General features: G+C 38.3%; 1 protein-coding gene and 1 long non-coding RNA gene across 3 annotated transcripts; one reads left to right on the forward strand and one right to left on the reverse strand.

Annotated features, from left to right (window-relative positions):
* Positions 1-2,132: 2,132 nt before the first annotated feature.
* On the reverse strand, positions 2,133-17,711 carry MBIP (MAP3K12 binding inhibitory protein 1). Of its 2 annotated transcripts, XM_068946473.1 has the most exons (10): positions 17,530-17,688; positions 14,917-15,203; positions 13,035-13,154; positions 11,111-11,332; positions 10,918-11,014; positions 9,353-9,418; positions 7,530-7,682; positions 5,636-5,733; positions 4,155-4,193; positions 2,133-2,668 (listed from the first exon to the last, which is right to left on the reverse strand). In XM_068946473.1, exons 2-10 carry the CDS (start codon positions 14,938-14,940, stop codon positions 2,558-2,560), a joined length of 930 nt encoding a protein of 309 aa, XP_068802574.1. In that variant the 5' UTR covers positions 14,941-15,203; positions 17,530-17,688; the 3' UTR covers positions 2,133-2,557. The 2 variants fall into 2 exon arrangements, with proteins under 2 accessions (XP_068802574.1, XP_068802573.1); XM_068946472.1 differs by lacking the exon at positions 14,917-15,203 and having other exon boundaries at positions 17,530-17,711.
* A 119-nt stretch (positions 17,712-17,830) lies between these two features.
* LOC138067503 (uncharacterized) lies at positions 17,831-39,057 on the forward strand. The gene is made up of 4 exons (XR_011141585.1): positions 17,831-18,432; positions 19,709-19,922; positions 26,550-26,602; positions 37,915-39,057. It is a non-coding gene; the product is annotated as an uncharacterized lncRNA (long non-coding RNA).
* Positions 39,058-72,089: the final 33,032 nt, after the last annotated feature.

Raw genomic sequence — 72,089 nt, forward strand, 5'->3', positions numbered from 1 at the left:
TACAGCTACTTGGAGACCATTCACCATCCTTTTCATCTTTTGAGGGCGCGCTGTCACGTTATGCTGGGTAAAGGTGAAGTGTTTAGCACAAAGCTGCCTCCTGCACAAGAACTTTGTGTTTTGGATAACAGTAGTGAGGAAAAAGTGAGATACAACAAAGAGCTGGGAAACAGAGGCAGCCTTTATGGATGCCAGAAGCAGCCCGAGAGGATAACATTGTACGAAGGACAGTACTCTCACTGTTGTATTGTACTGCTAGCTTTAGTTGGAAGCGGAGAAGGGAAAGAACATGTTTAATAAAGTTTCAGTCTGAAGAACACTTCAGTGTGTCTTTTTGGAGGACAGGGTGTGTAGAAGATCAGCCCAGTCTCAATAAAAAAGTCTCAGTTAAGGTCCTGAGACATGCTGACAAGGTGGAAAACACTTCCCCTGTTTTTGCTTCATTTGTGGTTTTTACTCAGACTTCCTCAGCTACCGTAGCCCCACCTATTAGGACCAAAGTGTTTCAGGTACAGAGAAAAACAGCATAAATGGCAGTTCTAAGAATGCTATAACCGTTCTGTTCTGACACTGTGCTGGTTTTAGCTGCTTTTTCTTAAGATGAAGTGAAAATAGATAGTGTAAGAGGTCTGTCCTGCATCCTCTCTATTATAGGGTGTGGTGAACTGGGTAACACATCTGTTCCTGAAGACACAATCCTTATACAGGAACTTAGCTGTCTACAGTAAAGCCCAAAGAAACAAAGGCAAGCAGGAACAAACTGAGAAGACCCACATTGTTGCATACTGGAACAGCATCGTGATCCCCCACTCCTCTACATAAAAATGATATAAGGGAGGAAGGGAAACTTCCAAAGGCTTAGAACCCCTCTGAAGTTTGCAACTACTTCCACTGTGCAACTTAAAGCCAAGAATATCCTTTCTACAAATTGTTATAGGATCTGCCCGTTTTTCTCCACCTTGTACTCTTTTCAGCTGCCTGCTCTTGAGAACAGTACAAAAACTCAGTAAAAGCTTATCTACTTAAGGAGTACAAGCTGCAGTTCACTATGCTTTTGCAGCAAAATACCCCACATAGTGTGAGCTATGCAAGAGTTTTATGATTTTGAATGCTGGCAGCACTTCACAAAAGAAAGGTGTCTCTATCATGCTGAACGGAGCTAAACCATACACTATGAGTTACAGTCCTATGCAGAGCAGGTCACAGTCTTCAAACACAAAAGCATCTCTTTGCACCTGATGTCACGTCTGAGGTGCTCATGACTGCTTGGGTTAATCTCTTCCTGCTTGGAAGCTGAGGATTTGAATAGTTAATTATCATGCAGTCTTCCTTCCTGGAGCTAGGATCAGCATTCAGGAGTCCTGTTTCTCAGCTCTTCTGGTTCAACTTTAGAGAAGCATTAGGTGCAGCTGCTACAACACATGTGACTCTAGGCAGGAACCCAGAACCATAAACAAAATGTCTACTCCTCTTTAAATGGCAAGACTGTGTCCAGTTAGTACTGTTCCGAACAGCTATCACAGGGACTGATACAGAGACACCAAATAGCATAACTGCTGTAGGGAGAGCAGTTACAGCAAGTTATCCTAAACTTCCTCTAGGAAAAGACTACCTCTATAATTATTCCACTTTAGAAGAAAAGTAATTAAGACAGAATAAGAGAGAAAATAAACCAAGAAAGAAATGGTATAAATGGTTAATGTTTTATAAAAAATAACCAACTAAACAAAAAACCCCACACACTTCAGTATGGGGCCAAAGGTCTGACGTCTGTCAACAACTGCTTTAAACTAAGCACCCAGCATCTATGCTTGGGCAATGATGTAAGCACGTGTACAGAAGGAAGGGCAGCTGGTGCCTACTGGCACATTCCACCATCACCTTACCCAGAATCATCTTTAGAACATATTAAAGTGTTAACAGGGGTATGAAGCTTGAATTCTTAAGGGGCACTGAGGAGGTAACAGGTGTCTCTATTTACACACGTAAGATATCTGTACCCTTCTTCTTGTTTGAAATGTGGCAGAAATGCCAAGTCCTGCATCTGTAAACTCTTGGGAAAAAAAAGTGAGAGACAAGAAACTGTTGGTAAGTATGTGCACTACAAGTTTTGTCATCATCCTATTTTTCTAATAAGACAGTTTACTCACCAGAAAGTATTTCATTTTATTTCATAAGTTTATGCAAACTATTTACATTAAAAGTATTCAAACAATAGCCCATCATCGAGAAGAATTACACACAAAATGTAGTTTTTTCATGCAGGTTAAAACTTTCCACATATGAGCAACGCTGCAATCCTCCTTTATAACAGAAGGGAACAGATCATTAGAATGCTATTCCTAAAACATTCCTTCATTTTAAAGTAACCATTTCATTAACCACACTGTTTTAAAATGAATATTCCTGAAAGCAAGTCATCAAAATCATCCATAATGAGCTTACATGCATGCCTTGTTTTCATGGCTAAAGCCATCTCCAATGAACATTACTCAGGTCTATATTTTAGGTATGTGTAAAGCATGATGAAGATTCTGAAAAGATTTTTTTTCTTCCATTATCGAAGAAGCCGCTCAGCCTCCTTGGACTTGCTTTCTTTCGTTTTCCTCAGTAATGCCTGTTTAATAGCACTGATCTTTTCATCAAGTTCAGCCAGTGAATAGTTTTGCTAAAAGAACAAAACAAAAACCACAGTCATTTACACCCTGTAAATGCTACAAAAGTGGTCTAGCAGTTGATACTTGAGGCATATTGCATTAAATGACAGAAATACTTTCACAGAACTGTCTGAATGTAGTTTATGGCTATTTAAACTTACAAGAAAAAGAATGCAAGCTTGGAAGAAACCAACAAATCAGTCCAAATCACGGATCAATATATCTGTGCTATTTCCATTAGAAGCTTGTTTAACCTGATCATTAAAAACAAAAAAATCTGACGGTAACATACTGGACCAGACTATCTAGATCTCATAGAATCTACCCTTAAAATTAGAGGGTTTTTTTTTCCTATTATCCAACATCAATCTCCTCTGTGCCCACTTAGCTGGTAATTTTTTTTGACCTCTTCTTACACAAGGAACAGGTCATCATACTTTTTATACAAATATTTTTACTATGGATTTTTTTTTCTGATCTAAAGAAATCTAGATCCTTATGCCTCATTTAGGCCACCTCTCTTTCTAAACGTTCTCCCCAGTTCACTGCTCCAAGTGTGCTGGCTACTAGTAGACAGTATGGTGACTGAGAAAAAACTTCTTCACTGTGAGGGTGACAGAGCATTGGAACAGGTTGCCCAGAGAGGTAGTGGAGTCTCCTTCCCTGGAGATATTCAAAACCCGTCTGGATGTGATCCTGGGCAATATGCTCTAGAGGTCCCTGCTTGAGCAGGGAGGTTGGACTAGATGATCTCCAGAGGTCCCTTCCAACCTAAACAATTCTGTGATTCTGTGACTACGGCCTCACTTGTACTGAGGAGACATTCTCTCTTCTGACCTAATGTACACCGTACACCTTAAGTAATGATGCTTTCAAAAAGGCAAGTCTCATTGACTTAGGTAAATATCTGTTGTAACTTCCAGTCTTTCTGCAGCGCTTTTGCCTAGCTAGACATTCCCATTTTTGTCACTCGTCACAAATTGGTAAAGCGATTTAAAAACAAAAAACAGAAAACCCCACCCCAAAAAAACACACAAAACCAAGACAGAAGATGTTATTAATAAAGTTGATCAGAATTCACAGTGTGCTTGTTAACCAAGCTAGGGGTATCATCCACAACTATTACAAGTTTATTCTATTCCATCATTCTTCTAATTAGCGAAAATATTAACTAGTGTTTTTGAATAGAAATTATATACTTGTAATTTAATTAATTCTAATATAATTCTGATTTTGTATTTCTAGTACTAATACACTGGTACTAACTACCACACTGGTACAGACTCTTAGATAACTCATTCATTAACTTTCTTTCTCCTTCCCTCCCTCACCCTGCCAGCAACCTATCCAAAACTCAACAGCTTTTCTGAGAAGTCAGATATTTATTTCGTAGCGTTTCTGATCACTTTTCCCTAAAACAAATCCTGAAATAAAGGTAACATAATACTAACATACTAACTAAATACTAACTAAACATAAAAACTTAATAGCACTTACATGGGGAGGTTGGACCTTTCTCCTCTTGCCAGAACAGCTCTAAAGAAAGAAGAGATAGTCAAAACAGACTTAACGTTGCATTTTAATTTTGAAATCGACAATGCCCTTTAAAAAACACTGACAAGATTCTTACGAGTTCAGAAAGAATACTGACTGTTATCCCATGGATAAAAATTTTTTCTTAACAATTAAGTTTACTTTGGATCATGAGAAATTATTTGTGGAGAGCAGTCAGAAGCTGTTCAAGCTTCTTGACACTCTGCAGCCAACATTAACTAACAACTTAACTGAAGCTTCCTTTAGACAAAACAAAGATCAATATCCAGGTTTGTCAATATTTTTCTCCCTAAGTTTTTCCTGTAATAATACCAACATTAATGCAAAATTTTGTTCAGACAAAAAAGATGCTAATTACTGTATAACACTACTATTGCTACCATCACAAATTTCCTCCAGATCACCATACCAGAGATTATCCCAAAGCACTTTCCAGGGAAATTTCAGCATATTAGGTGCATGTTTTTAAATTTAGTTTCCAACAACTTGAAAGAACCGTCTCACAAATCAAAAGACTTTAACAGTCTCAAACACAAACAAGAATGAAACAAAAATGAAATTATTTCTCTTATTTTTTAAGTGTTGACTCTTCTCCCTTGAGACCAGCAGAAGACTATACAAATTAAAATGAGATCAGGAGTAAAAGGGATATTCTGACTGATTATTAACTGGAGAAAGAAAAAGCACGATAACCGATCAGAAATTTCCAAAGTCAAGCAGAGCCCGACACAGTAACCACAAATGCTCCCTTTGCTTCAACCTCCTTCAGTGAATGAAGGATAAGGTTTGCTATTCAGAAGGAAGCACAGTACACAGCACTTTTATTATCATAAAACTGTGCAATGTGCTGTGCACATTACACAGCACTTAGAGAGATAGAACTCTGCCTGAAGACTAGCAACAAAAATTCAAAGTCATAGAAATTATGTCTCATGTAGTTCTAAAGGGTTTACTCACTCCTTATCCTCTTGGAACAGTCATTTCACATACCTAGTCATTAGGCTGATCTGCCATAATCTTAATGGGATCACGTACAGAAGCCCAAAGAATTCCAGCTGACTTTAAGCTATTAATCATTTGCATCAAGATCACAATTTTTGTCAATTTTTCTGTCATCAAAAATGTTCCAAATTTCATGGGGGTAGGAGGGAATTACATCCTCTATAATATGTTTCTTTCTTATAAATAATTAAGTGCCAGTGGGTACAATATTTTTCCTCCCAGCAAATGGTATTTCTTTCAGTTGAGAAAGTAGGTAGAAATATGAAGTCATTTAGATGGTCTATGTGAAACGTAACCATAAAAATCAAGCCAAACTTTTTACCAGTAGTATCGATCCTCTAATTCCTTAGGTTTTTGTCTGTACATCAAAGATCTAAGCAGAGAAGTACCAAATGCTAAATGAAGTTGACAAAATTTCTTACCACAGACTGAAAATATTCAGGGGACAGTCCTTCCAGCTCAAGGATTTTATCTTCAAGCTTCTTAATTCTCTGATAAATGTCTCTTGGTACAGGACCACCTAAGTATACCAGTACAAATACAAAGAAATCAGGAAAAGCACTTGAGGAACTTCATTAACAGAAGATTTGCAAGCTTTACAGGTGAATTGTTTGAGGCCAGCTATCAACCTGTAGCTGCAACAAAACAGGTGGCTGGGAAAATAAAAAGGAAGGATAATATGATGCAGGGTTCCTAGAACAACTAAAAATCACTCTCACAATACACTGGTCATACGCCAAATGCTACCACTTCGAAACCAGGTGCAGCATCAGGAGGGAGCAGAAGGGCCACACATGAATTCAGCACTGATATCTAAGATGCCCTGAAGGAAGCCTATCTCCATCAAGCATCAGCGGATAGATATACACTGCACTTGACTTACAAGAACAGCATTTACCCAACCATGGAAGGGAGAAGCCGGGTGGAGAATGTGTGTACAGAATGAAATAACAGAGTTTAAAACACAATAACAACAAAATACTTGGTGTTTGCACTTTTACTGTAACAGCTCAGGCTTGTTTTCCCAAGCACTGACAGAACTCATTCAAAAAAATAAAAAAAAAAACCCAACAACTGATTTATGCTACACGGCACTCTAAACTGAAATTACTGTTTAGCACAACTGAACTGCAGGCTATCCCAGCTAAAATGATAGCCTGGCTCTGACCAGTAGAAACAATCAAGGCCTTGGCAAATTTTACTTCTCTTGTCACCCCCTTCAATTTATTTCTAGGTTTGTTAGATAAACCAGTTCTATGGCACAGACTACTGAAATAAGTATTAATGTTTTGTTGTTTTTTTTACCATTCATGTCTTCTATTTCTTCACTTCAGAGAGACAATTTTATGGCTAAGTTCTCTCCTTCAGTTTTGCTCTCTATTCATCACTCAGCAGCTACTAATTAAATTGGCTAACTTCTCACTCTTAATACAGCTGTCTCTTAATGTAAAGGGAAAAGAGCAGTAGTAGCACTAGAAGAAGCTGTTCTGAACAACAGGTGGCGAGTTGAGAACTCTTAGTACTCAGAACCAAGAAGTGGAGAAGCAGGTGGCTGAGGCAGGTTACCTGTCCAAATGAATACTTATTGTGCAGCTGGTGGGAGAGAGAACAAATGATCTTGAGACCTTTCTGAAGAACACTGATTTGGATAGAAGTCAATTCCTTCACAAGTGTCCCACTGATTTGTTTTCTAGAAAACTGGGGCTGGCATGAGGAAAGCAACTGCTCAAAACAGTCAAGATGCTGGTGGCTATAGCATTTTAATGAAAGGTGTAGACTCAAGTCTGCATACGGAAAGGGAAGTAGTAATAATAGCTCCCCACCTGCTGGAAAACAGACCAGCGTTAAGTTTCTCACCTAACTATTTCAAGAATCATCTACCTTTAGGAAGAAGTTTCAGGTTGTTTTTTTGGTTCATCTATCTCCCAGCCAGCAACAAGATGTTCATGAAGCAGGACCAAGTCCTGACCACACCTCTTCCTGTTAAGTTAAGGCAGATGGACTCCACCGGCTATAGAGAACCCCACCTCCAAGTTCTAGATTGTTGTAAATCCCATTCTGACATGCTTCTCTCTCCATGGGCACCAGAAAGTATAGATTAACTCAGAATCCTAGTTGGGACATAAATCTGGATTCCATTTTGGACATAAGATGCTAAACATTAAATTGCAGCACTTATGGTGGCTAAGCCTTTTACTGAATCTAGCCCAGTGTTTCTATAATCACAGAACTTTTGGATTTCCCAGTCTTATTACAGTAGCTATACCTGTAGTACACACTGGTACACTAACGCTACAATTAAAAGATGAGACAAACCTGTTTGTAATCGCAGGTGTGCTTCAATGTTTTGTAATCTTTCCTCGATGGCTTGGTTTCCACAATCATGAATGGGTACGTTGGCTTTGTGATTGGATCCATGTGCTCCTTCAGATCTCGTCTGAGGCCCATATGTATTTACTACCCTAGAAACTAGGTAAAGAGAACACAAATTTATCATATTTGCACATGAAACATATCAAGGCATATCTAATTAAAATGATTTAAAAGTGTTATTAGATTATATAATTTAAAACTATGCTAATCACATCAATTTTACCACAGTATCATCCGAAAAGGGTCCCACAGACACTGAGATTAAAGGTTCAACAAAAGTATTTCCTTAAAGTAATTTTACCTATGAGTAAACCAAAACCCTATGGATTGATATCTGTATCAGAGGAAAAGTTATCCTCATACATACATGTAGGATGGAAGTCTCAAGAATTTGTTGCTAGTTGCAGATAAACAGTGAAAAAATAAGTATCCGTGTCAGCAGTTGCACGTGTAAACTGTTGTGTATACGAAGAAGAGGCCAGAAAAAAAAAAAATCTACCCTAACATTACAGAAAGCATCATAAATAAAGTCTGTTAAAACCAGATATGGGGAAAGCACTATGCATCTTAGCAAAGAAGTTCTCTCTAATTTTTATTACTCAGGTAACTGCTTTACTGAATCTTCTGTGTGCATGATTTTTCCCCACTGCTATCTATGTCCTGGTCAAAAGATTCTGGCCACTTCTCTTTAAATCAGGGTAATTTCTCAAGTCTTTTGTTATAGGACTCCTGAAAATTTAAAGTCTATGCTGGAAACGTCAAACACTGCAGCATATTGGCGTACATTCTTACTCCGAACTTCATGAAGGCGCACACTACATTCTTACTTCACAGTTTATGTTGGTTTCACTTCCAATTCCTTTCTAAGTGTCATTCAAGTGCCAGTTCTGAACTGTTTAGGTTTTGGTTACTTGAAGCACAACTTCTCTTTCCTGTAATGCTCTACCACCCAAGATAAAAACTAGCACTAAGTTTAAAAAAAAAAAAAAAACTAGTGAAAGGGTTTCTTAGTGAAAGGTGCTTAAACTCTCCCATCTCCCTCTTAGCTTACCAGACCCTTTAATGCTTATATCTAGCACCACGCTTCACAATATTACTCTGAGTTTTCCTGAAAGAAGAAATTCAAGTGGATAACTGAATATTACCGCTCTCAAAATGGAAGATGGAGTTACTTCTGTTTTGTTTTTCTCACAGTGTAACTTCTGTACACCTAGACAGCAGTAGACAGACAAGCAATCGTTCATACATAACTTTTGCTGGATAATCATTTCTGCACTATTTACTCCCTTCCTAAAGGCAGTGCAGTGGAAAACCTTGCCCAACTTATCATCTCCTATAAACCCCTGCCTCAGCTGCCACTGTATCCCTTCTAAATTATTTGTTAATTCAATATAATTATGCTTTACGCTAACAGAAAACAGAGGATAATTTTATTTCATCTCAATTCCTTAACTAGACTTCTAGCCTCATCTTAGACAAAAAGCTCAGAATTGTTCAGCTTCTCTGTTCTATCTGTTCTGCTTTAACTTTTCCATCTTTTATTTCAGACAATGGAAACAAGCAAGTTTGTTTTGGTGCTTAGTGCTTAAGCATCAGCCTAATGAAGCAGGAACAGGACTGAAAACCTTGGAGGAGTAAAGGAAGATTCAAAAAGTATTCATTAGAGTCAAAAATCTGCACATAAGTTTCCATTTCTTGAGCACCCAATAAGCCTAAAAATTATTAGTGCTGTTCCATCTGGACACTCTTAATAAAAAGTTGCTTACCCTTTATATGACTTTTAAATCCAGGATAAGGTGTGAAAATTGCATCTGTTCTGGCACAACTATTTTCTAAACAAATAATAACAAAAAAAGAGTGAGGCCTTACTTATATATTTAGTTTAAAACATTCTAACCATCATCAACTTCTAGGCTTTTAACAAATCTAATTTAAATTTTTAATTCAACAAAAAAATAAAAATAATTTATTCAGTTCCTATAAACACTTGCTCATAAATAATTGTACACACTGGCATGGACCTATTGGGCTTAACTGCATAAGTCACTTACATAAATGTATGCACATATGTATACACAGTTTATTGGATCAGGACCAAATGTCTTCCAATTTACACTTCATTTGGTTTTCACTTTTTGCTGTGTTTCTCTGTGACTTCTTTTTTTCTTCTTGTTCAAGATCATTTTCCCTGCTTACCACTGTTCTGTTTTTACTGTTTTTATATGTCCTTCCTTGAAACTAGGTTCTTCCCACTTTTAGACTGGTCTAGTTTACTCATCAGCATTCTTTTTTCACCTTCCTGCATTTATTCTGGTGCCTGTGGCTTCCTGAATTTGTTTAACTGTAAAATGCTGAAATACAATCCAACTTAGCTTATTCTAATGTTTACATTTTATTTCTGTTTGTACACACCTAAAGCTTTAGAAATATTTTGAGTGATCACACAAAGAAAAGTCTTATCATTGTTTCTTCTTTACTTAATTAATAGTTTTAGGAAGTAGTATTTTACTGTCTAGCATCTTCTGCTAGACTTTAGATGTGATTTTCATTCCAACTAATGTTCAGTTAAATTTTCCTCCTATAAAGCTTATGGAACAATAAGCTTTGATCTCTGAAAGTATAAATACATTACAGAGACAAGGCGCAAGCAGCCTCACAGAAACTATGAAAAAAATCTACATCTCCTTGCTACTTGTTTTTATATAAAAGTGTCTTCACTTTTAAGACACATTTAGTTATATAGCCACCGATCATGCTAAGGGGATCCAGCCTACTAGACAAATTTGAGATTGGTTCTAGATACAGTCAATAGTGCCAGTAGGATCCACTAAAAACACCAATAGCGTGAGTTATGTCAAGAGAAAACGGTGAGTTATTCTAAGTAGCTGGCAATTCAATTTGACTAAAAAAATACCTTTTTTGTACACGTGCTAATGTAACTAAATGTAACTAACATTAAAGTAAGTTCAACTTCCACTGCACAATTGACAAGACACTTCTGAACCGCAATTCTGTTGACTTTGAAAGCAACATACAGCTAAAACATCACAAACGATAGCTACAAAATCATCTGATTAAAGACTACAGTTCTTAAAATGAACACAGTAACGGCTATAATATTTCTGTATGTAATCTATTAAACGTTGTCACCCAGTGAATAATTTCTTTTTCTATCTGATAACATCTGCAGTGCACATATTTGTTCTTAACTTGAAAACAAAGTTACTGTAAGTGTTTTAAATATAGAATAGTTCCTCTGAAAAAATCAAAACAAACAAAAAGAAAACCCCCTTAAATTGCTATGAAGATTAAAGTCTGGCTAGCCAGTTACCTTGATTACAATCAATAACATTGCAAAATTCCCTGACATTATTTTCATTGATCTCAGCTTGTTTCCTCTCGATGAAGGCTGATATCCGCCTGTCAATCTGCAGGTAATAAACATGATGGCATATATCTATTTCATTCTTTAATTTAAAATCCAGAAAGTTTTTTTTTTTTTTTAATTTAGACAAATTACTTACTTCTGCTTTTCCAGCTTTTATTTGGACCACCTCTGGATCAAAATTAATATGAGTATCCTTCAGATCTCCCGAGTCATAACCTGCATACTTTTCTTCAGTCTGAGAGTTACCATCATAAACATCAAAACTTGTTTCACGAGTTTGGCCTTCTGTTTTACCTGCAGGTTCAACATGGTCTGTATTTTCCTCTTTAATCAATGACTGGAGTTTTTCTAAAAGAGGCTGAACACAAAGCAATTTGTTAGGGTTAAAAAACAAAAAAAAAAAAAAAGGCCAAGCACTATTACAATTTCTAAAGCAGAACAACTGAAATAATTTTACGAACTACAATGTCTGCTTCTGATACATAACAATAATAAAAATGCTTTAGTTCCAAATACTGTTGCAAACACCACGATTTTGGCTGTTTTGATCTGTGCTTTTTAGAGGTTTGTATAGGAAAACCCCCAAATTTCTGAGCAAATATGTCTGCTACTCGTCTGTTACAAGCTAAATCAAGGCTTCAGTCTTTGGCACCAGTGCCACTTAATTAACACGTCATTCAAATGCCTACTCAGAACAGTAAGGCTTAGTATTTTTCCTCCTTAACATGAAAGCCAATGCTTTCACACTGTAAAGCCTTTACTTTATCACTACAGCACTACATTCTCCACTTGAAACTGCAGTTGCCCAAGTGAATGAGAGAACACAGACATGAAATATATAGGTGTTATCCTGAACACATGCTTTTCTTGACACGGTTGATTATCTACTTAGGTCATGAAATTAAATGAGAGAATGCACTGACATTTGTAGCAGCAAAATAAATGCTTATTATTCTGCTGGAATAACTCTTACACAAGATGTAAAACAAAAATCTTGGTACATAGTCAAACCACCTGTTTTTTTTTTCTACCAGCTTTATCTAGCCTGAATTGTACAGCTTATTTTCCCTCTAGAAATCCAGATTTTTTTTTTTTTAAATAAGATTTCTATCAGTCAGGTTTCCTGAAAGGGATTTAAATTCCTACAGAAATTGAAATTCTGTAAGAGCACTGCAATTAACATTTACTTGTTTTCATCTTGTATATTTCCCCTTTTTGTTTATCACACCAAAGATTTGTGTGTCTGGAAAATATAAAAGGTCTTTCTTATACCTGCAGACAAGCAAACAGAGAAACTGCCTTCGTTTTCCACCCTCTCAGTACTACACACGTGAAATAGTTCATTGAATAGCTGAAGTAAAAAATGAGGCATATTCAAATCCTCACCTTCAACAGATGAACTATCGAGGTCAAAACACTGTTCAGTTACTAGCTGAAAAACAGCTCATCCTCTCCCTCCCCCAACTAAATTACAGTTACTTTTGGCAAGGTTAGAAAGTTTTAAATAGTTAAAAGAAATGACAGTAATGGTGACTGGCTACTTGGCAAGATGAGACATTAATGTCAAAGAAATTACTCTTTTGAAAAAAAAAATCTGTGCTGAAAATATATTTAATTGCAGTAAGACACTCCAGGATGTGTCACGCTGGGATAATGCCACTTCTTGAACCACTGAAAGCACTCCATGAGCCTCAAAACTCACCCAACGCATGGAATCATTATCATAGCATGACACACACCTGCCGCGTCTTATTGCTTAATTATAACCCACCATAGATGGAAATGTATCACATTTACAATGCAAGTCTAGAAATCAATGAGACTGCACTTATTCAGCCTGCTCATCTGCAGTGGCTATTCCCACCACTATTCTGAAAAATCCATAGGTTTGCGTACCTATGAAGTGTAGTGGACTCCCAAGCGTGCAACATATTTGCATTCTTTCCTGTTGGACACAAACATAAGATCATAACAACTGAAATTTTACACTTTAGATAACATAACTACATTCAGTTGTTGATCTCTTCAGTCAAGTTGAAAGTGCCCGATGACATATTTACCTGCAAACATAAAACATGCTGCTGAAGTGCACTAAAGAGCAATGCTGGCTGAAGTGCCGATGTACTTTGAAGCTTGCTCCAATCGATTACAACTTTCACGATATCGTCTCCAAGGTTAAGCTTCAAAAGGGCAAAACAAACATCACAAAAGTTATGCTGTTATATACTTTTGTGTCCGTATTAAATACAATATAAGACTTCTACAGGACAACAAATATTCTCAATCTCATACAAACTGCATTTTTATCCAAGGCCACAGGAGAGGCTTTATGTTAATTATAATTCAAGCAGCTGCATTTTCAAACTGTCAGTATTTGTAGAGTATGTTCAGAAAGGAAAAAACGTTAACTACCTAAACACACTTATTCTATTAATTTAACCTTTAACTTTGGTCAATTCTCAATTCAATTAGCTATTACACTAAAACATACTGTTCACGTTCATTAGTCAAATCTTTTAACGATGATAAATATGCACCCAGTACAATGGTTTCCTGTAAATATGTGTATTTCATTCTGACACCTGAAAGGCTGTATGAACCTGTATGACCAAGGGCTTTCCCACATTCATGCAATGTCTACTTGTTGCTGATCCAAAGCAGGCTTTCTAGTCAAAATAATAAATCAGTATCAAAAAGTTCTAATGCAGGGAGGAAAGAAAAACATAAATCTTTACAAAATCTCCAGGTTAAGCAAACTCTAGACCACGCAGCACCTTATTTTCCACTGTAAAACCTGTTTTCAGATCAAACATTTCCCTCTATATATGTTCAGAACAAAATAACAATTTCCATATTATGTTCTCTTTGCTGAAGTCTGGCAGTATTTAACTCCGATACCAATACAGACAGACACAGAGAATCTGAAGTTGTCTTTAAAGGAACTACACATCCTCTATAAGGCAAAAATAAACTTTCACTTCTTAATACTAAACTGATTGTTATTAATCACTAATGGATTATATGTACTTTCACATCTGCTTTTGCTCTTTTTGTTCTCTTCTCACAAGACCATGAAGTGATGAGCATTTTCATTTCTCAAAGCCAAGTAGGTTGCTTTCCAACCCATAATCATCCCTCAAACTATAAATGCAGGTTCAGTTGATTTAAACAAGAATTTTATCTGCAGGTATTCAGTTTCAGATACAGAATTCCCAAATCAAGTGCACATCTGTACTTCGAATATCGAATTCTTCCAGCTAAAAATAAATAAATAAATAAATAAATAAATAAAATCCCGCCTCAGACACATGAACAAAAGCATCCATGTCAACTCCACAATGCACTTTCAGCATATGATCTAAAGATAGCCAACATCTAATGGCATCATGTATTATAGACAAGACCAAAGAATACACATGCACTTGGTTTCTGAATCCACAGCACAGTGTATGAAGAAACCATGAGAAGTAAATGCAAGAATGCTTTCATGACACTGAAGGCAAACCAGTGAAACACCAAGTTGCTCTACATCAGCTTTAAAGATCTAGCTTTATCGTAACAGTTTTGTGAACTATAAGCCCGAGTCTTTATTGCTTACTCAAAGAACAGCCTTGTTAACTCCAGTATAAGATCCCAAAACAACTGCATAGCAAAGGAGCTGGGAGATCTACTGATTTTTACAGACAGAAAAACTAGTGGAATAGTAAAAAAGCTTGCAGTTTTTTGTGTGTGTATCAAAACATTAGAAACACACTATAAAACAACAACTGATTGAATCAATCTCTTTGTCTGGCTAGACATATATTTTAGACCATTTTCACACAAGCTATTTTCCTGTTCAGTACTTAATCTACACAGGATGTAGAAAAAGCAATGTTTTGAACACCTTACTAATTCAAGAGCGTATTAAGAATTTAGTAAGAACTAAGAATTAAACTTTACCTTAAGAATTAAATAACTGTGCATATGTGATCATCTGAAGGGCATTATCTGAAGCAAGTATTTCTTCCCAAAGTTTCTAGAGTAACATGTGCTGTATACTAAATTATAGTCCACAGAGATGGTAAAAAAGGTGTAGATGTAAGTCATCTTTAACGGAACAAAACAGGAGGTCTAATGCAATTCCTTAATGGTCCTCTTTTTTCAAAAAGCAATAGCCAACATGTGCCTTCATATTATAAGTTGTTGCTCCTATCAAGATGGTTCAATGTACGGAATCAGTTGAGCTTCTGGCTTAGAATAATTTAAAGACAAGTGATTAGGAATGTTACCAAATGCTATTCTAAATTCAGACAGTATTTTTACAAATAAGCAGAAAATAAAGCTATCCTGCATCTGAACATGCTTCTAGTACAATATAATTAGTTTTCTCACTGTGTCATGCTCTACCTATAAGAACTGTGACAAGTAGGCTTAGAAATTCTGCGATTTGGTAACTTCAATGTTTCTGTGTATTTATAGGCCAATAGTCTATTCTGCGGCAATTTACATGAACACAAGTCATTCTAGCCCTTTGTAACAGTTTTATGAAAGACAATGACTGTCACTCAGTGCTTAAAGAACTTTCCAGAGTTAAGTCACATTGCTTTTAAAAGTTATAATTCCCAGCTGCCCTCCTAGGCCCTCTGCCACAAGTTTGCTCTAATAAACAAATTCCTGTGCCAGAAATGTTCCTGTTTACAGTCCAACATATACGCCTAAGTCCAATTTAAGCTAGTATGATGTATGACAAACTGGATAGCCAGTGACCTGGCCCATTTTCACTTCACTCATCTCTATAATCGGGAAAGCAGGAATCAGTAGCTTCAGTCAAAGGTACAGGATGGATGACTAGAGTCAGTTAAATTGGTAAAAAACCACAAGTAAATCTATCGGAACTCAAGTGCTAGCAGACACAGAGTGTAACTGGACAACTGCAAATGATTGTGGTTGAGTAATTAAAAGGGTTAGTGCTTCCTCAGCTAAGCTGGAGCAACGAGCCCTAACTTACTTGTAGATTGTTTCAGTGCACAGTGAAATAAGCTTAAATTGTCATAGAACAAGGATACGCCAAATGCCAACGAGGGCAATTTTACTCTGCACCTTAACTACTGTAACTCAGCTCAGGGGATGTAGCCACTCAAATCTGAATCTTGCAATTGTCTGTCAACACCTAAATATTGTTTTATCACTAAGCTTTCCACAGTGACACACCAGACCTAGCACAGCTAAAGCAAACTAGGGAACAGGTAAGCGACTGAGAAAGAGACAGAAACTACAGGAAGAGACAGAAACTAGTGTGCTTAACATTGATTTAAAAACAGTTAATTGAACGTGTGATGAGCACCATAGATAACATCTTTATCTTTATTCCTCCCCATGCTTTTCATGAGAGTTTGACCTTTCAGTCACGTTAGCATTATAAAAACAATAACATAGAAGAATGACAATAATCCATCAGGGTAGAACGATGGTCATTAATTCTTCATTGATTAGATTTAGAATTCTTCACCATGAAGAATTATGGGATATTTCATCCATGTATCCCATACACGGATAGTTTTCCTGTCACAGTAGTTCTACGTATCTAATATTCAGCTGTGTATGATCGTTGTCTAACACAGCATTCACGTTCAAAAGCCAAGGCTGTGTTTATTCCCTTTACAGTTAAGAAAGCCGAGATCCTTATTAGTCAGAGCCCCAGTTTTCAAGCCCTTAATTTTGGATGCCTTTTGCTTGAGAACTAAGACGTTTCCTCAGCCACTTTGAGGTGAGGGGCAGATACAGCATACGCTTCTATTGCGAAAAGAGGTAAGATGCTCTAAAAAAAATAATTTCATATCAGTCAACAATTATTACCAAACTACCTCTATACCTGATTAGACTACATTTCTTACTATGTTGGTAAGCTAAAAACATACTAAGTTACCTTCTGTCCCTCACGTTTAAGCTACTGCTCATCAGTTGACCCCAAACCACCAAACTGTTGTCTAGTTTTAAAAGCATGAGTGTTTCTACTGCCTTGACAGAACTGCGTATGTGCCAGCACAATTGAGGAGGACTTAATTTGTAAACTAAAGCCCTCTCTTAACAAGGGCCTCTCACCACTAACGTAGCATCTATTCAATAACAATAATTTATCACCATCACTAAAGCTGGTGTTTCAACTGAACCACTAGAGTGCAAGGCCGCTTTTACAGTCCCAGCCCACAGACAGGCACTTCTTTTAATTTAATCTACAGTAACTTTTTTTTAGCAGCCTTTGAGCTCGCAGTCAGCGATTTTCAAGACAGAGCTGGCCGGCGGCAGGCCAGCCGTTCTGGCTCACGGCAGAAGCCATCCTTCCGATTAAAAAGCCCCGAGATGTGCTTCAGTGCCACGAGGCAATGAACAGCCCTGCGCGGCTCAGCCCCCGGCCGCGCACCACGTTGTTTACGGCAGGCCCCTCTCCTCTCCGGGCACGCACTTTAAAACTAACCGCGGGGGGAGCCACCTGCCCGGGGCCCCAATGCGGGGCGAGCAGGGCGCAGGCGGGGCCCGCGGCCGGCCCTGCCCCTGCCCCCGCCCCGCACTCACCTGCCCCGCCAGCGCGGCCAGGGAGCGCAGGGCGCTGCTCGCCACCTCCGAGGCTACCGGCTCGGCGCCGGGCTGGGCCGGGCTGGGCGCCGCCGCCACTGCCGCTGCCACTGCCGCTGCCTCCTCCTCCGCCATGACACGCGGCCAGGCCGTCGCTCCGCGATGACGAGCCCTCGGGCCGCCTGCCCGCCGGGCCCGCCCCCGCGGCCTGATGGGCAGGCGCCGCAGCCAATGGCGAGCGGCGCTGCCGGGCCGGCCGTGCGAGCGGGGAGCGCGGCGGCCCTGCGGGCGGGGCGGCGGCGGCGGCGGCGGGGCGTTGCCGCCGCCATGGCGGGCTGAGCGCGGTGGAGGCGGTTGTGGGAGCAGCGCCAGGGGGACGGGGCTCCCCGGGGGAGTCCTGAGCGCTGCCTCCCCGCGCTTCTGGGGGCTCCCGTGATAAAGTGTGTAGGAACTGGGTGGGCAGGGCCGCCTCTGGGCACTTACAGTGCGGCTCGGGCCCGGGAGAGTCAGGCCCAGGCCCTGGCTTGGCCCAGGCCAGGCGCTGACCATCCTCCTCTGGTGCCCCCCGGGCTGGAGTGTATGTGGGCTCTCGGGGTGTGGGGGGGGCGCGGAGCACCTTCTTTTGTGAAATCTGAGCTCTCCGGTATGGCAAGCAGTTCTGTTTCCCATGGCTGAGGGAACGTCATAGCTTTTACTCCCTTTGCTGACCTCCCTCGGACTCTGAAGCTTTTTGCAGCTCAGGCCCATTGCGGAAGACCACCTTGCTGCTTGCAAAGTCACAGTCTGGACCCGGTGACATAGGCTCACCTCTCTGCTGCTGCTTTGGCATTTTTGGTATAACCAGGCTTTGAACCCTGGACTGCAGTTGCTCCTGTGGTGTTTCCCTTCCCTGTGCCCCAGAAGGTGGGGATGACCTTACCCCCTCACCCTTTTGTTTGCCTTCTTGCCCAGTTTAAGGGACTCCATAGAGCTGTGAGCATTGGCCAAAGGCAGGCACATTTTTAGGAGTACCCTAACTGAGTGCTCTTTCATGGAGGGAGGTATACCATGTGTTTATTGAGAGTATATCAGATTAGTGTGCTTGTTTCAGCTGTGCTTTGCTGGATATACCTTCACTTTGGTACGCTTGTCTGTAGTTCCCTTCAAAGCCTTGACCCTTCTGGCTACAGCAAGGTTGTTTCTTCATCAGACCACAAGGAGCAAGTTTATCAGAGTACTCTGACTATGGGGCTTGCATGATTGTATCTCTTCTAAGACAGTCTGCTTGAGTTCTTTCCTAGAACAGTAGGTGCTGACAAAGGTTTTCTGTCTGGTATTTCCTTTGATACCCTACGTTTGATCCTCTAACTTCATTTCTCTTCCTATTTCCCTTCTCTCAGTAGTTTTCCTTTAGAATTAGTTGTTTCTCTTGGTCCTTTTCATCCTTTCTCTTCTCTTGAGGAAGGTCCTTCTAGGCTTATGGGCCAGTTCTGCTCCTTCGGTATAGGGAAGATCACATAGCTGTATACCATACGGCAGTCCTGACATTTTGCTTTCTTCCCTATCTTATGTCATGGCAGTTGCAGTAACTGCAAAATCCTGAGCAGAGACCATTCGTAAGCAATGCTGGAACGTTAAGGGCAAGAGGACATCTAAACAGACAAGATGGGCAGAGGATGCCCGCAGATCAAAAATATCAGAATGGGCGGATAGTTTGTGAAGTTGGCAAACAACAAAGTAATTCTACATTTTACTGCTATGTTGAGATATTGTAGGTATAAATTATGCTAAAGGCATGGTTGAAGAGGGAAGACTAAAACAGTAAACAGAAAGGATACTGAGAGAGAAGAGGTGAGGGAAAGAGAGAGGAAGGAAAGGGATGATGGTAGGAATGAAGGTAAGAGAACAACAACAAGAAGGATGTTGAGGAAGTTGCTAACTAGTCAAAGGAAACTGAGGACTGTAGAAAGTAGTCAGATGATATTACTCCTTTTGGGAATTCCTTGCTTGCTTCTACAGTTAGTTCACCTAGCTTACATGTCTGGCCCCTTACTATCTTTCTGCAATAGACAGAAACCAGATGTGTGTAGTTTCCCTTTCATATGGTGTTAAGCCTTCTGAGATGTTGAGAAAGTGCTGTGATCCATGGTTTTGTTTCATTTTGTGTCCCATTGTCCTCACCACCCTTTCTTTTTTCCAGGTGGTATTGCCATTCCAACTGGTACTTGTTTTCTAGCTGCTATTGTTAAACTAAACCTTTGGGAGGCTTTTGCATGATCATAAGCAAGTTCTGGAGCTTCAGGATTTGTCTTCACTGCTAAGACACCTGTTATTTACCACAGACTGACTGCTATGCACTTACTATCCCTGGTAAAAACACAATGGAAATCGTGCATTTAGAGCTTTACTGTTAGGTAAGTCCCAAGTGATCAGCTCAGCATGTAGTATAGTGCTGAAGCTGATATTTCTACTGGGAAAACATCATGCATGTACCTGAAGGCTAGTCTTCAGAGCTAAAATGACAGTTTCTTTACATCAGGGTACCTATAACATGAGGATATATTTTCTGTTCCACTGGGAAATGGTGTGTGTTGCCATATATACAAACGGTAAAGCAGACTGATATTCTTGAATAAAAATGTTAGCATGCAGATTAATTTATTTAAATTATATTTTGGTAGATATTTTAAAGGCATTCCTCTCTCAAGTATGAAGACTAAACTTAGGTTAATTTAGTGAAAATACTTCCCAGTAAACCTAGTGTTCTGTGTCTCCATGCAGCAACCAACTTAAATATTTGAAAAGACTTGAATACAGAAAGTCCTAGTCTGGAAGAGGAAAATTATTTCCAAAGAGGACTTCAGTGCTAAAGTTTTATAAATATATTACATGGAGAGCTACAATATCTTACCTAAAACAAGCTAGATTGCACTTTGCTGGATTTGGATGATAAGAAACACTCTTTGGGTTTTAAAATGCTTACTGCCAAATGCTTTCCTGATTTTTGAAGCTCAGAAATGTAGAGTTAATCTATATTTTCACTTATTTCCTGCAAAGATACTGCTCTTACGAAAAGACAACATCTTAAACACATATATAGGCCATGGCAATGAATGGCAAAAAAGATGGCAGAATATTATTTTGCACTTCTGTCCAACAACGCTAATTCCAGTTTATGGTCAAGGAGCAGCTGCTTGCGCCTGCCCTGCCTGTGACTCCTGCAGTGCTATCTCTGGACAGACAGCTGAACCAACTTTGCAGAATGTTGTCATTCTCACTTGATCCAAATCATGAAGCTTTCAAGACTGAAGGAAAATACAATCTCCCTTCCCCCGCCAAACACTGTAACACCCTGAATAAACATGGAAGTAATTTGCTGGCCAGAATAGAATGTGAAGCACTGATATAATACCCTGGTATTCATTGTTGCTCAGTGTCAGAGGATGCATTTTGCTCTTCCTGAATCTCAAATGACCTCCAAGGATAGATGAAGGCCAGACATCTGAAACAAGCTTTAAATTAAAGTGAAAAATGTTCAGCTACCTGATAAATTCCACTTCAGACAAATGTTGCTTTTCCTGGAATCATGGAGCAGGTGTGTGTCTAATTTTGCAGTTGTTAGGTGTAGCTTTACTAAGTGGGAGAGAGCTAAGATCTTTCCTTTGCTTGCAAGCATGTTATCTTTATCTCTACAAGAGCTCTGTGGGTACAAAAACAATTTCACATGTTGCTGAAAAATAAAGAGATAAGTACTGTCAGGAAGATACTGGTGGTGACACTGCCATATGTGTTACGTATGGAAATACAAGGGACAATGGACGTGAGAATGTGGAGGATATCAAGAGAAGGTGGAGGTGATCTTCTGTCACTTATTCAGTGATCATTGCTAGAAAAGTAGGCAAGAGACCATGAGGTCTGCAGGATGGTTAATGTCAGAGAGCTGATGGCAAATATTTCCTTTTAGAGAAAACTTAATAATTCCTATTGATATAGAAGGCACTGTTACCTCAGAGGGTCTTGATCCATTTTGCAGCTGCTGAATGAAGACATTTGGTATCAGCTGAAATTTGACAGATTAAATTATGTAACACCCTGTGCAAATATGAATGAGAACAGAGAAATAATCCAAAGGGATTTAAGAGATTAGAAACATCAGAACATGTGGGAAAATGAGAACAAATTAGGGGAAACACACACTGATACAGCTAAGACAAAGTCTGTTAAGCATTCCTATTTAATGGACGAGAGCGATCAGAATAGAAGAGTTCCAAAAGATGGTTATATGCTCACTGCACATAGTGCTCGGGGAAGCTGAGTACACTTGCAACCGCCTTGGCAGTAAAACTGGCCACAGTAAATCCAGGCCTTACATAAAGGCAGAGGAAATTACATGCCACGCTCGGTAAAGCTGGTGAAACAATAAAATATTGGAAGCTCTTGTTACTGGCAAGATACTGGTAATTTGGAGGGAATTTGTAGAAAATTGGCTTAGAAAATGGAATATTACATTACAAAATTAGAAAATGGATTGCTGGAGGTAGATACACTGGTTTAGAAAGAAGGATTGGAAGATTTAAATATATGCAACTTGGCAATAATGGCAGTTCTCACATTTTTAATGATGTGACTACTAAGGAAGGGAAGAATCTGGAATGGCTTTCAACATTTAGGGGTAGAATTATCATGATATGATTATATCTTCTGCACCTTTCATCCCTGAAATGGATCTCTAGGGCACATAAAAGGCTCCTCCCTTCCCCCAAAAGGGGAGGTTTCAAAAAACCTTGAAAAAGATAAACAGCAAAACACTTAAGTTCCTCCGCTGCACTCAAATCTAATTGTTTGAGATTTTCTGGCCTATTGCTTCTTTCTATTTAGTTTGTAAAATGATAAAGATATGCACCTCTTTCAAGCTCTAGGTGCCTTTAAATAGTTTAAAATCACGGTGAACTTTAGTAAATTGACACAAGTTGTGTTTGCTGGTCACCACTGCCATAATTACTCACACTATTTCTTCTGATGGTCATAATGTTAAGATAATTTCTGAACTCACACTTAAATTTTGTCCCTAACTGACACTCAGAGGGAGGTGAGTGCTTTCCAGAACGTACCAGTGGTTGAGGTTTGATGCCCTGAAGAGTGAAGTGCTGAGCTAGGGAGCCTGTAATGTGCAAGCAGATTTTTCTCCGGAATTGAAAAGCTCAGGCTGTCTACTTTTGCTTGTGTCAGCTGTAGCAGCATGGAAAGGCAAAAGAGACAACCTTTCAGAAAAATTAAACTGGAATTATTTGGAGCTTCAAAGATAAAAAACAATACCCTGAATTCCACCTAGAGCCCCAGGCAGGTGGTGCTGCTCAGCACTCATTGCTGTAAAAGTAATGCTTTCCTCAATATCCAGATTATCGGTGTGCTGGGTTCATCTTCTGAATTATCTCAAGATATGAGTAGAAAGCTGATAGTAGCCTACTCTCAAGATTAAAATAGAATGGGACATAACAAAGTGTCTTCCAGAATAAAAGATTGTATTTATTTTTTCCAGTATTCATTTCAGAAGAAGAATGCTTCAGTTCTGTTGTTACTCCAGCCAACACTGTGAGCTCTGATTCAGCAAGGTGCTTAAGCTGGTGCCTAATTTTAAGCAGTTAGGCTTGCTGAAAAAAAATTCAGCTTACGGCCTTAAAATGTAGCCATAGGCTTAATTAATTCATCAAATAAAGGGTCTAAATTGCAAATCTAATTCTCAAATGGGAGCTTCATTCCTTCAGTGCAGAAGTCTTTGCTGACCTCTTGGGTATTTCTCTCACTCTATCAAAATTAAAACAGCTCTGTTTAGACAGGATTGGGATTGATTTGTTTGACACGTCCTGTGGAATTGAAAAGAAAACCCTAACAATATATTTTATTTATGACTTGCACTAATTTTATCATTCTTTTTAAAGGGCAAGTTCCTCGTGGAGCTATTACCTACTGTGTTTAATATCCTTATTCTGCCATGCACATAGACCCATGGTCCTTTCAGAATCCTACTTTTGTTTTACAATTGAGATTTTCTAATACTGCTATATGCTTTGCTTTACTTTGGTCATTATTGTTTATGTCTTTGTTTTAGTGAGTTTACTAACACGTTTCAGTTTTAACTTCCTGCCTGCCCCCTCTTTCTTGCTGCCATCTGCAAATAAGATCAGCATATTCTGCACTACATTCTTCAGTTCATTAATTAAGATGTTACATAATTTTGGAACAAGAACTGGCCTCTGCAAGGATCAGCTCAATGGCTCTTCTTAGAAGGCAGTGAACTATTATTTCAATTATTCCATGTTCATAAATTTTAGACAGTTCTATATCTATTTTAGAAGGTTTGATTATAAACCCTATTTCTGTAATTTCCTTGTGAGGCTATCACGTGAAAATGTAGACTTTATCTTGCAGAGTGGCATCTATGCTCACAGTGTTTCCCTTATCTGTAAACTGCCAGTAAATTGATACAAGCATTGTGAAATTAAGCACTTATACCTCAAGATATTCCAAAAATTAATAATTTTCCACTGCATTAATATGTACATGCTGCACATATTATATATTTAATTCAGGTTTAATGGGACACTTGAAAATCTATATTTAACAGGAAAACAGGAATATAGCATATTTACTTCGGAGAAACTTTAACTTTTGGGATTCCTTGATTGCTGAGTGCTTGATTTTTACAGGCTGTAGCTTGCATCTTTATTAGTGTAATTTGACTATTATTTTAAAAGAAATAATAGTGACAGAGGCTTAGGAATATTTAAACTAGGATTCTTCATCTGTGCTATGTACAAGCTTTTCACCATTCGGCTTAGCTTAGCTACACATACACCCTTTCTAGCCTTTTCTGAAGAACTGTTAGCCTGCCCGAATTTAAAATCACCTCCTGGTTCAGCAGTTTAGCTTATAAATTCCTGTGCCCAAGAACCTGGGCAGTTATTACATCTAATAGACCATATCTGTCATTATTGGCCTGATCAATCTTCCAGGCCCCTAGCAGGCTGCTTCACTGAATTCAGGAACCAGATCCAGATCTACACTTCAATATAGGATTCATGAACTGATAGTTGAAATTAGATACCTATATTATGCAGTCAAATTGAGCCTCTCAAAATAGTCTTAATAGGTTAATATATCCATATTACAATGTAAGATGGGCACCTAAATCCTTTAAGCTCCTCTGGAAATCTCACTCTGTGTTCATACCACCTGCAATATTCTTCAACTTCTACATCGATACGAATAAGTGCATAATGCCCCTTCTTTGATATAAAGTAACTATCAAGTTATTTGAATGATCTCCATTGTAAATTAGAAAACAAAAGATCACACTCATCTTTACACTGTCAGTATTTTTCTGATACAGAAGAGGTATTTGTTAATAGGGAATATGGAGTCTTTGACATTTTGGGTCCCAATCCTTCAGTGAAACTGCTCATGCACCTGCTTACTTTGTGCGCAAATCTTTCTAATGAATTCTAAAGGACTATTCATGTGCATAAAGCTAAGCCTGTGTGTAAAAGCCTTTGCAAGACTGGGCCTAGGTTGTAAGTTTGATAATGACCTGCGGCTGATTCAACAGAGAACAACAGGTCCTTTTTAAAAGTTGAGAAGTTTATCTGCATTTCAGCTGCACAGGTATGGGGAATTCTGAGAAACCTCATACTACACAGAATTCTCAAAACTGACCAAGAAAAAATGACAATGGGCATCTCCTGTATTTTTTCATTTTGTTATGATGCTATATTTTAACTACATCTTTGTAATTCTTGATTTCAGCTTGATTTCATTATCGCTATGCATTCCATTTGAATAACTTTATTGCAAGTGCTCAGGAGCTTTCCTGTTTAAAATCCATACAGATACAGGTAGCGTGTTTTTAAGAGTAGATCTGGTGGGAGAATGATAGTTGTGAGAAATCATAATTGTTCTTTTTGGAACATTTTTGTTTGAGGAGAGAGCAAGACAGCATTGATTCATAAAGAACTGCACAGAAGGGCTTTTCAGATTTGCTTATTCTTACCGTGCCATATTCTGCCTTCTGCTGCGACTGCTTTGTGCTGCACTGCAGCAGCTTATGTTCCCAAAGACAGCGCACTGCCTGCAGGAGCCTCCCCAGAACATCAGGGCAATTCGGTTGTGGTACATCTCCGGAACCTTTTTCTCCCTGTTGCTTCCATGTGGTGCTTACATCAGGAACTTCTATAGACTTTGATAAAGTTTTTTTTCATGAGTTTAACTTTAAACATGCAGGTAGTGCTACTGAAAGCACCATCTGTGTTTTTAACTGTCCATGAGAAATCAATGCTATGATTTAAATGAAAGCAAAGTTCCTGCTTGGGGATATAGATTTTGGCATTTAATATGCTGAGTATATGAGATAGGCATGTTTATGTGCCATCACAAAAAGGAAATGTTTTCTTTTGCATAAAGCTAACTGTTGTCTTACAGTGATCTGCTAAAATTATCGCTCCACTTACTCATGTTTAGGTAACATTGGCTATCAAATACCACTTGTTTATTAGGCTTACTGAGACTAGCTTATCGTGAAAATGATGCTGTTAAGATAAAGTGCGTGAGAAAGGGGGAAAGAGTCTGTGTCTTACAGCTTAAATCATCTTTTAGTCATACTAGACTGGTCCATCAGAAAATTCTTATTTCCATAGTTAAACGATGAATTTAATAACCTCAGCCTGGTGCAGAAGTGAGGAGAGTAGGCATGGAAAAACATACCAAAGAAGCAGTGGGTGAAGGTGATAGTCCTGGAACCACCACTTCTGGCTTTGTTCTAGTTCTTGTCCTTGGGGACATGACAGACCTTTTGCTGAGTTTGATGTAGTAAAAAGAATGAAGAAGATACTACTTATAAGGCATTGTGCTCCTTTGCCACTCTTTTAAACTATTATTATTATAATGTACAGAAAGAGAAAAGTTATGGAGTTAGGGAGTATTTTGCTGTTTTATAATTTAGTGGTTCATGCTGAAGTTTTCTTTATGTTCTTTCTGTTTTTATGCAGGCAGCCTAGAAGATGGACATTTGACAGGCCACAATAGACTGCTCCTTTCCCAGGTATCTCCTGCTTGTTTCCTTTATCTGTGAATAGGAAATGGCTTAAAGGCACCTGTGTTATGAAGGTCCCAGGGGCAGCTGCCGGACTAGTGAATGCCTGATTATGTGTTAACATGCTTTGTCAGATATTGGCAGAATCTGTTCTCTTCTTTTGCCTTTTCAGCAAGGGTACCATTGACAGACTGGCTACCCATTTATAGAAATGTTGTCCATCAAACTGTGAGGAAGGACAATGGTGTTTTTCTGTGGCCAGTGACTGTGGGAAACTTTTCTTTGGCTATTCAGGCAATTTTTGTAGCTTGCTCTGAAGAGGAGAGACTGATGAGTGCAAAAAGTACAATTAAGCAAAGCCAGACTTCAATTGAAGGCTGTAGTGTAGTCTGCTGTTCTCATTTTTTTATTTGGAAAAAAATCTATGGGTTTTCACATTGCTGTGTGGCATTCAGCGGGGGGCTATTACAATCCTAAATTTTTTTTCTAGACCACCTAATTCTAAGTAAAAATTAAATGTAATGAGAGCCACTTGGAGTTCTGAATATTTTAAAGCATAATTCCCACAGAAGGGATTCGACCTAAACTGCAGAGAGCATCAGTTGGCTAATTATAGCTGCATTTTATATTACAGCAGGTGTCAGATGCAGTCATCTCAATAAAGTCCACATAATACTCTGGGAAATAACAAAAGCTTTTCTTTGAATGTGGGTACTAATTTCTCCTAGGTGTCATATGAGCTCTGATACTTCTTATTGGCATTAACAAGAGCACTGCAGCACTCAAACATGCTTTTTGCTTAGGATGAATTGATACTGTAAAGCACTTACTACTCAGACTTGGCAGATGTCAGTAGTTAATACTAGTGTTGCAGAGGTTGGTATATAATGCAAAGAGTCTTATGTAAATACTTTTAGATGATGGGCTGGTTTTGAGAATGAGTGTGAGCCCTGCACCAACTTCCTTAATGAAAGCTAAAGAGACAACAGCAGGATAACTGCATTTACTTCAGCTTCTGTCTTAAGTCCTCTACTACAAGTAAAGGGCAGATGGGAAGGCAGTAAACTAATGAACAAAAGCATCAAACTTAATAAGCACTTCATGCATTCATACCATTTGCTTGATTCAATGCGAGCAGCAAGTTGGAGTTACTGAAGTGATGGGTAAGAAAGGTCATTCCTAAGCCTTGAAACTGAGATTCCCAAAAGGTTGTATCATCAGAACAGCCTGCATGCACTGAAACTACAATCTATAGGTATTTGATGGTCACCTGACTTTTTAATTAAAATACAAGCTTCTATTATTCCAATAGGAATGTTTTTTAAATATTCATGAATCAGTAAAATAAATACTGAAGTGGGTAGTTTCCACAGAAGCCTTTAAATACGAGGAACTGTAATGACATTGAATTGAAATTACAGGGACAGTGGACAGGATGCAAAGCAAGTGCAGCAAAGCCTGTCCAGCTGATTGTGCGCTGCTTTGCAGCACAGGCACTTACCAAGCTTGCCAGGTACCCCAAGAAGGGAAAGATAAGAGAAGCCTCAGTACAGAACAACAGGGTCAAAGGCTTGAGAGGCTTGCCACTTCTCTCAAAGTGGATAGGACATGGTTATGCTGAGCTTGATGAAATTAAGTCTTCAGCTTGGCCAACCGTAGAAGAGCTCCATCAAAGAGTAATGCCAGATGTTAGCCAATCATGCAAGAAGAACAAGCATCTACCACATAATAGCGGAACCAAGGAAATTCAATAGAAGATGAAAATCTCCTATCATCTGAGTATTCTATAGGAGCAACAAGCCACCTAGCTATTTATGTAGGGCTCTGTCCCTCTCCCCACATTACTCTCCCATGAGAAAAGGTTCTCCCAAACAGCAGGCTGCCTTAATTTCTTGCATGGAAGCCTATGGAGAAGTGCAGAGGTTACAGAAATAATAAATACAACTTAATATAAAAATCTTTCTTTTTTTAATGTAATAAATAATCAACTGAACAAAACTGAACCACAAATTCCACTGTGTTACCTTAGCAACTCCGTAAGAAAAATGATCACAGCTTATGAAATATCATTTATTATTTTGTAGTATTGCAGAATATTTTAAATCTTGATCTTACTGCATTACATACTAAAAATACTAACATATAGGAAAGGCCTACTTTTTCCCTGAATACTCGATGCAATGAGTAATTTATAAAAAACAAATGAAAGTGAATTAGAGAAAGATATCTGTATTAAGAGTATTTCTGGACTAGCCTATACATATTATTCAAAAAAGTGTTTAATTATATTTAAAAAATGAACATAAAGAATTCATATAGCCTCTAAACCTGGCCAGAAACAGATACAGACAGCAAACACACAGAGAAACAGAAAAGAAAACAAAGTGAGAAATAATTCTTTGGCTAATCCTTTGCTGGCATCTGGGAAGGAAAAGGCTGTCTGTGAGGGAGCTGCTTTAGCTCTCACACATGAGGATACCTCTAAGAAAAAGACATATGAAAAGGCCTGAGAACAAAAGCCCAATTATAAAAGCTGAGAGCATGATTGCCATTGTACAAATGAATTTACTAATTTACCCCATTTATTCCCTATAATCCATTTCTGAAACCTATTAATGCTGAGAGCAGCCCAGCTTAATCTGGAACGCTCCGATGAGTTCTGTGAAAGGTAGGGAAGGTAAGCGAAAGGTAGATTTAGCTGTAGGAATTGTCAAAATAGTCATCCTCTAGCTGTCTCCCTTTTAGTACAAAAGGCATGAGGAGGCCGCCGGCATACTGCATTGCTTTCCCACTATTTCTTTCCTCTGTCCTAATTTCTGTTTTTGGCACGTGCTCCTGTACATGTGATATGCAGTTGGGTATTAAAGAATATGACTTCCTCCTGCCAGCAGATATCCCCATTATTTTATTCTGGATATTCTAGTGGGAGAAGGTAAGTGTTGTTACCAGCAAGTAGAGATATTGTTGTAAAAACCAGCTCTCCTGATAATGTCACTCAGAACTTACTACCCTCCGCAGATTACAAAAAGCTAATGGCTTCTCCTTGTGATGTCTCTGAAGGAGTCTTTGGAAGCACATATCTGTCAGACAGCCCCTGTAGTGATGACTGTTACTACCTTAGATACAATATGAATTTTGTGTGTGTGTAATTCTCCTGGATTATTCTAAAAAACTGAATGAGTCTAGGATAATTTTGTGTATCACCTACTGTGAAAATTGCTTTGGTTGCAAGCAGAATCAACTAGTCTGTGACCTACACTTCTTGATATTAGAGGTTATATTAAACTTACTGCACTCTCCTTTCTCCACAGTTATTACTCCTTCTTCCCCTCCATTTTTACCCTAAGATTACTAGGAAGTGATTGCTCAGTGCAGGCAGCACAGATGGCAGCTGAAGGGCTGTATCTGCCAGGTGTCTGCATAACAGCTGAGTCAGCGTCTGCAGCTGAGCACAGCTCAATTTCTGACATAAATGTTCAGCACCATTGCTCTGAACCATGGCCTTGTATGCCCTTTGGAAGGACCTCTGGAAAATTCTGGACTATGTGCAAGTGCACAAAATTTTGGCAAGTGGAAGTCAGAGGAAGACTTGCTCAGAAGACAGAAATACCTCCTGTACCTGCTATTGTGGATGTGAAGGGTAGACTTTATGATGTAAAATGTGGAAAAATGTAGTCTCTAATATAATAATAATCACCTATGCTCAAAGAAAGTGTGTGGCAGATCTGCTCAGGTTTGCTGACTGTAGCAGAAAAAGGAAGGCCAATCTTTAGAGCTAAGGCAAAGTTACCTGGTCCTGTGTTAAGTAGGTGCAAAGAATTAGTTCTTGCAGCTTGGGAGGGCAGCACAGGCTCATGTCGTTCTGGGTTCTGTGCAACTGGTTTGCTCTTGATAGGGTTCGGATGTATCCAACAGCTCCTTTCTGACAGTTGTGGTCCACAAATCAGTTATGCAGAGAGAAGTAGTGTAATCTACTATATACCATCCACTCAGGGTACCACAATGAGATACTTTCCTGTAGAGAAACAGTGCAGATACATGTTCTTCTAGCTTGGTCCCTATGTGCAAACAGATCCAAGAGATGGGAGAACAAGAACCTTGCTTGAAGGAGAAAAAGAAATCTGAAGAAGAAAGAAACCAGATGATGGCTAACATAAGGAGGAGTTTGGAAAGAGGTGGAAGATTGCACCTGATTGGTCTAAGGACTTCAAAAAGCTTTGAGAACAAAGAAAGATAGGAAATGTGAGAGGGAGTTCTGGGCATAGTGCCTAGTATGACTGGCAAGTTAAGGGACCAGAAATGGAGCCAATGCCTTATGTGTGGGAAGGCATTGTTCTCCTCTAACAGTTTTATAGGCAACATAATTTCATTGTGTGCATGGAACATTTTAGCTCATTACAGTGCTATAGATGACATAGTAATCTCCCCACAAACTGGGGAGATTTTGGGAGGAATTTTGTTGCTCCCTTAGTAACTTCACAAGATCAGCTTCTGGAAAAAAAAAGGGGGGGGGGGGGGGAGTGGTATGGGAAAGAGAAATTGGAAATTCCCAGAGAGTTCCGTAGACCCTATATACATCATGGCTAGATCGATCATCATAGCTGTCTGGAAGAGGGTTTGTGCATAAGAGTAGCAAGATCCCAAGAGTCATAGCATTGATGTACTCCATTTCTAATAGTTTTGTAATGAGATATATGGGCTAGTTCATCATTATCAGGGCTGCTAAGAACTGAGCTGTGGAATTTAATGGAGAACTTTAGTCCTAGATCCAAGCCTATGAAAGTGAAACAATGTTGATGCTGCTCCCTGTGAAAGATGTATCCTTTGGGGAAGCTCATTTCTTTTTTGTTAAAGAAAAAAAGAAAAAGATTTTCATAAAAATGAATAGGAAAATATATGTTTAATAATATGTCTGTGTACACAGCAGTTTAATTTTACTTCAACTGTGGCACATAAGACCATGAAACAGCTTAATCTGGCCTTTCATTAAACCACACTATCTTTAAACATATTTCAAGGAGAGGGAAGAGTGTGGGGTGTTAAAAATGTATACAAAGATTTTGCAGGTAATGTTTATGTGAAAGTTCGAGCTATCCAAGGCCAGAGTACTTGAGGAAGTGAGGGACTGTTAAATTATTATCATCTTAAAACTAATTACCATAACCTATGGAAAATACATTTGTCATAACAAACATAGAACATATTTTCTAATTTGTACTATGGTTCTCAAGGTCATTCAGTGACAGAATGCAAAATCTTTTATTTTTCTCATTCACACCCTGTGTCAGGTGCATAAATTCTATAGCTACTGTAGAAAGGCATTTAAAAATTGTAAATTATTAATGAAGAAAGTATATCTTTGCCCAATATTACACAATAACCTTTATCTTGTGAACAGAGTTTAACAATACACGAACTCAGGCTGGCTTTATTCCACTAATACATGCTATTTCCAAAAGTCTGTTGCCTATATAGTAAACTCAGTGTGCACACAAATGTCCTAGCATTCCTGGAAAATGAATTTGAAATCCACATTTATTGTACGTGCTTTGGGGAAAGAACCATCTGTTGTTATTGAACAATGCACAATGGGATGTTGGTCTGTAATTGAGGCTTCTAACCACTGTGGATTTTTTCACAAATGTTTCTCTTTTCCTCCCTCTCTTTTGTCCCTCTGCAGACTATGCCAGTGTTTCAAAGGCTGGGATCCCTTGCATCCTCACAAGTCTTTACGCTTGCCCAAATATCAGGTTCAGTTTAGCCCAATATTCTTCACAAAGATAAAAGGGTGACAGATCCTCACATATTTGTGCTTTTGCAAACTTGATAAGCTGATTCTGTGCATAAAGCCTATTCTAAAGCTGTCTGCAAAGTGAAGTGGTGCCAGTAGAAGAAGTGCAAGGAGCTAGGTATTTAAACAATATGCAGTAACATGCTTGAGCAATATCTCTTATGCTATAAACAGAAAATGCTGTAATAGCCTTAATTTCCAATTTTTTAATTTAGAAAACTTACTTTTAAATCTAATTTCTTTGTGAGCGAAAGTCCGCATTTGTTATCGTAAGTGGATTTCCAGTCTTCTTCACGTGTATGGGCTTTTATCAGTATTATTTAGAACTGTAATACTGGGCAAGAAGATATATTACTGAATGCTTATTTTACAGTTTTACTACCTGCACATATACATGTGAGTCCTACATTAATCACTGTGAATCACTGACTTTAATAGCCAATTTATACATGATAGATTCATATGTTCTATCATTATGAATAATTTTTCTAAAATGAGTGAATTTACTAATGTATTGATAAAGTTTTGTGATTTATATTCTGTGATGTAGTAAAACCAGAAAGCAATGTGAAATTATTGAAGATATCCAAAGAGCCAGAATGTGTGATACTAGCAAATTACAAGTTGTGTTTCATTACAAATCACAAGTCTCTGGCATTGTAGTTAGGCTCTGTAGTGAGCTTTGCCCCTCAAGGGCGTCATGACCATAATGCTTGTTCCACAAACAGCTGTTCACTCGCAGTTTCTTAGGTTGTTTATGTAGTAGGTAGCCAGTAGAAACCATTGCAATTATCTGGTTGGACCTCCCACATAACCTCAATATAAGGATTTCCTGGAATTCCTTTTAGAATTAGAGTATATGCTTGAGAAAACATATTGTTCTTGATTATAGTAGTTCCAGATATGGGAAATCTACCAAAACTCTGAGTATGTTTCAATGATTAACTATCATAACCTTGAGAAAATAGTCTGAATTTGCATAGCTTTTAATTTCAGCCACTGAGTCTTGTTACGCATTTGCCCAAACTAATAACTTTCATCAAACTTCATCTTTCTTTAGGAAAAAACTTACAGACCCTGGCCGAATCACTGTTTAACTTTCTTCCTAGGTTTGTCTATAGGCAGAATTTAGCGTGCAGAAAGTATATGAATTCATTGTGCTTGAGCTAGTCAGTTCTAGTTTGCCAAATACACCTATTTGCTGCATACTAAGTTGCTAAGAATCAAACTACCATACCTAAAAAAAAAATTTATATAACATACATGAAATTGTTTATTTCACTTTGAAATAAAATGGACTACCTCTTAAAAAGGCACATAAGCAATAAGATCAACGATAGAAGGAATCAATATGAAATAGCTGAGGCAGTGTAAAATCACATTGTTGCCCAGTTTTGTCGCATAGATAATCCTTTTTTAAACCAAACAGATTGAGCTTCCTGGAACTTTGACCACTAGTCCTGTTTTCCAGGTCCTTGATTATTATTGTGGCTCTACCTCAAACCAATTCCAATTTACTAATGCCCTTAAACTGTGGACACTGAAGTGAACACAGTATTCTCATAACAACTGAACCAGCAGCAAGAAAGAAGGTAGTGTATACCCTCTCCCTTTGCTCAGTACTCTTGTACTTATACATCCAGATCACATGAGACCAGTTATGAGTGGGATATGTGCACTGGGTCCAGCAGACCCCTGTATTCTCAGAAGAATTCAGTGTGTTTATACTTCCATCTGGTCTGGTCAGGGAATAGAACTGTATCATTTGAGTTATAGTCTGCACTGCACATAGGCTGTATCTGTAGTTAGGATTGTTCCTAAAGCTCATGTGTTGGCTTTAAGTAGATTAGGGGGATTAAAAAGTTGATAAGGAAGGAAAACAGCTGTTGCTAAAATCTTTTCAGCGAGAAGTTGGTTCATTGTAACAAGACATCACTGGAAAGTTGAGGCTGGACAAGGATTAAAGAGATGCAAGTAGAGCAGAAGATCAAGTCAATCATGTTAATATTTTATCTAATGGGACATGTTACCCAGTATTAGTAGCCTGGATATGGATTTGGACTTTAGAGCCACTGATATGCATGTGACTGAATGGAATTGCAAGATGATGAGCACAGCTAATAGTCCCACACTGAAACACAGTATTCTGCTGCTGAATAGCTGACAGAGATGACCAGGACCTCCACAATGAACTGGGCCTCTGGAAAGCTCCAACAAGTCAGTTTTTGTTGATCTTGATTTGGACAGCTGGTATGATCAACATGATCGTGTTATATCAGAAATCTGTCTAAAGCAACACTGAAATGGACTGGACGTGGGCGGTGTTCCATTGTGCCTCTGCTGAGGAAGACATTCAGTTCCTGAGAAAGATATTCTTCAGGTGGAAAACACATGAGAGTGTTTTTGAGGCATTTAGCCACAAATATCAATGATGTCAGTAAGCCTGCTGTAACTGCCTGATCAGAATTCAAGGCACCCTCCTCACAAAAGGCCTGAAATTGAGGGCCTAAAGAGCTGTTATTAGTACAGGCTGAGCCTGAGCAGTGTTGCAGGGAGAAATCTCAACTGAATGTGTACTGTGTCCTCTAAGTTATTGACAACATCATTCATTCTTGCTTTAGAGCCTCCTATTGTGAAAATTCCTCTGTCAGCTTCTTTATTCCTAGATTTATGACAAAATCAGCTCATATAAAACATATATTGTTTGCTTGAACCCCATTACCGAGTAGTGCAGATGGTAGGTATCTGGATTCTTTATCTACAGTTTCCTCCCACTTCTGCCTGAGACACTCACCTTTAAGAATACCCCAGCCACAGGACTATACCTGCTCTTAAAGGGAAATTCTAAGTAGAAATGACTGTTCTGTAGAAGCAGGGTCAGTGTGCATGTTAACATACAGAGCACATACAGCCACATATGGTTCAGAGAGGTAAATGTTCACACATGGTTCAGAGAGGTAAATGTACACACATACCTAGGGGGAGCAGGGTAAAGAAACTGAAAGGTCATCTGCCCAACTGGGCTCTCTAATCACTTAGCCGGAGTCAGACTCAATCGTGCTTTGTCCTGTCTGACCCTATGGCTTTTATATTCCTGTCTGTTTTAACAGGAAGTTGAAGAGTTTACTTATTCAGAAAACCCAAGGCTCTGTAGGTCTTGTAGTACTAGCTCCCTGTACTTGTGGCATTTGTTTGGGAGGCAGAAGTTTTGAGTGAGAAGGAGGCCTAAACCAGATTTTTCTTCATTACTCTTGAAATAAATATCACTATCAGATGACAATATTGAAATATCCTCTTGCTTTTCAAAATATAGAATCTAAATATTGATTCAGAGCTTTTGCCTAATTATAACTAGTTCTACCATTTTAATCTAGTACAGAATCAATATCTCTCTTTGGATTTCTTTTGTTCCTAATTTTTTAATGGCTTTTTAAATTTAACTCTGTGAGCCACAGCATTCCTCTCTTGTACTTTTAGTTCTCTTTTTAGTTTGCTCTAACCTCTCTCTTCTGATCTGTATCCATTGCCCTTTACTTTCCTGTTCCTCTATTTTTTTTATAGGAGGTGTGGATTTGCTAATCAGTTATGTTTTTACAGCTGCTTTCACTTGGCTGTGCTGTAGGTTTGTTTCATAATTAGTCTGCCCTTCTTTGTTATGCAAATATGTTTGAGGATAACTTCCTCATCACCACCAAATGTCCTTAAGCAGTTCATAATTATTTAGTCACAGTTTTTTGTTCAAATTCTTTTCCCAGTTAATTTGAATGATTTATTTCTGGTTTGCATTTTACTCTGTTCCACCATTAAATTTATTTATGAGCCATTGTACCTAAACAAACATTACTTTTTTGTTCTGTCAAGAATTCTTCTTTACATCCTCAAGATGAGGTGTAACATAGAATCCTATATGGTAAAGGCAACAATTTTGAATGAAGACATCATGATCTATGATTTCTAGACAATCCATTGTTGTTTTAATACTGGAAACATGAGAACGCTGACATTTGTGACTCCCAGAGAAGTATCACCTAGTAATGCAGCTACACAGATTATGGAGAGGCTTAAGCACTTTAGGGTATACAAAGTTTAACCAGTCCCAACCTTATGCCACACTACCATACCTCCCCTCTCCCCCTTCAGACTTCAAATAAGTTCTAAACATTGATTTTAACATTCTAATCATGTGTTTTCTTTCAGGTCTCAGTAATACCAACTAGATTGATTTTATGCTCGTAACTGAGCTATTCCAGTTCCTCCTTTTTATTTTTTTTAATTGGGCTTCTAGCACTGGTGCCCAGGCAATTCAATAATTTCTTCTTTTTATGCTCTTTGATGTCTTGATTAAGTCTGTTCTCAACATCTTGATTTTTGTACTGCATAAATGCTCATTTGTTTCCTCTTTAACTCTCGTCTGTAAGTCTGAAAAATACCCTGACTTATCTAGTTGCTCTGTCCTCTAAAAAACTGGTTCATCTTCCGCACAGAAGGCCATCCAAACTGTACATTTTCGATCTACCCACAAGATAAGCTGATGGTCCATCCATCTTACATCATTTTTCTGGGTCACTTTTTGTTTTATATTTTCTATTGTTTTAAAGTAGGCATGCAATATTCTGTGATAAAGTGAAACCACAAAGACTAATTTTTAAATCTAGAGTATACATCATCAAACTAATTACCATTTTGTAAGTACTGTGTTGCCAATACTCACAGAATGCGTTTCCCTTAAGTTCATAATCTGGGGAATAGGTAAAAACACAACTTGAAATTTATATGCTTTTTAAATAGTAAAATAAGGGTATAAATAAGCAGGGATTAGAAAAGGAAGTAGTTATGTGATTTATCCTACATACAGCTATTTTATTTAAATATCCTCTGTTAGTCTTCCCTGCCTTCAGCTGGAAAGAGTAGTGCCGTTGTAGCAGTGGTGATCCATGAATCAAATAGATACAGGGTATGGAGAGAGAGATAAAATTAGATCTGATGATGTCATTAGAAGAGATAGACAAGATTTTGGGAGCGGTCTCCTCACCAAATTGTTACATCCATAGAGCTGTGATCAGGGACCTACCTGAAAGCTTTTCCTGTGTCCCAACTATACCAGCTTGTCTTATACAAGATATTCTTTCTCTGTACAAACTTTGTTTATCTTAAATGAGAATGAGATGATGCTATTTGCTTTAATTGATTATTTTTGTCTTGACTTCTTTATTAGGAACCTCAGTGAACAATTTTGGACGTCCAAGATCTCTTCTTTGAGAGAGAGATCAAATTCTTCTTGTGTTTCATTTTAGGAGCACTGTCTTCAGCCAAAGATTTGGAGAATGTTTGAATTCCCAGATTAAGGCAATATCAAGGGTGGCCATTGGAAATCCTCCAACATCTTTTCATTCCTTCAATCCTGGCAGTCTCCCCCATGCTTTTCCTGAGTAGGATTTCCCTTATCAGACATTCAAAAAGAGGTTGTAGGGTAATGTGATGTTAACATATGTTTATAATATATTAACTAGAACATTTTTGTCTCAACCAGATATCCATGAAGGACTCAGAAGGAATGAAAATCAAAATGCTGCTATGCAAACTAATTCACTATTTTGTCATGACATTTCCAGAATTGCAGTCAGCTATAAATCAGTTTGAAGGAATTTTTCTGTAATAACCAATTTCCAGTTGAAGTCCCAAACTGCTAATGATATTGGAGAAGAAATGAAAAAGATCACAGGAAGAAATAGCAGATAAATGTTTAGCTAAATCTGTTCTGTTTTAAGATATTATGTATCTAAGTCTTGTAGTAGTGGTATGTCTAATATAAAGTGATACAATAATTGACTTTACTGACTGGATTTTACAGTACTCTGAATTTGGTTGATATCATACATGTATGTGTATATAGAGAGAGAGATATACACATATATATATATATACAGGTATACGAAGCATTTAATAATTCCACATCATAAAAATATATTTCTATTTAATGTGTGGCACAGTTAATCTTAGATGCATTAACTACAGTTAATCTTAGATGCATTAACTACAGTAAGCCCAAGAACACAGTAGCTAAGAATTTCACGAGTGGTTATCTTTTGCAATTTTGAGTGCCTCTATTTTTGATTATGCTTATTTTGGGACTTCTTTAAAAAGGGATTGATTTTCAGAGGTGGGGGTACTTACCCAGGTATCTGAAAAGTTTCTTACTCAGGTATCCAAATATAGAGCCACTCAAAACTTTGAGTTGTTTTTGAAAAATATTGGTCATACCATGCTTTCATTTGTTTAAAGCAACTGAAATTTTTCTGAGCTAGGGGCACAATAAATTGTAGACTGTGGGGTGATAAAGTTGGATGAATCAGAAAGTCATAGAGGGAAATGTCAGTATTAGCACTGTTGAGTAGGAAGAGGTTAAGAAACTGCGTCCTGTAATTATCATTTCAGCTTCCTGGGAAACGTTGCATAGATTGTTTCTTATTTTGTATGAACGTTACTGTTTTCATCTGAATCCTGTGAGCTTATATTAGAAAGGGCTGAGCTTTCTCTCTTCCCTATAGATCATATAAGCACCTGAGTAATTCCATTTACTTTAACAAGACTACTTCAGCATCTGCTTAGAGTTATAAACATGTTTAAATACTCCGCTGGGACTTAAATAATGTGGTTTTGGATAGCCTCATCTTAGTATTACTATTCTTGCTAAACAAACATAAAGTGGAAATACAAAGCCCTGTGTTACTCTACTCCTATTCGTTTCAGAATAATAAAGTTTTCCTCTTAGATAATTTGTGTGCTTTATTCCTTTACTGGCACCACTGATATTAATCTTTGATTAATAATTTTGCTTAATACTCTCTGAAAATTAAAAACGAATGTATAATATCTATTTGTTTCCCTGGTTACTTGTAATGTTAAAGAAATCCAAAAGGTGGTGAAGCATGACCTTTCATTCCTGAGGCTGTATTGACTATCCTTCATCAAGCTGTGCTTTTCTAAATGGTCCCCATTTAATCTCCTAAAATGCTTTTTAAGATTCCCTTCTCCGAAAAGGAATCCAAACTAAATGGTCTGTAATTTCCTGAAGTGTTCCCAGAGTCTATCTTAAATAATGACGTTATTTTGGCCACTTTCCAGCCATCAGATCTTTTTCTGAATAGAATAACTTTGTAAAATGTCTACAAAACCTGCAAGAGTATCTGCCCTACTTTTTATAAGAAATATTGAATATGGGTAACTATTTATTGTGGAATGTTGTTATTAAATGTCACTATATTATAATGTCATATTATAGATGACTTAGTGTTTTCCTTTTTCCAATACCAAATCCACTGTCTCTTTCATCTAGAAAATACTCACTTGAGGTATTTACTATAAATGGGTTTTTGCATTTTGTATGTGGCTGCCTATAGTTATTTATAATAAATGTCCTTAAAAAGAGGTATTAGAATAGGAAGAGCCAAATTGTTTGTCCAGTATATGGTCTCAAACTAAAAGACTGAGTCCTCACAGAATATAAATAGGAAACTAGCAGAAAGCCAGAAATGATATCCTTGCTATTTAATATATAATTAACTTCATTTTAAGTTTAAAAACTAAAATAAGAAATAACTAGAAAGAACAGGTGTAGGACACACATGTACAACAATATGGCATAAAAAAATAGGTATTAGAAATACTTCTAGTACACATGTAGTTGTCATAGCCTGTACAGTGTAGTTACTTAGGGCAAGCAGCAATAGCTTGCTAACATGGACCATTAAGTGTCATATTCCTTCTTAAATATGTTAAGTTTATTAGTAAAAGTACTATCATTACTATTTCTTTGTACTGGGGCAATATGAGGGGTGCCAGTTAGGACTTTAAGCTTAACTGTGCTACATCTGTATAACAAAATAGTAATTACTACTCCACAGAACTTTGATTTGAAGTATTAGAACAGAAAACATCTGGATTTCAGGAGGAGAAGACACAGGATAACAGTTAGATGTCTAGAGCACAACCACTATGAAACTGCTGTTGAGGGCTGAAAGTCAGTATTAACTGATTACCATATGCATACTCCTGTCTATACTAAATGAAAAGTAAAATACATTGCCTTAAACTTATTTTCCACGAAAATAAAGCAAGGTGTGCATATGGCCAATTACTACAGGTCAGCTGATGCTCAATGCTTTGTTAAGGCTTAGCAGTGAAAGATGTCTAAGCCTTGTGTTTTGCTTATAGTAATTTTTGTGAGGTTTTTGGTGGTTTGTTCAATATACTACTCCAGCACTTCACCTGCAATACAAACTTTTAGTTTTAAATAATCTATACTTAATTAAAACAGTTGTCAGTTTGTGTTGTCCTTTTCATTCTTGAAATGCTTTAGGATTAATTCTCACAAAGCTTTGAGAAGCAAATAAGTATTAAAATTCCATTTTTACAAATTAAAACCTGGAGGTAAGATAAACATATCTGAATATCAACTGTAAAATTAGATACATCTGATCTGATTTTCAGAGGCACTGAACAGATCTGGATATTCACAATGGAAACTTTGGACTTGGTGGCTAAATTCACAAAAAATTGTGCATACCATAATACTGAGAATTACCAGTTTTTTGGTACTTGGCCTCAGGATGCAATCCACAGATCTGCATTAACTGCATAACTACCTAGGACTCCTCCTATGGGAGGAGTTCATTAACTCAGAATAATATTTACAGCAAGCAAGCATGAAGCTGCTTAAACTAACACTTGGGAAAGACTGATTTCCAGATTCTCATAATTCCAGCTGCCCCTCTGATGCATAAATAACACTTTACAAACTTCCCTCCACATGGATTGAAAAACTCTGAATCCTTTTCTGAAGTTAACTGTTTAAGTCATTTTTAGACAAATGAGAGACGGAGAGAACTGGGGGCCATGAGCATGATCTTAAAATCTATTGCCTAGAGTGCTCACGGGGTGGGGAAATTTTGGGACCGTTATTTAATGGCTCCAACTGCCAGTGGGAGGTGTCCCTCCAAAGAAGAGTAAAAACTCCTCAAACACCCAAATAGTGAAATAGTGCTCCTGGGAAAAGTAGCTTTAACTTTGTTTTTTCTCCCACCCTGAGGAGAGAACTGAAGCTAGGGGAAGTGCTCTAGTAGAGTATAGTACCAAAAGCAGGTCAATACATGCCTTCATTTTTAATGAGAGAAATGGCTAGCACTCTATTTCATGTAAAACCAGTCCCCTAGCATGCCCTGAGCACAGCTACTATTTCCGGCTTCTCAAGAGACATAGGTGGCGTGTGCCCATTTTGTAGATCTGAACAAGGAGGTACGAGATGGGTGTTCTGCTGCTGAACGTTTGTGAACATGTATTGTACAGAACAGAACTGTTAAGTAGTCGGGCTTTTAAATGATACTATCTCTGGCCTATGAGACTTATTTCTGGCTTTGAAGATCTTTACAAAGGTGGTATTTGGACTCTTACAATAAAAGATATGCCTTATAGGTATAGCTGTTGTGACATTTAGAGTTACTCTTGAAGTAATTCTCAAGCTGTTTCAGCCACGTGACCCAGTATTTCCTGTTTGCATTATATTTCTATAGGCTGCTTGCTGTAAACCAAAGCTGTTTGCACTGTGCTGCTACTTCATGAGCGTAGAAGTAAGATATCCCAAGTGTCCCAAGTTTCATTGAGGAACACTTCTATGAATCATACGGCAAACTTCACTCTTCTTCTAGGTTAATCTCCATTTGTAAATAGCAAAGAAAAGAATGAGATACAGGAGGGTCAGAAATAAAGAATGGCAAAACGTGAGATTCCTGGTGTGAATCTCTGAGTCAGTGAAGAAAGAGAAGGACAATGAGTAACGGCAGAGCTAGCTTCACACCCTGAAGCTTGGCAGAGCTTCCAGTGCTGAGGTGAATGGATGGGGATCATGTTTAGGAATTCACAAGTCCTAAAGATCTGTGCGTCTGGGATTGAAGGTGACTGTAAAATTGACACCTACCTATCAGTGTAAGAATGATTAGAATGACTTATCCAAAGCTACAAAGGGAAGCTTATGGCAGAGGTAAAATTCGATGTTAAGATTTTCTAATTTCCTACATCTGAAGCCCAGATCACTATACTCTGCCTCTCCAAAAAGCTGTACCAAGACATTAAATTTCAGTGTTGCATTCTGTGCTTAAGGAAAAGCAAATAACAATAAAAAAGAGGAATAATAACTGATATACAAACTGTTAAGAGCCATTTATATACATACTATTAGCAAAGGATTACATGCACCAATGAATCAGCAATTTTAATCAGATGAAAATACTTTTGAGCACAGTTCCAGTATGATGAATATGCTAGAGTTCTAGATCACCAGGAAGATTAATATTCTGTGTATAATTACATACATTTCTTCTCAATTTTTGAAGACAGCAAATAGAATTTAAAGCAACAGTCACTCCATGAATTCACTTCACATAACCACCAAGAAAATGTACAATAAGACATGCAACTGCCTGCCCTCATCTGCCAAGTTCCAACATCTCCCTAGAAGGCATCTACTTAATTTTTTCTGTCTACTCCGTTCTTACTCCCTGAGCCTGGTCCCATTGCCCCACCCAACATTTTCCTTCCATCCTCTTTCATACATGGAGAGGTAGTAAAGCATACAGAAGTGCAGTGCTGGATAGTTATCCTACCTGGCAGTGGTCTCACAGCAGCTGTACGACGGGTGACCCTTGACAATGGAGGTTTCCATGGGTTCATTTGTAGTGAAGCCTGCACTGAAAGAGTATGTTGACTATTTAATTTATGGCATTTCTGAGAGTATATCTATGTTCAGAATCTTTGATGCCTTCCTCTTTCTTCAGTGGGTGACAAAGTCTAGCTTTTTGAGGGTAGTGTACATAGCCACAGATTGTCCGTCTTTAGCCTTTCTTGAAGCATCTCTCACCATTTTTATCTGGTTTTCCTGTACCCTAACTTGCCCAAGCAGGCAGTGATGTCTGCCTAGATGCAGCTGTTTCCAAATGCATGGTATCTTCCATCCGATTTCCATATAGGAAGAAGCATATGAGCCTCCTCCTGGTATGAGGAGTTGCATTGTCCCTGGTTCACCCTTTTGACACCATAAAGAGCAAACATTTGCACCGTGCTGTTTTGCACAGTGAAACAGATCTGAGGCAGAGTGTGAAATGCAGGTCGGTCCAAGCTTGTGGTTTTGTAAGAGAGGATGATCTTGGGCTTCTGTAGATCATCCAGATACCCATGGCACCCTGCATGCACACGAACAGCTAGGTGCTCTGAGGTTCCCCACTTGCTATCAATTGACAGGCTCAAAGTGCACCCTGAGCTAGTGGCTCAGCAGTGTAGATAGTGAGCAAAAACAGTCCTAAGGACACCCCCTAGGATGCTGAAGCAAGATAACATAGATGTAATCATTTATGCTTCTGTGGTCAATGGTCATTAATTTGCATTCATTGACTGTTTGATACTGTCAAAGGTCTACAACATAGCAATCTCAATAATGTAAGAACAGCAGCCAGTCCTATTTCAAAGAACTAATTGGATGACTCATCCTAAACATCAATTAGCACAATCAGGTCCTTAGTGATGATTTTTGAAGCATTATTGTTAATTTCCTTGTTGGATTTTTTTATAGCTGTCATCTGTTGCTATCAGACAGTGTTAATCTGATACACTGTGTGTGCTCTTTGTAGGAGCAAAATGAGAAAAACATTTCCGTACTGCACACTGATAGCAACTAATTACCTGTGCTAGGGAGAAGTACATTCTGTGTTGAAGAAGTATTTAAATACATAAAGTGGCACCAAATCATGTTAGGTAAAATTGAAATAAACTCTACTATTTCTAATAGTGAGTTCTGCTGGAGCTGATACATGGTCACCAGACCTGTGTCTAAATTGTAGTTTTTTGCCATAGTACATCCTGGAGTCTTTTCTCTCTGGTCATCCAGATCAGGGACTTTTTCAGAGCACAGCCCAACTCCCCCTGGCCAATAGAGTTATGATGGCAATGAGGTGCACACACCAGTTCCCAGGAGTTTAGGAGCACTCTTTGCCTGCTGTTTGTCCAAGAATATAAATAGGCTAGATCTATGCTGCACACTGTAGTGAGGGATCAAGATAGCTCAGCCACAAAGAGTTCCTACCTATGGCAGCATTTTTTGGAGGGGTAAATTGGTCCAAGCCGGCAACTGTACTGGAATGGCTAGGCTGATTCTGTTTGACTTGTTTAAGGTGAGCCTGGATATCTCAACCGTGCACTGCACTACACTGCAAAGAAAGCTCACTTAAACACTAGCTGAAAACACCTTAGACACCACAAAAGTGGCACAGAACTTCTACAGAAGCCACCCTGAGATAACCTGAGCTGCAGTTCTTGCTGGTTAGCTTTGAGAGGACAGCAGGACTATTACCTGTACAATAGCAGCCCTCCACAGAGGGCCAGGCCTTCATTGAACTCCTAGCCCTATAAAAACTTCTGTGAAGAGAATGGAAAATGCTGGGATTAATTACCTAAGGCAATTAATAAGAGGGGACAGATTAGAATACATATAATAGTGACTGGCAGAGAAGACTGAGAAGAAACTTTTGTTCTATGGCTATGCTTAAATTGAAAGATGTGTGAGTACTTCCCCATACTCTGATCCAGGTATGAGATAAAAGTAGGAGCATAACTCTTGGATAGTGAGTGCACGAGGACATCCCATCTTTGTTTGTCCCCTCTGCTATACATTAGTTTCCATGGAAAATGAAGGTTAACACGTGGAGTCACAGTGGTGGGGGCACACTCTGGTCAGGTTCCCACTGTGGACCACAAGGTGCAGGATTGTAATGCTTTTAATTTGCTTTTATATATGTACACATACACAGGGAGTGAGAACATGCCAGTATCTGCTTATCTACTCACGTTTTCTCTCTTGTCCCAGATTTTGCCTTAACAGCAAATAACTTTAAGACTGTCGTCATCTGTTTCTCATCATCAGTTGGTGAGGGCAGAAGAGGTCACAGCTATTACATCATATAATGCTTGCCTGAGCATATGCGGTGTTTTTCTAGCATTTCTACATAGTGTCCCAAGAGGGGACAAGAGGGATGGAAAGTCCCTCAATGCAGACTAACTGGCAGGTGAAGACACCTTTCTAGAATATGAGAGGTGTGTGTGTCAACTTGCTCACACACAAAAGGGGGATGTTCAACCTTGGTCTCCCACATAGCCCCATGAGCACTCTCACTGCTAGACAGCTTGGTGTATGAAACAGCAACTAAGTCCTTAATTCAGTATGAGGGTTTTGAGATTAGGCAGTTTCCTTCTGATCTGACAGATCAGAAGTAGGTACCTAAGCCCTGAAAAGCAGTGCCATTTCTACCGGCTAGCATGGACATCACTCTCATCGTCTGCTGTGAAGCCCATTTGGAGATGAGTTTAGCCCAGAGGATGCTTAAAAGTTTGGCACTGCAATAACTACATCTCTTTATGGTTTTAGCTTCTAAGCCAAAATCCTCCTTTTTGATTGCCTAAATATGCTTAGTGCCTCTAAAAATCAGGTCACGTACTCACTTCTTATATATGAATATGGCATCTGCAGCCTTTAGCAACAACAAGTTTCTATTTTCTTCCATCTCATTGATAAAGATATTGAATAGCACTGAGCTAAGAATAGATCTTTGTGGAACCCCGTTATATAACGATGCCCTCTGTGCAATTACTTTTTAGCTGTATCAGCCATTTCACGACAGTTAAAATATGCTACACAGATTTTATGTTGTGTCAATTTTTAACCAGAAGGTCAAAGTAGAAGCTGAAATATCATAGACCAGTTATAGCATGCAACTTCCTTTAGTTACAAAATCTTTTCATTTCAGCAAGATGTAATCAGATTTATCTAATTTTCCATGAAACCACATTCACTAGAATGGTTTATGTTACCGTCTTTAAACTTCTTACTGATTAATTCCCATTCTATCCTTTCCATTATTTTGCCTGTAATGAATACAAGGCTACTGAATTTTTAGTTACTTTGGCAATATTGGTTAGGCATTTAAAATATTGCCAGTGTATGAGGTGTTTTCTAGGCCACTGAAACTTTGCCAGCATTACAGTATTTTAAGAGTTTATTGTATGACTACTAGAATAAAATAAACCTTGTTTCCTCCCCCACTCACTGCTGTAATCCCAGTTTCCTCCATGTCTTCTGTATCTTTCCCAACACAGTTCTACCACGTTCCCCCGCAACGTCTCTAGCTATTCTCCATCACATCACCTATCTCCCCACACCACTGCTGTGCACTCCTTCCAGTGTCTCTGATGTTGTTGTCCCTGTGTCCCTGTGTCCAGTCCCCTTCAATCTTCTGCATGTTTAGTACAACAAAACCATCAGTGTTTTCCATGTTCTCTACCTCTATATTTTGTCCTACCAGCACAGAAGAGATAGCACATCTGGCGCAGATATGCTGATTAGCTGGCTAGTACATGTATGATTACTGAAAAGCTGGCTGCTGCTAACTGTAATAAGCAACGAATTCTCTGTAGTATGAACAATCGCTCTCCTCTACCCAGCCAGTATTTTTTTCTATTAAATGTGTAGTAAATTACTTTGCTTTGCCACTTCTACCCTTCTCCTAAATGTGGCTGCAACTAACCCAAAGAGTCAAAAGCTTTGGTGGGGAGGGGGGGGGAGAACAAAGGGATAGGGAAGCAAAGGAAAAGAGCTAATGGCCAGCTGAATGGCAGTCACATGAGGATCATTATTTATTAAGCCACATATAAATTCAACCTCAGAATGCTTATTTGGCCAATTGCTTTAAAACTCTGGGGTGCATATTATGCCATCCTGCAGATCTGCAAATGATTCAGCTTCAGTATCTACTGTTAACGTTCTCCATCACTGGGAAAACAGGAAGCACTTTGTTATCACTAAGATGTGAATATACAAATATACTGCCCAGTTTATTTCCAGTAGTCAAGGAGAAGTACTTACATTGTGCTTTGTCATGAACTAGTAATATCTTATTACAATAATGGGTCTAGTATAAACTTCTAATACAAAAGAGGAAACTGCATCATATATACTTTATAACACAACACTCAAATTAGGAGGGTCAGTAGTAGTTCAAAGCCTTTTGCTAGAGACCTGCAAAAAAAGCACAAGCTCTAACTCATACTGCCTAAGAATGCTCCTGTTAACGCAACTCAGGTGAAACCCCTTCACTTTGTCAGTATTGTGCCCTACACTGGCCCAGACTAGGAAAGTGCACTTCACTTAATATACATATAAAAATACTAAACAACATAAATTCTTCAGCAAGAGCTTGAAACAGTATCTGTGCTACAATCACATATCACATTAACATTTGATGTTATTACTGCTTCGCAGGTGCAACAATCCTTGGTCCTTGCCCCTGTGGGAGAGCAGTGGTTGACTTCTATTTCTTTTTTAACTGTTTACATTTTTACTTCAATCATAGTTTGTCTTATCTCTCCCTCTGCAGGAGGGCAATCATCAGTGAGATTTGCCGCGAATACATTGTGGCTGATGTATCTAATGGAACCTGCACTTATAGCCAGACCTGTCAATAACCCGAGCACCATTACAGTAGATAGCTTTTCACAAGATTGGCTTCTTCTTGCAAAGATTATTCAGTACCATATGCGCAAACAACAGCAGCCATTATTGCCCTTTATTTCCCACCTCTCCTTTCCCTAGACTAGCACATCTCTTTATTATTATTTGACAGCAATGAAGAATAGCCCAATCTTTGCCATCATTTGGTAACAACAATTCTTAGCACTTTTCATGTTCAAAGGGCTTTGCAGTCATTATCTAATTAATCTTCACAACAGCTCTATGAGGCTGATAAGAAAGGTTTAGCCTCATTTTATGGATGGGGAAACTGAAGCTGTGAGTTTAGCCGCTTGATTTTCAAAGGTGCTGCGTGTTCTTGGCTCCCATTGAAGCTAATGAGAGCGCAGAGGGAACAACATCTCTGACAATGCAGGAGCTTGTCCAAGCTCTCAGAGGAGGTTACTATGAGAACGTGATGGGCATTCCTTGGTCTCAGAGCCATGTCCAGGCCACCTGACCAGTCCTCCCTCTGATCTCGGTTGTCAGTGGTAATTACACTTCATGTATTCCTAGCTAGCTTTTCATTTAAAGTTTCAGTGTCACGGAGGAATATTTCATAACCTCTGCACTGGAAGTTTCACCCCACAGGGATTTTATTAGATTCCTCCCCATTCTAGAAAGATGCCTTTAACCAGTTAAAAGATGTCACTGTGTGATGCAAGCACCAGGTTTAACATACATTGACTCACTTTCAGTTTTAGGGACATATTTTACAGAAATTGCACTTATTTTGAAATACTCCCTCAGCACTAAGGACCATTGACAGAATGCATTCACTAATGCTTCCCTAATTCTTGGAGGTGGCTGTTTTACCAGTCACTATCAGATCCTTAATCAGTGGAGTTGTACAGCATGTAGATATTCAGTAAAAGTGCTTAATAAAAATCATTTAATTCTAAATTACAGGAGTGCACTTAACCCTAAAGATATTAAAACTGATTGTTTGATGCACTGCATTGAGTGGTAGAAATTTAAAAATAAAAGCTTCCTTTACTTGCATCAAAGAGAATAAATCTTGTATCCTTCATATCCTAGTGTCATGATGCTATGCCGTGATAAACTAATCCATTTTGGAGTTCTAAGCTGTAAATACAAAGTACTTCAATCAGATTGGTGACAATAGGAGGAACTGAGTTTCGAAGAGCCAGAGCTATGGCTGGCTTTCCTACTATGCAGTTCTTGAAGGCCATCTGTCTCTGCCGGTGTACTTGTTGCTGTGGATTTATCAGTCCATTATGTAGTTTGGCTGGTGGTGTAATGTAGGCTGTATCATAGTGTTGAAGTGGTTGCTATACATTTCTGGTAATAAATTATAGAATATCTGTGTATTCCCTTTATAAAACTTATCATAAAACACTTATATTCACCTCTATATGCATGGATCAATCCCTCCCTCAAACAGACAGACAGACAGACACACACACATACACACACACAAACACATCCCAGTTGAGGTGATGACCTTCTATTCACCCCACTTCCACCAGTAAGCATTCAGAAAATGGATTAGCAAAGTCCAGGCTTTGGGAAGGTGGAGAGGTTTATATTTATTTTCATGATATGAAAAGTGATAAATAAGCATATTTGGGCCCTATTTCAACCTGTTTTCAATGAAAATGGTTTTGCGGTTTGATTTTTGTCAAAATGTAGCCTTTCTGGAAAACAACAATAGCAATGATTCTTTTGAAGAAATCAAAACCTTAACATTTTTGCTTAGGTAGTTAGAAACAGAATGATTTATTCTTACTCAAACTCAAAAAATGTCAAGATTTTATTGTCAAAAAAGAGAAAGGAAAAAAAAAGGTGATGGGTGTGTCTAGATTTTGATAAAATTTAAAAATTTATGAACATGCATTTATTTTTAAAGCAACAGATACCTTTTAATTCTTAGCACTTTTTCCATGGGAACAAAAATCATCTTCCTTCCATACCTAGTGTGTAAATAACCATGACAGACATATTTTGAAATCTCCTTTCCCCAGCTCCTTGCTAATTATCCATTTTTCTGGACAAGATGCAGGATTTGCTTAAGAATATGTGTTTGGCTGCAGGACTGATTTGAGAGTCAGAATATATCACAATTCAGCATTTCTCACAGTGATGATATTGTTTGACTCCACCTTCCTTCATTTTCCAGCTTTATTTTCCAGATGTTTCCCCCATGCCTTGTACTTAGAGATGCATTTTTTAATAGCTTTAATGGGACATTCATGCACCATGGAGTGTTTTATTTTCCTAATTTGAAGGCTATGCGAAAGTGCAGGTTTTATTTTCTCTTGAGTCCTCCAGAACTGTGATATGAAAACTATCAGTTCAATGTGCTGAGAGTTGCTTGTAATAAAAGAGGTTTAATTCCATCTTATGATGTTAAAATCCTCCTGAAATTATAAAACAACTTGTCTAAAAACTTTTGTGGGTTCTAGTGGTTTGTTTTTTCCTTATTCCAAAACAGAATTCAATGTCTTGGGATCAAAGTCAAAGAGTCGTATGCCTTCTGATTAATTTTTTTTCTTTTAACGTTTTCTGACAAATTTGTACAGTATGTTTGATTGCTTAATTGTTTAATTCTGCCTTCCATAAACAAGATTAATTGCAATTCACTAGCCTGAATAAATATATTCCCTTTATAGTAAATAGGCAAGTACTGACATTCTGCTTCTGAGCTGTAATGAAAACTTAAGGCTGTTGGAAATGGATGCAGTGCACTCCTGGAACTGCTTCTGACGCCTCACCGAAGGGCAGCCGAGTGAAAAAGTTGGAGCCTGGAAGGTTTTGAAAAAATTATTGTACAGGCTCACACCCTCAGAGGGCAAGAAAAAGGTCACAGGCCGGGCACGGATTCAGAGGCCTGATCCTCCTCTCCCATCAGTCCTACTGCTGTTAGGGCACCTTCCTGTGTCATACTGGTACGGCTGAGAGCAGATGAGCCCTGCTGTCCTCCACAGAATCACAGAATCACAGAATCGTTTAGGTTGGAAGGGACCTCTGGAGATCATCTAGTCCAACCTCCCTGCTCAAGCAGGGTCACCTAGAGCATATTGCCCAGGATCACATCCAGACGGCTTTTGAATATCTCCAGGGAAGGAGACTCCACCACCTCTCTGGGCAACCTGTTCCAATGCTCTGTCACCCTCACAGTGAAGAAGTTTTTTCTCAGGTTCAGATGGAACTTCCTGTGGCTCAGTTTCTGCCCATTGCCTCTTGTCCTGTTGCTGGGCACCACGGAGAAGAGGCTGGCCTCATCCTCTTGACACCCCCCCTTCAGATACTTGTACACGTTGATGAGATCCCCTCTCAATCTTCTCTTCTCCAGGCTGAACAGGCCCAGCTCTTGCAGTCTTTCTTCATAGGAGAGGTGCTCCAGTCCCCTAATCATCTTGGTAGCCCTCCGCTGAACTCTCTCCAGTAGTGCCATGTCTCTCTTGTACTGGGGAGCCCAGAACTGGACACAGTACTCCAGGTGAGGCCTCACCAGGGCTGAGTAGAGGGGCAGGATCACCTCCCTCGTCCTGCTGGCAACACTCTGCCTAATGCACCCCAGGATACAGAGCTTCCGAGAGAGTCCCGACCACCGTTAGCGATCACTGATAGGGAGGCTGGCTGCCTTTGTGGGTCCCCAAAGAAATCCCATCCACATACACTTTTAAAGCCTCATTCTCATTACATCCTTCTGTTACACTTTATGTAACTCAGTTTATGAGGTCCACATAGTGCACAACTTGGAAGTTAATTATTTAAATATTATACATCAGCATGGATGATGTATAGAGAAAAAATAGTAAAAGCTGTTGATACGACTCATGCTAACTAAAATTGCCATATAGTTATCACCTAATTCATCATAATGTTAATTTAACTTAATTTACACACATTTATTTACAATTTAACAACTCACACATATACAAAAGAAATTCCATCACCCCAGTTACCACCCACAAGCCTGAATTAGTGAACCAGATTTTGGACACAGCTGGTTGATTCTGAACTCAGTTTTCACCCCATTTTACATCATATACCACAAAACTAAATCTCAACATTTTTTTCTAGGTGGGATAAGCATTCTCATCTGCAGAACACAATGGAATTTTTTTAACAGCAGTCTGCAACATGCTAACTGAACTCTACTCCTTTGACTCCACTCTTTCTCCTTCTCCTTGGCAAAACCCCCCTAATAGCGTATGTACAGTCTATAGGAGAAATAGCAGAGTCTACAGTAGAAATATGCATAGGGTGAGCAGCTAGTTTAAGATAATGTTAAAAGTACAGTTGCACATATATTGATAATATTAGGGATTAACAGTTCTGCATTTACTTGCCAGGAGAACTATAGTAAATTAAATAAATATTTGTGTTAATAGTTTTGAGAGTTATTGTTAACTTAAAAAGCACAGTCTTGTTATCTGTTTTGCATCTGGCATAACCTTCTACATGTATGCAAAGAATTTGCCGCTCTCACCACGTAATAATTTTGCAAAGAGATACGTGGCTATACAAAGGACAAAACAGCAGCAGGAAAATGGTCCTTTTCTTTGTATGTGTTACTAAGCACTTTAGATTACTGGAAAAGAAAAAAATCCAGAATTCCTTGTAATTGTCATTATTTCTTTCTCCTTGTTTTATCCTTTTGGATTCAGCTTAGCTTAGACATTTAAAAAATTATGAAATGAATTTCACTTCAGTTTTTTATGAGATTCTCTTTTAGATTCTCAGATTCCAACAAATACTTTTGCTATATTAAATATTTCTACTGATCATTTTATTTGGAAAAATGTACTGTTACAAAAGCAGAAATTTGGATTACGTTTCAGAATTTAGCCCATAGCTAGGAATTTAATGAGTCCCCTCGACTTTATCTTTCAAGCAAGACAGCTCATCAGAGTTTTTCAATGAATACATATATCCCTGATACTCAACATGAATGCTATGTAACACTAATTGCATAGTACAGAAACTCATCTCTGTCTGCCTGAATTTAAAAATAATTTCTTAATACTCATGTTCCAGAAAAAAGAAAATGTTCAGACTAGCCTTGTGGCCAGACTCTCAACTTGGAAAAATTGGTATTAAAGTCACTCATCCAGAATAGCTATCGTTTTGAAATGGCATGAGAAATAATGTATTGATGCACATTTCTGTGAGTTTTTCTTCATTCAGCTCTGGCAGATGCATAATACTAAATTCTTAGCTAATTTTATTTTAAATTAAATCATAAATTCAAATCTTATCAGATTCATGATTCATTTAGATTTCACTAAGCCACACTACCCAAATGGTTATGTATAAAGTTTTGATGAGCTAGTAGTTTAAGTGCAAAGATAATACAGAGAGCTGCTTTTTCTGAAGTGATCACAGGGTTATTAGTACAGTTAGTGTTTGAACATGTTTTCAGTGTGAAATAGCAAAGCTAGAATGAAATCAGTTTACCATTAGAAATTGTAAGAAGTTTTAATAGAAAGTTTTTCAGACAGATGTTAATGTTTTGATAAATCCACAAGTGTGGTGATGCTAAAATTACTGTGAACTACATGCAAAGTGCTATATATAGTGCATTGAGTTCACTTAAAACCAGATATGGGTTGTGGTGGTAGGATTATCCCCAAATTAAGTCAAAATAGAAGTCTGAGCTCACTATTATGGCAGTTTTCTAGGAAGCCACTAGGTGGAAGTTATTTTCCTACTGAGCAACTTTGTTCTGCTCACAGAGGCCATTGCCTCGCAGTATAAGGCTGTTAGGGAGGCATTTTGCTTCTATATTATCCATGTTACAGTTTCAAGCAAACACTTAACATAAAAAGTTGTAATTTACAGAAGTCTTAGAATATAAAGCTAGAACCTGTCCTTACAAGCACTAGGTAGGAGTTACTCTACTAATACTAGTGCAATTGAATTGATACAACATTTTCTCAAGTAGAAAGGATCAGGCCAAATACAGGCAAAAAAATAGCTGTAAAACTAACAATAGATGGAGAAAGAAATTAATTATAATCTGAGCAGAAATGAAAAAGTCTGGGGGAATTACAACTGGGGGAATTACAGAGGAAAAAGTTATTCCATCAGAAGTGCTTCAGCTCAAGTATACTTTTTGATATTACTCTTTGTTATTTTATAAAATTAGTCTTACAGCATAAGCTTTCAGATAAAAATTCTAAGTTTCACTTTCTGGTCTTTTCTGAACTTGTCAGTACAAAATCCCAAAAGCAGTGAACACTACATTTCAGCTTGGAATTCATCAACTGTATTTGCAGCAAAGGTGAAAGGAGTGTGACTTGGAATCTGTTATCGAACTTCTTCTGTGATGCAGAAGATGGAAACTAATCTTTAGCCCTTTGCTTTCTAGAAGTCCAAATTTCACCAGTGATGCAGGATGCTTATCTGATCCTGTACCATAGAGCATATGACTAGCAGAGGGTTATTCTTGCATTTCCCACTACAGCTATCTCTTTCTTCTCCCCTCACAGCCTTTATGACAGAAGGTGGGATGCACAGTGCTTACAATTGGCACTACTTGGTTTTCCTTCCCAAAGGAAAATTTGGCCAATTTTGAAATGTGTTTTTCTGAAGCATATAATGAGCCATGCAAAGAACCAGAGCAGATCATACCACTGACTTTTTGTGGTCTCCAAAAGAGAAGGAAATGATTGCTAAGCATGCAAACATAAAAATCACACCTTAGGTATAATGTGTTCACTGCTGTGAATACCATGTGATTAGAGCCTATAGTCTGCCTAAGATCTTTGAAAATCATGATTTTTCATGGCAAAGTTTTCTTCTTACTATTATTGAGTAAGCCCATAGCAAAGCATTAATCACCAGGATCTTTATCATTTGGAAAAAAAAAATCAACTTTGCCTTTTTAGCCCTTTGATTTAAAAGGAAAAAAGCAAGATCATTATGTAGTAATACTTGAGCAATAGATTAAAAGAAAGTAGATAACAACAAAAATCAGGAAACTCATAAAGCTGATAGTATAAATAAAAAAATATCTTGAAGAATTTCTTAGGACCTTATAATGATTTTTAGCATGATGAAAAGTGAAAGTACAGCAAATCATTCTGAATATCTGCCTCCATTTGCTTATATAAAGATTTGTCCTATGTGAACCATGGTGGTAAAAAATGTATAATAGTAATATGTGTACATAACAAAATTGTACAAGTTACAGAATCAGGGGGTCTGAAATCCTTTCTATGAATGCTCATAGTGGTTAAATAAATGCTAATAACCAATATGAATATACTTCCTCTTCCTCTACTACTTCATAGAGCAAAGGAGAGAAAAATCAATTGAAAACACTAAGGTGGGGGCAAGCAGTTTCGAAAGTGATTTTTTTGAAGGGTTTTCCCTTCCTGCCTGAACCTCTTCTCTCCAGATAGACTCTTCCATGAATCATTTGGACTAAGAACAGAAACAGATATGGGGAGACAAAAGTCAGAGACAAGCTAAATGGATTCTTACTCCAGACTACAATCAGTCCTCAAGAAAAGCCAGTTAATGATACTTGAGACAATGGGCCTGATCTCGGGCTCTCCCATAGTCACCTTGAAATGCTCCCACTGTAACAGTTTCACAGCAGCCCAGAAGCTGCTGCCTCAGCCCTTTCTTTACCCTTTGTGGGGATGCAGTCTTTGGGCCTCAACATGGGAGACTATGTTGTATCTGGTGCAAAGAAAATGGAAACAATTCAGAAAACAATATTGAAGGCATTTTAGGCAACTAAAATTGTTAATTTGTAAAGTTTAATTTTTAAATTTGTTAAGATTTGTTTCTTCATTGTATCCATACACCAATTCTGACAAACTGTTTTTCTATCAATTCCCTGGCTATGTGCTGGAGAAGGGACCCAACTTGAGTGTCCCTAAACAATGAAACTTTGGGTTTGCCTGGTGAGGAGACTGGGGATCAGGACAACACTGAAAGATCTAGGAGTCCTGGCTCTAGCAGAAATGCCCAGGACCTAGTACCCCAGCTCCGTGATAACACTCCTTTATAATTTAAAAGTCTATCTGAAGATTGGGCCCTTACGACTGCTGTACCCGCTTCCTCACAGTGAAAGGGCTCTGTGAGCTTTGGGAGCCTTTCTAAGCTCTCTTGATCTGGATTTTCTCTGCAGTAAACCCATGATGGAGGTGGAAGAGGCTAGGAGAGATGTTCTTTGTAATGCCTGGCACCAGAACTGAGGGCAGGAAACCCCAGTGACTTCCCCAGTGTCACTGGGTAAGGTATGACATAGTGACATGGTCTGGCAAGGAAGGAATCAGGAACAAGAATAAAGTAGGACAGATAAAGGGAGAGGAACAGGAGAACAGGAACAAGTTAGGAACAGGGCAGAAACCAGAGATGGGAGGATAGCAGCAGTAGTAGTAGTCAAACAGTGAAGATGAGCCAAGAGGACAGCAAAAGAGGAAGGATCTGGGGACATGAGAGAGTGGTAGGTGCAGAAGCAGTGTGTGTAGGACAGGAGTCCAGGAGACCAGGACTGTAGAGTTTGACCATTCCTCAGCTGAGAAGCTTACTGTACTTTCCATACTACATGATTCTCACTCTGTAATGGCTAGTCAACATAAAAGACAACGTCCTTCTCTTCTGCCTTTTGATCAGCTCCAGAATGTTCTGTGGCTCTGAGTGTTTCAGTCCTACTGACGAACCTATTCCCTGTGGGGTCATGCAGTAACACAGGAGGAAAGCTTTCTTTTTCCAAAGTCTAAGATTTTATAATCTAGGAAATTATAAGATGGATATTTTTTAAAATCCACATTTAAGGATTTGTATAAAGGTTGAATAGTTAACCACTTAAAATACAAAATACCATAATTAAGACTATCTTTATTATTAATTAATAACAGCATTATAATATCCTTTAATTCCATGATTTTATAACCGTTCTCAGCATGATCTTAGCCCCACTTCCTTGTGCATAGGAGCTAGTCTGAGGATGAATCCATGTTATGTGCTAGAGAATAACAGCATCTGCAGGAACTCTATCTCATTGATTACTGAAACCTGGGAAAGCATGCGTAGCAAAGAAGAATGGCCTGATGACTAAGGCAATGGCATGCCAGCCTAGAAAACTGGTTTCCATCCTAAATTCTGCCATGGAATTGCTGTGTGATGCTAGGGAAGTCACAAGTCACTATTATCACAAGTGGCCACTATTTTTTGTTTCGTCACTTTCCCTATATCATGATTATGCTTCACTGTTGTGGTGAGCTCTGACTTCTGTACCATGGAGTCCTGCAAGCTCTGCGCTGAGTATGAAGTGCTTTGAAAGATTTAAGACACTGTAAAATTAGGTCCTTGGTTCTTCAGACCAGTCACCCATATTTACCAGCCATTTCTATCAATTTGGACTTTAATGTCAGTGTCTTTGTCTGTATTATGGAATTTCAAAGTGCTTCTGTACTGGAGGACTCCTCCCAGAGGGGGATGAGATATGGGTCTGCATCAAATTCTTTTCCTAGCCTTGTTTTATCCAAAAGAAACCCATAAACTTGGTCCAAAAGAGAACCACAGTAGATAGAGTCATTGCAAGGTTGCCTTATCTGGGCAATTGGGCTGTACCAATGGAATGCCCCTTCCCTGCCTTTTGGTTGCCCATCTGGGACACAGGAAGGATAATGTCACCCCCTCAGGCAAGGGGCAGCACAGGTCCTAGTGTTTCTGAGGAACTCAGAACTAGATCTAAAAGGCATTTAAAGCTAATGCTTCTTTCACTATCATGATGCAAAGATACCTGGGCTGAATCCGCATGATAGGGTTTCTGTGCCTACACTAGTGTTAATTTAGGGGTTTGGGGCTTCCTTGCATCACAGTATTGAACCAGCACACCTAGATCTTTAAAAATACATTTTAAAATAAAGTTGAAGTTAGATCAACTCTTTAAGTAAGTATGTGGGCATCTATCTATATAAGAAGGATATAGGCTGTGGCTACTAAATGCAATCTTAGATCTGGACCTAAGATACTAAAATTAGAGTATTGTAGAAAGGACAACAAAGAAACAAGTAATTCTGTATTCAAGTAAAGCTTAGAAAGGGAGTAAGGCATGGAATGCATGGCAGATGGGAAGGATAAAGAGAAACACTGAGCAGTAACCCATTCTATGAAGACTGACCATCTTGGGCACTGAAATCTGAGGGTTTTATTTGACTGGAGTTGTAGGGTTGTCATAGCTGTCTAAAGATAGCAGTCTAGGGCAAGCTGTGTGGTGGGAGAGGATAATGTTCATTACATCAAACTAATACACTGGGAAATAACACATTTGCCTTTGGGTACACATTCCCTTCTGTAGGTGTGAAATAGAAGCAGCACTTTCCAAAGTATGGAGGTATCCTGTATGACAAAGGCTGTGTTGTAACGCAGTCAGAGATAATACTGAATAAGGATTGCACAGACAAACACAGTAAGGTTTTCCTTTACTTCTGATAACTTGACTTTTGCATTCTTTTGATATGCAGCTTTATCATATAATATTGCTAAACAGGATATGGAATTCTTCCTCAATACCTGTCAGAAAATCCAGTACTCCATCACCTCACAGATCAAACTGCATCGTGCTTTTTCTGCATTACCCACATTGCAACCTTGTGATCCCTTTAATTTGTATTCCACACCCCCAAAAGCAGCACACACTCTGGACTCACTCCTGTTGATCCTCTTCACAGAAATAAAAGTGACAGCTTCTGTGAAAGGGGAAGTGTTGCAGTGAGCTACATATAAGCATTGAGGAGAACAACGCATTGAGTAAGCAGCTGAACCTTGAAGGGAATCTCCATTGAAGTAAAACACAATAGGAGAGACTAATTCAATTAGCAATTGAGGCTTGTTGCTTGAACAAACTTCACTGAGTTTTGAAAAAAGGCAGGAAATACATAGCCAATGTAGATGTTGGCAAAAAAGGAAGACAGACACATGTTAACATCTTGCGTTTGCTCAGTTTGCCTTAAATCTTACTAGACCTCCCAGCTTTTCTGGTGTTTGTTTTCTGGTTCCCTCTCACCTTCAATTTTTTCTTCCATAGACAAAAATGATCTAACATGACTAAGTCTCTGACAGTCCCATTATTCTCCTGGAGTATCCCCCTGTATGATCTTATCCCCAGATCTGCTGCTCTTGCAGCTTTGAATTACAAACAGACTTACTTACGCTACTTCATGCCTTCTGCTAATGCAAGATGCAAACATTCATTGAGTAGAGGTGTGCCAGGCCACCATTTGTAGCATGCTATCAAGCAGCCTAGAGAAAAGAAGAACTTAAATATCACACAAGTACGTCTAGTTCTCCAGGAGCCCTCCTACTCAGATCAAAACAGCCTGAATGCAGATGGCACTGATCTAAATGTATTAGAACAGCAAGCCCATTTTTTCTGCGGAAAGCCTTATTACAAGGCAGCCAATCAATCCTTATGGTCACTTTGGGTAGCAGTAAAAAGGAAATGATTCAAACATCACATCACTAGGTGTGATCTTTTTTGCTATTAGTATAAAAATCCTGCCAAGGTAAGCCAGAATACTTTACATCCAATTAATGTAATTTGATCTGATTTTGGAAAAGGTTATTAAGACAACAAACAAACAAGCGAAAAATCACACGCAAAGATTATTCTTAGTTCTATGTAAATACATGATTTCATCCTTTTAAGAACGTTCATTGCTTTACATAAAACCAGTTTTCTTTGACTTAGCAATAAAAACAATTTTACTTAGCTCATGTCAAAGTTTATCATGTGACTTTAAAGCATCTGTTAACTTTAACAAAATAAATGAAATCATCACTGAATATGGCCTCACAAGGCAAATGGTTTTTTTTAATGTTTAAGCCATTCTTGTCTATACCCCCTTGTCATTAACTGGTAAATCAGTAATTTATTTCCTATTAGAATTTATATAGTTTGCAGCAATTAAGAAGAAAAGCATAATTGCTGACAAACCCAGGGCACTATTTAAATCACTTCCTTGTTGACAACATATTTCTCCTTCCTAAAACTGAATGTCACTGAAATCTGATTTGTACAGAACCCTTGTGGACTCATCATTCAAATGTACTGCACCTGTCACCTGTGTGCTAGCATTCTGCTAAGGATCAATTTACATAACCTCATTTAATGGTTCATAAATCATACCCATTAAGCCCAGCTAACAGGAACCAAGGGTTCTAATTTATGCTGCCTTTCATAGCAGAAAATTGGGAGGCTGGAGCCTGTGGATAAAGAACCCAGGTCTTGCCTTTGATTGTTGATTGTGATGGTAAATGTATGGATGATGAGAACAGATTTTCACTTTATTGATTTCCTGCCAAAGCACAGCATGCTTTATTGTGAAAGGGGGCCTTTTGGCAGCAGTGCTAAAAGTGGCAGTTGTTTAGGAGCCCTTTGCCAAGATGACATCTAAGACAATACGGAGTGGTAAATACTAAAATAATATCAAGCTGAAATGTTAATTTTTAAAAAGAAACCTCCCCAAAGGTTCATAAAATCAATAATGTTTTCTATCCCACAGCACCTCGCTAATAACCATGAAGCCAGGTGATTACTGTGGGGTATTAATTTTTTTTTAAATCTATTTTTCTTAAATTCTTTATTCTATTATAAATTATTCATGGTATTTCACTCAAAGTAATGCAGATGTTTGAAAGCTGCTGTAGAGTGACAGTTCAGCCAGAGTTGTGTACTGGTCCTGTCTTGAGCTTTGTACTCTGAACCTCCCTTTGATTAAATACCTGGAAATAGCTTTTTCTGTCATTTGATTTTCCATTTTTAAGTTCTATTATTTAGTAGGTGGCTGTGTGCCGTACTGAGTGTATTGCCAAATGGAATATGAATATTCCTACAGCAGTCTCCCCATATGAGTTTAGTCTGGGTCTTAAAATACCAAAAATAGTCTTGATATTACTTTCTGTAGTGAAACAAACTGTTGGTTTGTTCCCCTCACTCACTCTAAATTACATCTCTTCATTTCAGCTTGCTCTATAATTTTCTGCTTAACAGTAAGAAATCCTACTTTTCTTTATCTTCACTTAAGACAAGATTGATTTTCAACAACTGAGGATTTTACCACTAATCCCGCAAGTGGGCAAATAACTTTGCAGGACTGAGAGCATGGCTTCTATCCTCTGCCAGTCCTGATATTAATTTGATAAAGACAAAAAATGCGCTGGGGTTTTCTTTTTTTCTGTCTGTGCTTTATGGATTAAGAGCTTCATCCTGGAAGATGCTGGCCGTACTCCAGAGAAATACTTAAGTTAGTGAATAGGTTTACTGATATAAAAGACTTGCTCAGAGAGAAAAGACAACATAGTGGTTGGGGCATTAGCTGAGGAGCTGGGACACTTCTCATTGAAGTCCATCATAGACTTCTTGTGTGACCTTGGGAAATTCACTAGAACTAAATCCACAAAATGCACTTTGTTTTGGTCAGTAAATTCCTCATATAAAATACATAAACAGTCAACAGAGGAGGAATTAGAACCGTAATTCTTGCCTCCCTCTCCCTTTTGTGTTGCTATCAACTAAGCTGAAGAACTGTATTTGTGCAATCTTTTTAGCTGCTGCTTTCATCTCCCAACTTTCCATTACAGTTCAGCAGGACAAAGTGAGAGTTCAAAGCCCAGAAGCAGGTTAAGGTATTTTGGTACTTTGAGATGGGGGTTCTAGGTCTTCAGCTGGGAAGGGACATGAATGAAAATCTCCCACAGTGCAACAACATCCTCTACCCACTCATCTACTTTATAAAAGGCATCGTGTTCTTTTCCACCCATGTTTGTGCAGAGCCTGCTCTAGTAAGTGTGCTCTATGACATCTATATGATCAAGATTCAGAGGTGACAGACAGTGGAACACTTTGTCTGTAGATCCTGGTAAGTCTTAGCCAGTAGTACATCTCTCTCAAGTTAGATATACTGGGCATCCCAGCACCCAGAACTAAGAAAACTTGAAAATGAGGTGGATTTTAGGCACCTTCATGGACAAGCAAAGATGTTATGAATTTTAATCTTGGGCTTCAAGGGAGTCACAGTTGTCCTTCTGTGGAGCTAGATCTTCATGGCCTGGCAGCAAGTTCTGGTGAATCGTGCTGTGGCAGTTATTAGACATCACTAGCGTGAGCTCCCAGCCTCATCCCTCTCCTGCAGGTTACTACTTTTGTAGCAGAAATGGCAGAAGGGAGTATGTGGCTGTACCTCAGCCATTCTAGTTCACAGCTCAGCGTACGAGCTATTGAAGTTTGCACTAAGACACTGGAATATGAAGTGCAGCAGCTGGGGAATGAGCATACATTTGATTCAAAACACTCTCTACTTGCAATGGTGGCAGTAACCTCTGGCAAGGCAAAGGGAGAACAGATGGGAGAAGTAAACTACCATAATTATCTACTTTAGTGTACAGGAGAGGATCCTGCGATCTCTGTCTCAGTTTCTGTTTGCAAACTGGAGAGACAGCGCCATACGAACTAGATACATACATTAAAAGAGATAGCAGCAATTAGGTCCACAAAAATATCTTAGATCTGTTCTCTCAGGAATAACATATATTTAAGCATTTTGCAGTACTGAACTCTGAACGCTCATTGTTTTGTGGGTTAGAGTCCTACATTGGTTTCTTTGTCTCACAAACTCGAATATCATTTTTTAGAGACGGAAACTGTTGGGCCTCCTGCAGTTATTCTAATGCACCTGAGTACTGAGCTCAAACAACCCTACTGTTCAAGTCCTTGGCCTTTGCTACACAGAAACCAGCAATCCTACTGAAGAGAGGGGAAGCTTTGTAACCTCAGCCTACATGCTAGGAGGTTCATGTCACTGTACTCATTTTCATTTGTGACATAAATAATATTTCAGCACAAGATTCCAGAGGTGAAGGGTTTTAAACTCAAGCTTAGCTCTACTAAAAAACAGTTGGCTGCCAGGATTCTACCTGCTATTCAATTTCAAGGTCCTACTGATCAAAACAAAATCAACACAAAACCACAGTCTGTAAAATATCACTGTGGTGTTTACTTATATAAGAATTATTTATATTTCAGAGGCAAAAGTGAGCTGAAGCTTAGTGAAAGAGGCATCTCTGCAGGTGCCGGGAGATGTCCCTGGCAAATCTTACTGATGTGGTTTAAGGTATAACCACACCCAGGTGTCTCCCCTGTCTTCCTGATAAAGGTTATTGCTGCTATAATACTGAGAGCAGCAGGAAAGATCACATGCCTACCTCTTAGTTCACTGTCAGAAATGCTGTCTTTGTCTCTTCTTGTAGAGGTGATAGACCCAAGCAGGGCAATGGAGATGACACCTCTGGAGGTGACATTGTCACAGACATGGTGTTTGGAACCCCCAGTTGCTGTAACTGCTTTATTTATTTAAATGAAATTGCAGTTGTTTTAGTAAGGAGTAGAGCACATAAAGACCAATGCTAATCTCTGCAGGTTATTTCCTCATAGGTGCTATTCCTTCAAAGTTTAGGTGCACAGTTAGCTTAACACGTTGTAGGTAGCCCACTGACTTGGTGAGACCACATCTAAAATGTAAAGAAACTCCACTCACATCAACAGGATTCCCAAGACTTATGTTGGATTATGATCTCCATGAACTTGAGCTAAGCCTATGAGAGAAACTGTGGCCATCTTTTAAGTCAGTCATGTTTCTGCTATTGACGTCCAGGCAGGTGAGATTTCATCGAATAGCATTCCCATGTGTTAGTGTCATTACTGAGTATACACCGTAGTGCATAAGACTACCTAAGGGCACACCTAGTATGTGATCTAAATAGCTAAGGTGCTGTGTACTGCTAGACCTATCTGGGCATGCACCTGTTTCAAGGAGTTCGTATCAACATTATTTAGCCAGTATTAAAAGAAAGCGAATTTACTAGACCCATCAAGTTGTGTTATTCTGAGTTGCCATATAATTTTATTCTTCCTTTCCTTGCCTCTGAACATAGGCCTGACTCTTGGAAATGCTCCACACTGACCCAAGTCCAGACATGATAGGTGGGAGGATAATAAAGAAAATATGAATGTGAGGAAGGGAAGAGAGAGAAAAGGTGGGAATGCAAGCAGATTTCCAAGGCATTTAGGACTCTGTTAGACTTGTGGTGACACATTAAAATTAGGCGGCTAACACTGTTGCTACCCCACTCCTCTAATGGGTCTTGTCACTCTCCAAGGCAGAGGTATCTGATATGCTCACAAATCAGTCTGTGAAAAGTCCAGATTCTCAGACTGGCATATTAAAGGTGACTGAACTTAGAGATGGTTTGATCTAATGCCCTAGAATGATATCTGCAGTGGGACAGGAACAAAAGTCTCCACAGCAGGTAACAGTGTCAGAAGGTGATGGAAAGGTACTGTCTGAGTAGGTTAGACAGAAGCATGTTCAGAGCTGAGCAGTGCTGGTCTGAAGCAAAGCTTAATGATTTATTCAGTTAACTCAGCTCCCTACTTTTATCCACGGACTTGCAGTGGGTACTGCTGGTGGCATTTGCCAACACAGTCAGTCAGAGATCAATCTTTAATCAGCGGAAACCAGACATAACTTCACTGAAGTGAATGAATTATCCAAGTACAAAACATGTAAAGGGCAATAAGGCAATTCTAGAAATCGAAGGCACTATGCATTTAGAAGAGTGAAAAATCCAGTACTTAAAATATTTTTAATATTTTTATATGGAGGTTAACTAAAATAGACTATGCAATATTTCAGAGCTGTTCTGGGAAAGAGAAATACAAAGTGTGGTTCTGATCTAACATGAGTTTACTCTGTTTAAACTCTACAAAGAGATCATAGTCAAATGCTCTGTCTCTCAAAGGCAGAGATCATTGTACTTGCAAAACTGTGGCTGAGGATGGCCTTTCAGTCATGATCCTATTGGTACAGTTCTTCATTTCTTGTTGAGATATGTCCCAAGATTACTTTGATGAGAACTGGAAGAAATTTCAACTTAAATGCAAGATTCCAGCAAAATGCTATGCAGAAATGGTGGAAGATATCCTGTATGTGCTGTAGTCTTGCAACTGTTGTATTTCTTGTTCATTCCATGAGAAAACTGTACGGCAGACTGAAAATAGGTTAAATAATTTTTCTAAAGTTTAGTCCTTTTTAAACTTAGGAATGAAAATAATAATAAAATATACCAGTACTGATTCACCTGTATTTTTTAACAGAGAAACTAGAAAGAAATGGACTTTCTGAGGTTACAGTAGCATAAATAATATTTTTTCACTGGGTTTCTAAATGTGAAAAGGTTTGTGTAATTGCTCTATCTGTCTTCCTGCTACACCCCACTCACCTCAGTAATTCCTTGATATATAGTCTAATTTCAATGAAATTATACAGAAGGGTGTGAAGTCTCAAAAATAGATTTCAGATTCAAGCTGACTAAGAAATGCATGAAAGTAGGCAGCTGCACAGGTGTGTAAAAATTAAGTAAGTTCCTTCATTGCCAATAAAACTGAAGTATGAAATCAGCCATGTGACAATACATCAACAATAATGCAGAAGAGAGACCATGGAAACCAGGTTTCATAATTCCAGTGTTCACAGAATTACTTGGCTCTTTCTCTAAGGCTTTTATATTCAAATCTAATTATATTCACTACAAACTAAAAAATCTGCTGAGTTTGATACTAAAGAAATCCAGAGGGTTTATTCCTAGTGTCTTACTTCTCATTTTGAAGCTCTTCTGGCTTCCCAATTACAGTGTCTAAATAAATAAATAAACATCAGAAGACAGGTTTTCATTTAATTACTGAAAACAGACTGATGGAGTTAGTGTGCAAACTCCATTCCAGTAAGAGTTGGTTCTTTCCTTTCCTTTTAGATGAGCTAGGAAGATGTAAGTTAGATTAATTTGAGTAGTAAGCTCTACTCTCCCCTTAAAAATATAACTTTGAACAATGAGAGTTTTTCTGAGCTACATGGGAGGGAAAAAATATATTCATTTTCCTATGAAATACAAATCGAGTGCAATAAGCTCTACCGACAGCTACATTACGAAATAGCTTCACTTATTAAAGGTATGTCTGCATCTGTAAATGTAAGTCCAATAGAGTGTAGTTACATATTCTTTACTGCCTGATTCATCTCAACTGCTACTGCAACTGAGGGTTTAACCTGTGATAAATTGTGAAAAGAAATCAAATGCCTAGTCCTGTGAGATACTGATCATCTAGTTTCTGTTGACTTCAAATATCTTTTAGAAATATTCTTTAAGAATGATTTTAAGAATTTGATTAAAAATCTATCCTGCATCCCTGCTCTCTTCTTCCCTAAATAAAAGAAGAAGAAAGAAACTCAGAAGAGATAAGGCAAATTTGTCTGAATAATAACAGTAGCTTTATAGTGCATATCTTTTGATTGATTTGAAACACTTTTTATTTTACAATATCAATATTGATCACAGTGTGCCTTAATTGTGGGGCTTCCTCTTTATATGCTCTTGTCCTAACAAAACAAATTCATAACACTCAGTGGATTTTTAATTGAATTTGGTTTCTATAATATGTAGGGATTTGTGTTAGTTTTGGGTTTTTTTTACAATCTAAAAGATTTTAATTCAGCTAATTGAGTTGCAGAAGAAGTAGAGAAGAAACTCAGGCTATCATGGGCCATATGCATTCATGGTGGAACTGCAGGAGACAACAGAATTACACCAGCGAAGAATTTTGCTCATTGTGTTTCTTCCACTTAAATTTAATCAACTCTTTATGAACCACTTTCATATCAATGGCATTACATGAAACAACTCAATATGATACAATTCTTTTGTTGAAATTGCATTGATTCCTCTGGAGATGCATATATCAACACAAGTCTCTATAGACTCTCGTCTCCTTTAAGGTGACTAAAATAATTGCATTTTTATTTAATGCCTTCAGCTTTTTAAGCAATAAAATATCTAAATGAATTTGTGTATTAAACCTGGAGTTAAATTGCATGAGTTCAATGTTATATTATTGCTCTCTGTTTGCACCAGTATCACTGAGAACAGAATCAATGCTTTTCTTTTCCAAGTGAATGGTTGTACTTGTGAAATAAAATGTACTTATGTAGATTTCAGATCATTATTATATAAAATTCTGACAATTTATTTTGATATGTTTGATGAATTAGGTATATTTACTTATTTGGATATAATTTTAAAGTCAATTGGGAATACTAAAAAATAATACATTTCCATTTAGGGACAAAATGTTATGCTCTTGAAAACATTTAAAAATTCATATTAAAACTTTGGTTGGTAATAGAAGCTTAGCAGTAGCATATAAAAGAGATCACTATAATTATTAGCCCCTGCTGTTGGAAAGAACTCCTTTTGTCACGGCTAGCTTCTAAGGCAAAAAAAATTGTTCTATAGTTCTTCCAACTGATGATGTCAAAGCACTGTGCAAACATTGGTGCTGAAATTAACAATTAGAGTAATTTGCTGGTTTAAGTATAAAGCCAAGGTTATTTCTCATTCTTTCCCTTTTCTTTCAAGCAAAGGCATGCTGACACCCAAACCAACAGGCTGCCTATAGCTTACTTGCATTATCACACCATACGCTTGAAAGGTGCCCTCCCTGCCAGGTCACTAGTTAAATACGTGTTTAAAATGGAGGCAGTAGTCAGTTCACTTCTGCTCATTTTGAGCTCCCTTTTCTTCTTCCTGACCTCATTTCCATTCCTGAGTGATTATCACGAAGTTTCTGTTGGAGAAGATAGAGTCTCCTCTAGACCAGCTCCCTAAAAGTACTTCGTCTTAGGAACTAACTCCAGGACAAGGCGTGTAGTTGAGGATCCTGAGCTAATTGAGGTGTTTTCATTGGTTCATCAACCACGTTTAAAAGGTCAGCCAGGAAAGTGCCTCTTCTTCACATTCGGCACCTTGGGGGCTTAGGAAGATGCCCAGTCAGCTAGATGATTCCCGAAAATACTTTTCTAAGGATCTAACTCTCCCCAAACATGGACAGCCTTCATGCCCAGCTCAGAGCTGAAAGTTTAGCAGGAAGCAGGTGAACCTTGGAATTAGCTGTCCAGGAACCTTTAAGAGTCTGGACTTTGGGTTCCTGTGCGTTAAATACAAGGATCCCAGTATTGCAAACAAACATATATATTCATAAGTTTCAGCAAGTGAATAGCCTGATTGACTTCAGTGGAACTATGCACATTTGCAAAGGAAAGTATTCATAATTGTTGCACATTTGGTGCCCTAGAAGTGAATCACTGCATGCAGTGCATGCTATAGTCACTTTTTTCCCTTGTAGCTAAAACTATCCCTTTAACTGTACCATTAGACTCACTAGTCATCCTGCCAGGATTAAGGCAGCATTTAGATCTGTGAAAGATTTACAGGAAGTGCTCATTTTCATGCTTTTTCCTATGAAAACAATTTGAATTTAAATTTTTTAATTGCTGTGGGCTTATCTTTGTATGTGTGTGTGTGCATGTGCATGTGTGTGCGTGCGTGCACATCTGTAAAATTGGCCAGTACCAGCAATCTTCATAAAGTGTTAATATAATATGCAGTATATTTTCCTTCTTCTAGATACACTTTTTAAAAATCTACATTATGATAATAAAATAAATATTATCTTCCTAAAATAATTCAACTGTAAAACAGGCAGCAAACCCGATCTTCTTGTAGTGAGCAACAGTGTACTCTCCAGCAACCGCCAAACACTATGAAAATGGTTTCATTTACTTCCAGAATTTGCCAAAAACAGATGATGACTGAAACTGGTAATGACTATTTTCTATTCTCTATCCCTAAGTAATTGACCATTAATTATAATATCAATAGGCTGTGGATAAGTAAAGCAGACACATGTTAGGGCTACATTTCATTTGTAACTGTTTTGTATATATCATAAATCTCTAATATTGGGCTATTGTCACACATGATGAATTATTGTAAGCATGTCAGCACATAGTGGAAGTCAAGTACATTCAAATACTACTCAGTCAGAATTGAATTTGGCATGATAGTCTCATAAAAGGGGACTCAATTGAGAGTTTCCACTTGCCTGCTCTAAACTTGTCACTTGTAGGTGCTAAAGAGCTTGTTGTGTTGGTTTAATTAGTCAACAAATCGGTCCTTACTTGATTGCGTGGTCGTATCACATATGTTAACACTTCACTGTTTGATGGAGATATTAACAAGTGACAAGAGTCTCTTGGTCTATGGACTTTAAAGAAGAGAAGCTCTTCTATATTATTTCATTTGGTCCTGCCAATATTTATTAGATCATGCAGGCTGCAGGCTGCCAGCAAGAGAAAGACAACACAAACATTTTTCAGGGTTATGCTCATCTGTATCCCAAAGAAGGGTCACTAAACAATCGATGGTAGAAGAATATAAGTAAGATGAGTGTTTTCTACCACAGCTTAGAAATTCATTATTTGATACAGTTTGTGGCAGACCTCCTTGGAGCTTTTTTCACTTAAAGATAATTTATGACAAGAACAGAGAGGTTCTTGAAAATGCTATAGCAACTGGAGCTGAATGATGCCACTCTGGCACTAGATGCATAGTCACCAGAGGCCAGTAAAAAGGAAGTTTGCATTTGTATGAAGAACTGTATTAGTTAAGCATTCATCAGTGTTGTATAAAATATTCATATTACTTGTTGGTGGAAGATTAAACAAAAAAACTTCAATAATTAAAATGGCTTATTCCCAGGAGTGGGGGGCAGGGAAAAAGTTGGTCCTCTGCAAGTTTGCAAAAGGGCTTGTCTATTCACTTTTTGTATAGCAGCAAACAAAGGAGGAGTGCATACTTTATAGGCTCCACTTGTTTGACCACCATTCTGTTATAGCTTTTATCTGTGCTTTACCAGTAATCAAGTCTCTGAAGCATGTGCTATAATAAAGGGAAAAACATTGCATATGGAAAATCTCCTTAATAATTGTTGATAGGTCTCTTGCTAGAAAAAGCCATCTAAAGCATTTTGATAGGTGCCATAAATGCTATTAGTCATAAATACTGAGTAATGTGGCTTGTACTAATGAGAGGATCTCTTAATGTTTGCCACTTAAATAGTGTTCTAGCTAATTTTATTTCTTCTTGTTACCAATCTAGTGGACAATTTGAATAATTCCTTTAAGAGGAAATTCCTATAGAGAGGAAAACAAATAATGATTAATATACATAAAACTTCATTGTTTTCATCTTCATCAAAATGTTATTGCCTCCCTATTTCTCAGTTTTCACTATAAGGATCAAATTGAACCTTTCCTTCCTTTCAGTGCATAGGATGATCCCCAAAAGTAAGGCTCTGGTGTAAGATAGCTGTCTTGACTCAGCCTGAAATTTTCAGGCTTTAGTGTTTTTCATGTAATGTTCCTGGTACAAGAAAATTCATAAAACCAAATTAAAAATAAATTTGCTCATAAATGACCAATGATAGAACCACATTTTAAAAAACAGTGGCAGATATGTTGCTTGCCTAAGTTGCTCTTTGCACAATTTAGCAAAAAGGGTATTTTTGGTACATTCAAAAGGTTAAACACATGTATACAAATGGCATTTTGTAAAAAAAATGAATAATCTTGTTAATAACAAACATGCAGAGTTTTTGGAGATGCAAGCGCACAACCTTAGGGACAGAAAATTGTACTTGCAATTTTTACAGCTGCATTGAGCTCCCTCATTAGTACAAATCATTTATTCATACACCTACGTATAGACACACACACATTTTTTGTGGAAAAAGTAAAATTATTTACTAATAAGAATATCAAATGTAATGGCAGTTCTAAACTGATTTTATTTGATTAGACTATTGCCAAGTATTTTTATCTGTTGTTCTAAGATGTAATCTCTGTTAATTTGAATCACTGTTCACTTCTTATTCAAGTATCTGGAATTAATTGTCTCATATGCTTCTAATTTTTATTCCAGTAATGATGAAGATGCCAAGTGGCGAATTAGGACCCAGATATTTTGGAAACTGCACAAATATATAACGTAAGATGCTTCTGGTTTCTGTCTTGGTAATATTTGCCTTTAACAATGTAGCATTTTTATGGTGTGGAGGCATATTGTGTGCACTTGGAATATGGAATATGGAATATTACACATTTCCAGAGCGTTCAAATGATTCTTGTCTTGAGAAATTTTTAAGGCCACACTCTTGAGAGATGTTCAAATAAGAATCTTTACCCAGGCGCCTATAGTCTCTTAGGGATTCTCCAGTTGCCAGTCCTTTAAATTGTTAGGGAACTCCTATGAATTGCTAAGTACCCTTAATTTTTACTGAATGCAGTGAACAGGGGAACAGAAAGAGAACTGGAGATTTTAAGAGGCGTTTGACACCTTACTAAAGTGAGGGTTTGCAGTGTCCTAAAGTGGTGACTGCCTCTGGATTTTGTATGAGTTGAGGTAATTTACCTTGACATTTCTGAAGGTAACCCTCTCCTTGTGTACTGGTTCAAAAATTTCTTCATAATTTTCTTCATTTCCTGTCACTTCAAAATAGTTTTTCATTCTAAAATATTGTTTTACCCTGACAGCTGTTGAATACCTTCTCTTTCTCTTTTTGTTTTTTCAATTTTTATTAAGATCATCATAATCAATTGTATTTGCTAGAGGACTATCTTCTGGTTGTGTGGCAGCAGTAGCCGATTGGCCTTCCAAGTCATGAATGAGAGCTGTCCTGCCTGAACCTCAAAGCAGAGAATATTGAGGTGATGTCGGTAGTTCAGTCAGGAGACACAAAAACAGCATGGATGAGTAGAGAAACTCACTCCCAATTTAGTCTAAAACAAGGATGACTACACAATCTTTAAGTGTAGCAGGAAAGTCAAGTATAAAGTCATCTCAGTTAGTCTCTGCCAAACTCCCTCCAGCTGATCAGCATCTTTCCTGCACTGGTGAGCCCAAAACTGCACACAGTATGCAGATGTGGTCTCACTAGGGCTGAGTAGAAGGGGATAATCACTCCCCTTATCTCCTGTCTGTGCTCCTGTGAATATGGCCGAGGATGCTATTCTGCAGGGGCATACTACGGGCTCCCTGTCCACTGCAGCCAGGGACTTTTCAGCAGAGCTGTCTCCCTGCCTGGCACTCCCCAACCTGTACTGTTGCAAGGGGCTCTTCCTTCCCAGGTGCAGGACTTTGCATTTGTCCAAGTCAAATTT

The sequence above is a fragment of the Struthio camelus genome, chromosome 5 (genome assembly GCF_040807025.1).
Source record: "Struthio camelus isolate bStrCam1 chromosome 5, bStrCam1.hap1, whole genome shotgun sequence".
In the NCBI taxonomy this organism is placed as follows: domain Eukaryota; kingdom Metazoa; phylum Chordata; class Aves; order Struthioniformes; family Struthionidae; genus Struthio; species Struthio camelus.

Coding starts and splice junctions, on each gene's coding strand:
- MBIP (XM_068946472.1), bottom strand. CDS start 17,664: ATGGCGGAGGAGGAGGCAGCGGCAGTGGCAGCGGCAGTGGCGGCGGCG. Junction 7,683..9,352: donor ATTTAAAAGTCATATAAAGG/GTAAGCAACTTT, acceptor CTCTTTACCTAG/TTTCTAGGGTAGTAAATACA. Junction 4,194..5,635: donor CTGAATATTTTCAGTCTGTG/GTAAGAAATTTT, acceptor TTCTTTCTTTAG/AGCTGTTCTGGCAAGAGGAG.